At 35.1% G+C, this 72089-nt stretch overlaps 4 protein-coding genes and 2 long non-coding RNA genes across 7 annotated transcripts; 5 read left to right on the top strand and 1 right to left on the bottom strand.

Moving 5' to 3' along the window:
• Positions 1–6101: 6101 nt before the first annotated feature.
• Positions 6102–10480, top strand: LOC146905238 (glucan endo-1,3-beta-glucosidase-like). 2 transcript variants are annotated; one of them, XM_085730151.1, is made up of 4 exons: positions 6102–6623; positions 7709–8287; positions 9490–9787; positions 10155–10480. In XM_085730151.1, exons 1-4 carry the CDS (start codon positions 6168–6170, stop codon positions 10175–10177), a joined length of 1356 nt encoding a protein of 451 aa, XP_085586277.1. In that variant the 5' UTR covers positions 6102–6167; the 3' UTR covers positions 10178–10480. The 2 variants fall into 2 exon arrangements, with proteins under 2 accessions (XP_085586277.1, XP_085586276.1); XM_085730150.1 differs by having other exon boundaries at positions 10020–10206.
• Positions 10481–12235: 1755 nt separating this feature from the next.
• LOC146905237 (glucan endo-1,3-beta-glucosidase-like) lies at positions 12236–18994 on the top strand. Its single transcript, XM_085730153.1, has 3 exons — positions 12236–13303; positions 17890–18462; positions 18736–18994. The coding sequence occupies exons 1-3, from the start codon at positions 12854–12856 to the stop codon at positions 18769–18771; spliced, it is 1059 nt and encodes a 352-aa protein (XP_085586279.1). The 5' UTR covers positions 12236–12853; the 3' UTR covers positions 18772–18994.
• A 13622-nt stretch (positions 18995–32616) lies between these two features.
• Positions 32617–33764, top strand: LOC146905236 (uncharacterized). The gene has a single exon (XM_085725237.1). It carries the CDS (start codon positions 32812–32814, stop codon positions 33493–33495), a length of 684 nt encoding a protein of 227 aa, XP_085581363.1. The 5' UTR covers positions 32617–32811; the 3' UTR covers positions 33496–33764.
• A 2393-nt stretch (positions 33765–36157) lies between these two features.
• Positions 36158–37890, bottom strand: LOC146905235 (uncharacterized). The gene is made up of 2 exons (XM_085728490.1): positions 37477–37890; positions 36158–36250 (listed from the first exon to the last, which is right to left on the bottom strand). The coding sequence occupies exons 1-2, from the start codon at positions 37888–37890 to the stop codon at positions 36158–36160; spliced, it is 507 nt and encodes a 168-aa protein (XP_085584616.1).
• Positions 37891–39528: 1638 nt separating this feature from the next.
• Positions 39529–66255, top strand: LOC146905234 (uncharacterized). The gene is made up of 2 exons (XR_015020321.1): positions 39529–40200; positions 65970–66255. It is a non-coding gene; the product is annotated as an uncharacterized LOC146905234 (long non-coding RNA).
• A 4620-nt stretch (positions 66256–70875) lies between these two features.
• LOC146905233 (uncharacterized) lies at positions 70876–71164 on the top strand. Its single transcript, XR_015020320.1, has 2 exons — positions 70876–71037; positions 71129–71164. It is a non-coding gene; the product is annotated as an uncharacterized LOC146905233 (long non-coding RNA).
• The last annotated feature ends 925 nt before the right edge of the window (positions 71165–72089 follow it).

Genomic DNA, 72089 nt, shown 5'->3' with positions numbered 1-72089 from the left:
AAATGCATCGGAAAGCATACAAAACGTGTTTTTGTGTGTTGCAAACAAGAATCCAAACACGGTACACTCCAAGTAAAACACCCTTCATTGGTTTTTTTTTTTTTAACAAGATCACACTTCATTGTTGCTGAATAATAACTTGTTTAAATTTTGCAATTCCACTAAAAACAAGACCAAAGTTTGCACATGTATGGTAGAATTTTTGTTGGAAAATTGCTGTTCACACATTTGAGAAGGCTGGGACACACATGTAAGATACGTTTTTGCCTCCTCGGCAGTTAACTGCCGAGGAATTAAAAATCCGGCTGCAGTTAACTACCGAGGAAAACCTCGGTAGTTAACTGCCGAGGAAAACATAACTTCATTTTCTTCAATACTTCTTCTTCTAAAAGTGTTGCATATACAATAACGTTCATTTATTTCTTTGGAGTTCCATCATTTATTTATTTTGCTTTTCTAGATCTAGTGGTTTAAAGGTTCTTTGCATTATACAGTATTGTTCCTCACTCTTTAGTTCTATCTCTCATTTGTAGTTCTTCATTCTTCTCTTTCTACTTCTACCTCTGTGCCTTTTCACATAGAAAAACAACAGTGAGATTGTTGAGATAAAAATGGATGAAGATTAATTAGAGAAACGAAGATGAACATAGATTGAAGAAATTGGGTGTGAGAGGGAAGTTCTTGATATGAATTTAGAAAGAAATATGGAGAAAAATAAAATGAAAAGCATCTCATAAAGGATGAATCGAGAATAGGGGATTTTGAATGCAAACATAAATATTGATGTAATTGAGTATTTGATGGTGGATGTGTATGCTCTGCAACGGAATAATGAATATTGTGAGAAGAAGTACCCAAATTGCTGCATATGCAGCACTTTTAGAAGAAGAAGTATTGAAAAAAATGAAGTTATGTTTTCCTCGGCAGTTAACTACCGAGGTTTTCCTCGATAGTTAACTGCAGCCAGATTTTTAATTCCTCGGCAGTTAACTGCCGAGGGGGCAAAAACGTATTTTACATATGTGTCCCAGCCTTATGCAATGGGTCAACAACAATTTTCTTTTTGTTGTAATTTTGAACGAGAACTAAGCCTAAACTTATCTGCTCCAGTGGGATTAAGACAACAACCTGGTGGAAATTTTGTAGTTCGAAGAAATGAAAATTGCACGTAAAGACGCGTACTATTTCTCAGACAACTAGAGAGACGAGAAGTGTTGAAGTCCATTTTGATGGCAACCTTTCTCTTTATACGTGTCTCGTGTTTCAGACCCATACACAAACAAAAATTATGTGTATAGTTCATGCAACATTATAAAATAGTATATTCTATAAAATAGTATATTCTATAAAGTCCTGCAACATTACAGTATCATAATTCATAAAAATTAACGTCTTTAAAGTTTAAGATCAGGTTTTCTCTCTTTTTTCATTCCCAAAGCTTAGCCGCCCTTCTTTTCTTCTTCTTGATATACCAAACAGAAGGTGAGTGAGAGTCAATTTTGATCCAAAATCACTCGTTTTGGTTGTTTTCTTTTTCTTCTCTCTTAGTTAAATAAGTTATTACCGCATATTCTATCTTCCTTCATTTACTTTATTATGTTTGTTTTGGTCTCCCGTCTTTGTGCAATATGTTTTTTATTTTTCATTTTTGTGCGGTGTGTTTTTGGTTTTCCGTTTTGGTGCAATATTTATTTGATTCTAGTTGAAAGATTATATTTGATCAAGTGCAGATCCAATTAATAATTTTGGAGTCGTTAATGTTATAGATCCAAAGACATGAGTATTTCAAAGACTTGAATATAATCATATTTGTAGGCATATGTACTCTGCCGTTTTATGTTATTAACATGGATGTTGCAAGTTTGTTCACAGATTTATCCTTTTTGTTTTTAACGATTTTGAATTTCTATTGCATGGATGTACTCTATCAATTTGAATGAATAAATATCGTTTGTTTTTGTAAAAAAAAATGTTTAAAATCCGATTTTGTTGTATTTATGGCTAGTCGACTTCTCTTAGGTTTTGGTTTGGAGGGGGAGGAAATGAGAGATTTTTGATGGATGTGAAATATAAGAAAAAATTGAGAAAAATTTTCACAATTTTTATAAAAGTATTTTATTAAAGAAAGATAATTTTTAAATTCCCCTTAAATTAGGAGAGTTTTGTATATATTTTTGATTTAAAAAATATTATTGCAATATCAATTGAATTTTGGTTATCCATGTCAACCTTGCAAAACCTTCATCGAATATAATTTTTGAGTTTCCCCTCAAATTAGGAAAGTTTTGTATTAAGAAAATAAATAAAGCTTTCAAAGTCCTCACATCTCAAACTCTTCCATTTCTTCCGCTCCCTCTTTCCTTTTTTTTTTCCAAAGTCTACACGTACCTTCCCCTCCAAACTCTCATACAAAGTCTTGGTCCATTTGGTTCAACATATGGAAGGAAAAGGAGAGGAGAAGAGATATTTTAATTAAGGGTTAATTATTTAAGGAAAGTCTTGGTCCAGAATTTTGTTTTTAGTCCCTACAAAATAAAATCACACTTTTTTAATTTTTGTATCATTTTTCTTTTGAATTTGTAGGGACAAAAAATGCTGATGAATTTTTTTACAAAGACTAAAAATAGTGACGGAAAATTTACGGGGATTATAAAGTGCAATTTTTTTGTATGAATTAACAACAAAATTCTGAATATTTATAGAGACTATGTACTTAATTTACGAAAATCAGGTAAGCAATCATGATATGTAGTTGAAATACACCATCGTGATCAATTCGTGAAATGCTATTTGCTATACATAGCATTTCTCATTTAATTATGATCAACACTTGGACAACTGTGCTTAAGAAACTCTCTCCAACTATACTGTTGAAGCCAAAATAAAATACTCTCACACACACTCTTTCATATATAAAGAAGTTCAGTAACAAACATAAAAATTATCCAAAAGTAAAGAGAAATTTTCTGGTCTAAGAAAATTGATCACTTTATTTAATTTTTGATTGAATTTGAAGTTGAAGAAACACATATGATCCTTATTTTATTTTGTAATTTAGTTTATTTCATTTGACCTATCAAACTAAACCAAATTTTTTCTTCTTGAATTGACTAAAGTTTAAATGGAAAAAAATCGTGAAGTTTCAACGTAATCCGATTCTATGGAAATGTTGATCCAATTCAGCTCAACACCAAGTGTCCGACTCTATTATCATATCGAAACACGACAAATTAAAGTTTGAATTTAACCAACTTTAAAAAACATGAGAAAAAAAAAAGCATAATAAAATACTTACACACCTAGGATTAGTGATGGGGGAGAATAAGTCCCAAAAATAAAAAATAGGCCATGTTAACTTGTGCCTAAGGATATATGTTAAGGAATCTAAAATGAACAACTTTGCTTTATAAATCATGATAATTTAACTTTTAAGAAGTTGATTACATAACTTTTAATACATATATTTCTGTAATAAGTTTTTTAACATGTACCATCAAGAACATAAGTTAACTTTTGCTTAAAAAATAAAAATAAGGGAGATTCTTGAAGTACTTTTTGAAGCCACCTTGGCACACAACTTGGAATTCCAATATATTCAATTTTGAATCATATTCCTAAATCCCCACCATACAACATCACAAATTAGCCATCACCATCAAATAATGGCGTGACCCCTTTCACATGGGATTCTCTTTTATATTCGTTTCTTTCCGAATTTCCGCAGTGGTTCAAGCTGGTCCCTCTTTGATAAACGACATTCCAAAACAGTGTACTATGGTTTCCTCCTTTTTTTACTTTTCACGTTTTTCACCTATCCGTTCACGTTAGATTTACACCAATCATTCAACGCGTTTTCTCGTAGGTTCCTCATTGAAGAAATTAATTATTATGTAATCTTCAATTTTGAGTAAAGTTGAAACTCTATTTTTTCAGATGATCGGGTTTCTACTAAGTCGGGACACGTGGTACAGATGATGATACGATACGATAAGGACACGAAGATACACAAGTTTTTTAAAACTTAAGATACAATGTGGTTAAGACATATTAACAAAAAATTTATATAACTTTTTATATATTATATATAAAATTATCAAAGTAGTTTATAAAAAATATGTTACGAGTCCATGAATTTAACTCAGTTGGTAAGAACAATACATAATATATGTAAGCGGTGTTCGAACCTTGGATATCTCTCTTCTTCACATTTAACATGTGTGATATCCGGCCATTAGACTACTTGACAAAAAAATAAACATGTTATGACTTACAAATATACAATTTTCGTTGGTTAAAATTTATGAGTTAACATAAGTCGATCCAAACTAATTCACATGCAAAATGTTTTATTAAATTTCGATTTACTCGTTCCAACGGCCATCCACTTCCTCATATAATCGATCTATGGGACTCACTTGTAATTGAAGCAAAGAGACCGTTTTGATCTCAATATATTTTTTGATTGAGACCGTTGAACTCAACTCAAATAATTAACAACCCCAATGTTTTAAAATAAAAAATAACCTTTACTAGAAAACACAGTCTTCAAAACGACAAAATGTTGTTTAACTTTATCAAAAGAAAAAGAAGAGAAGTTTTCAATAACATCATTATAATTATATAGTATAAGATAAGATAGGTAATCATTTTTATTTCTGATTGTGTAATGAATAGGCACGGCAAATTTTTTATTGTGCATTTTGTTAGTCGAAATAGTCTCTGACATATAGTTCTTCAATATTGATGATAACTCGTTTTTATAGGAATTTTTTTTGAAAGAAAAAATATCTTTTTTTTTTATAAGAATTGATATGACATTAAATAAGTATTTATAGAGATTGATATGCCAATACGTAAATATATTAAAAGACCGATGTGATAATATTAACCGAACATTTTGATATCAAAAACAATTTTAACTAATGTAATGCATAATCAGAAACTATTTTAAAATTTTCATACATTAAAAATTCATTGTAACTATTCGTTATACATCTATGAAGACTATTTATCTTGATATTTTTTTTCTCTCTCAAGTATTTACCAATTTTCTTACAACAACAAAAATGATTTTATTTATAATGTCAATTCCAAGACATAAGATGGGTTCCACTTGAATGAGTTTGTGTAACATTTATGGTTTTGTTTTTATTTCTTTCTTAATTAATCAATCTCATTCATCAAAATAATTTATTTTAAATATTTATCTATCATAGTATCTCTCATCAAAATATATTAAAGTCTCCCAAAAAAATATATATTAAAATCACCAAAATCATCTAAATTAATCATCAAAATACCAAAGTGCTTTCCAGTTAAGACATTCCGACGCCACAAGATGTACAACACCACAAAGCAATATATGGAACCAGGGCCGTCTTAACAAATTCATAGGCCCCGTTTTAGTTTTATAAGGGATGCAAAAAAAATTAAATTATGGGCCCAAAAAAAATTACACAAGTCATTTAAAAAAAAAATTAAAAATTACACTTTGGTGGGACTTGAACACATGAAGCACACTTAGTAGATTGATATTACTTGCTTTTAATACATATATAACCATTATTTAGTGTCTTAAATATTTTAAAAAAAAAAATTTGGGCCCCAAAAAATTGGAGGCCCGGTGCCATAGCCCAGCCTCAACGGGCTACGGGCCGGCCCTGTATGGAACTCTATCAAAGCAGTAATTTTATCAAATCTACCTTTTAATTACTCAAAAAACAAATCATATCTACCTTTTAAGATAAATTAATTTATGCCATGCTAATGAATTTATGTCTAATGAAGATAAAATTAATCTATCAAAGCAGTAACGTACGTAACACAACACATCAAAGATCAACCTATTTATTTACAATATTATTTAACAAAAATTCTAAAAAAAAGTAAAATATTTATTTATAACCTAAAACTAAAAATACATCACCAAGAGTTATTTATAACTTTTTTGACTAAAAAAGAGAGTTATTTATAACTTGTATACGTCAATTTTGACCAAAATCCTAAAAAAAGTTCCACCTGTTCTCAACTCAAACCCTACAAACGTGTTTTCTATTCTCATCCACTCACCTATAAATAAACACAAACGTTAATATAAGACCGTTTGTATCCCATATTTTCATCACAAACACAAAAACAACAACCTCAAAAAAAAAAAACTAAAAAACATGACAACAAAAACAACCTCAACTCTCCTCCTCCTCCTCTTCCTCCTCCATGTCTCGGCTACCGTAGTTAACTCCATCGGGGTTAACTACGGTACCTTAGGAGACAACCTTCCACCACCAACAGCCGTGGCAAATTTCTTGAAAACTAACACGATCATTGATCGTGTTAAGATCTTTGATGTGAGTCCACAGATTCTGCAAGCTTTTGCTAATACGGGGATTTCTGTAACAGTTACGGCGCCGAATGGGGATATTGCTGCGTTAGGAAATATTAATTCGGCACGTCAATGGGTTCAGCAGAAGATTAAACCATTTTATCCTGCTACTAAGATTAATTATATTCTTGTTGGTAGTGAAGTTCTTCATTGGGGTGATGCTAATATGATTCGTGGTCTTGTTCCTGCTATGAGAACTCTTCATTCTGCTCTTGTTGCTGAGGGTATTAATGATATTAAGGTAAAAATAGAAATCTCATCTTTGTTCTTGGTTTTCAAAAAATAGCTATCACCTTTAACTAGAATGTTGTTATTCAAAATAATCTTTAACAAGAATGTTTATACCACTTTTTGTGAGACACAAATAAAGTTAGGGTATGTTTGGATTTGGTTATTTTTGAGTTTAAACAGCTTATACAATTAAACAAGTTTTTATTGATGATCAAGCTGGTTCATGAAAAAACAGCTTATAAAATATAATTTTCGTTAGTAAAAACTTATGAATTAACACAAAAGCTTATTTATTTACATAAGCTATTTTTTATAAGCTTAAAAATATGTCAATCCTTTTTATAAAAAAATAAATCCAAACGGAACCTTATAAATGAAAAAAGAGATCTAAACAATTTTTGAATTAACCAATTTTTGACCAAAATTACTCATCTGAACCGTTCCTAACTAAAAAAATTACTAGCATTTATTGTTGCTATTATTTATGGTACCATGAGTAAAAATTATTTAATGGTCTGAGAAAAAATTGAATGAAGCGTGTTAAAGAAAAAGAGGGATGAAAGCGAAACGTGTCATGATTGTTTTGTGGTAAGATCCGAATGTCGCTAGCTTCTGTCTTTGGGAGACAACTTCACGTGTTATTATTACATAAAAATCTTATTTGAGTCGGTGGTTGTCTTTTTGATTTAGATCCTATGATTCAGATTTCAAATCCTATAAAAATGGACCTTTTGATATTCCAATTTAAACAATTTTTTTGCAAACAATATATAAGTACCAAATTAGTCCCTAGTCTTGGACACTCACAAAAAAGCAATATGTTGATTTAACTTTTTGATTATTTTTAAAATAATTAAAATAATTAATAGGTAGAATTAATATCTTGTGAGTGTGCCTTAGAGATTTATATTTGATTTTGTGACAATACAAAAATAATTCCATATACTCATATTGGTAGAGAAATTCAAATCTTGATTCTTGTGAGATTTTAGTTGAATACTTTACCTACTACATCATTGTTTGTTCCATCAATTTGAATTAGGAATTCTGAATTAACAAAAGTTTGAGCTGAATTTTGTCAATTTTTTTTTTCAGGTTACTACAGCACACTCATTAATAATAATGCGACAATCATTACCACCAAGTGCTGGAAAATTCAGACCAGGTTTCGCAAAACACGTAATAGCACCAATGCTGAAATTTCTAAGAGAAACAAGAACACCATTCATGGTTAACCCATATCCATATTTCGGTTACAATCCAAAGAATGTCAACTTCGCGTTATTTAGACCAAACCGTGGACTGTTCGACAGGTACACCAAACTAAGGTACACAAACCAATTCGACGCTTTAATGGACGCTGTTTATTCAGCAATGAAGGGACTTGGTTTCGGTGACGTGGACATTGCTGTTGGCGAAACGGGCTGGCCTTCAGTTTGTGATGGTTGGGATGCTTGTAGTGTGGCGAATGCTCAGAGTTATAATGGTGAGTTGATCAGGCATTTGGAGGCAGGGAGAGGCACGCCGTTGATGCCAAACAGGAGGTTTGAGACTTTTCTTTTTGCTTTGTTTAATGAAAATCAGAAACCTGGTCCGATTGCTGAGCGTAATTGGGGTCTCTTTCGGCCTGATTTCTCTCCTGTTTATGACTCTGGAATCTTGCGCAATGCACAGGTTATTTTCTTTTTTCTCACTTTTATACTTTAGTGCTTTCTTTTGACTTTGTTTAGTAGCATTGTCAAAGTTGTACATAGAAAATTGTCTAAAATTTCACGGAGGACCAATGTGGGTCCGTAAAAATAGAAGTTTGCGGTCCTTTCTGTTGTTAGGTCTGATACATGATCTGGCTGGTTTCAGTTTGGCAAAAACAAGAGAAAATATATATGTGAGTCTCGAAACTCAACTCATATTTGTTTTTCCTTGTTTTTATTAAACATGCACAAATTAGATCACTGTCTCAGTAGTAAAAACTAGGAGGACCGTGAATCTCTACTTCTGTAAGGTGATGTCCGTTGTTGTTGTTGATGTTTTGATTAATATACCAGTATTGATCTACAACGGACCATTATCAAGAAGTCCGCCGTAGAACTTGCTATAACGCGTGTCATATGAATACTACTACTATTTTGTTATATGTATAAATGAATCGAAAATTTACGTAGTATTTTAATTACAAAATAAGATCACGAGTCATTTACTAGATTCATGTTTGGAATTATTTAATTGTCGGCACAGAGATTTGTAGTGCAACAGAGTTCCAATGATATTTTGAGGTCTAAAGTGTCATTATAACATGGAAATATGTTGAAAAACGATTGAAACATTATTAAAATGTTAGCATATAATTTATTAGATTCTTTTGAAAGATGCTCAATGTTTTGTCCTTTACTTTAATTTCATAGTTTTTTTTCTTTGCACTGCTTTGTTTGTACTACAATATCTGGATTCCTGGTCTCTTTTATCACATGGAACATGGTATCAACTTCCAATGCACTTTTCTTTTTAACTTTTTTAAGGAAAGTTGTTTGATTCATTCTCAATTCACTTTTTTTCTTCTATACAATAAGGTTTTGTATTTGATGATAGATTTTTGTTTTCAAGTTTTAATTTTTTGTCCGCGTTCTAGAAATTAAACTAGAAACGTATTCACGGAGTAGCTAGCAATGGTTTGGTTGCAGTGAAAGTTCACTGTGACTCCACAAAACTTATATCTATGGTCACTCCCATATTATGCCTATGGTGATAATTCTATGTCAACGACGATAACAAGGGTTGCGGTGTGCATATTGTTTAACATTTTAAATTTTACAATCCAAGATCCAAATTTCACAGTTTTATCATTATGTTGTTGAGAGTATTTTAAATGAATAATGCAGAGACCAGTAGCACCGGTACAACCAAGACCAGTAACACCTGTACGACCAAGGCCTGCAGTTGGGAGCTGGTGTGTGCCGAAGCCGGATGCAAGTAACGCAGCGTTACAAGCGAATATAAACTATGTTTGCAGCCAAAAAGTTGATTGCGGGCCAATCCAACCAGGAGGAGTTTGCTTTGCTGCCAACAACCTTAGGGCTCTTGCCACTTATGCCATGAATGCTTACTATCAGGCTAATGGAAGACATCCTTTCAACTGTGACTTCTCTAACTCTGGTGTTATTGTTTCTACTAATCCAAGTGAGTCTCTCAATTTCATACCCTTGTTATATTCTTCACTAGTGATTTATAGAACTCTTCATAGAAGTTATTGTTTGTGTAACATCGACACTTCAGATTGAATATATGGCTGGTATTCGACACGTGTTAGCATCTGACACTGACCGTCGTTGCACATGAGATTACATTTAAAGATTCCATTTTTTTTTCAAAATAGAACCGGTGTCAACGACACCGGTTCTATTCGTTGTAGGCCATGATAATTGTAGAATCTATTCGTTGTAGGCCAATAATTATTATTTGGAAAATATTCGTTGTATCTAAGTTTTCTCAAACATATATGCATAATTGTTGCTAACAATGTATGTTTTGTTATTCTTATTTGCAGGCCATGATAATTGTAGAATCTAAGCATGTTTCTTGAAGGTCATAATCAGAAAGGCAAGGTCAAATCTAAGCATCTGAATAGAAGAGGGAAAATGGAGTGAATGTGGCTTTGTGTTAATTCATGACTTTGTGATTATGCATTCATGTACTTGTTGTCTTGATTTATTTTTTGGAGGGGTTGTTGTGTTGATTATTGTATATTAGGTAAAAAGATGTTAACATTGGCATGACATTTCATGCTTAATTTAATTAATATAATGCTCGTTTGTGGCTATAACTAAAACATCTCATCTCATCTCATTAATATTAACATTAGTATGTGGCTTATTTCTTTCTTGCCAAAAACAAAATACATTTATTCCTTTTCTATTTAAACAAGGTATTTGTTAATCAATATGATTAGATACAAGTAAATTTATTTCGTGCAATTATTTTTTTGAAGGAACAGTCACTTGTAGCCAAAACAAGTTTGGAGTTTAGGAAACTAGAACAAAAGAGTTTGTAGCCAAAATCTTGTCTTTGCTGTAGTCAAGTAAATGCGATTTGAGGAATGCTATGGTCAGTCACTCATACACTCTCCCATAAACACTCTTCATAAATGGTGCCACGTGTCCACTTTTATTATCAATTTACTTGTAAACCGGCTTCTGTGGATAAATTTTTTATGTTTTTTTTTTATTATTGCTGGCAACTCAAAAACATTAAGCTTGATCCCACAACCATCAATGTTCTTCCTTTCATGCTTAATTTTCTTGCAGCAAAACAGAGTGTTTACATTTTAATTAACAGCCTAACAAGCAACAACCCACAAGATTCGACCTGCAATGGCGTGCAACGGTGGTCAACTGAGCTCTGCCGTCGTGCCTCACTCCATGAATCTTACCAGTGGAGGCCATTAAAGTAGATCTATCACCACAAAGGATGTTCCATAATTCCAGTTGGGTGGTTGTTCTTCGTTCGTTTTCAATTTCAAGTGATGATGGAAATAATAATAAAAGGTTTTTTTAGTTGTAAAAAAAAAAAAAGTGTCAAGCGAGTAAAAAAAAGTGTTAAAAATAAAAAAATAATGGCTTAATTAATGATTTGGTCCCATTTGTTGGTTACATTTTGGTCCCATAAGTTATTAACGTTACAATTTGGTCCCTTAAGTTACTTTTTGGTTTCGTTTTGGTTATTAACTATTTTTGGTTTCATTTTGGTCCCTTAACTTATTTTTTGGTTTCGTTTTGGTCCTTTAACTTATAATTGTTAAACCTACTGAACCGGTTACTAAGTTAGCAATTAAAAATGAAGGTGAGGTGGCACCATACATTAGGTGGCACCTAATGCGATTTATACAAAGTAAAACAAGAAGTGATCTCGCAAATTCGCAAAGTAATTCCAAATTAAACTAAGGTGACAACTATGTTACCCATTAACATTAACAAAATGTAGGTAGAGGTGCTCAATGAGTTCACATCAATCGAAATGAGCTGAATTAACCAAACATTTGCATGTCATTAACGTAGATATTTTTCTTTGTAGTTTAGGAAAATGACACTTCTACGGTGCAGTCAAGAAATTGACTTTTTTGAAAAAGTTATTTTGTTTAGCCAATAATAATTATTGCATTATTGATACATAAATGAATCATTTTGATACATGCTATTCAATTTTCGTCGTTAGAGTCTATGTTTTGAAATCGGTTTATGCACTTCCTGAAGTCAATTCACACATTCAGAAGAAAAATTCCTTGACAGTTTGTAAGCATCATCAACCACAACACAACAATAAACCATTATCCAAAAGATTTGAATCCTGACGCAGACAGCATGGAAAGAAAAAGATTTGATAGTTTAGATGCATAAGCTTTATGATTTACAAAATAAAATAAAAATATAATAATAAAAATAATAATAATAATAATGTTTAATTTTGATTTAATCAGGGATTGAATTGCAATAAGTAAAGATATAATGACACACCTTATGGGCAAATGTGCAATACACCATATAATTTGACGTAATATAGATTAAATACACAATGCTCAATGATTGGCTATAAAGTTAATTTCACCAGAAAAGTCATTCTCATAACTACATCATAGAATTTTCTTTAAAAAAAAAAATATTGATTTTGTTAAAAATACTAATAAGTGAATTTTGTTGATCAGACATCAATGTGATTTTTTTTCCAGAAATTTGTACCCCCAAGTCATTGATCAACAAATTTAGAAACCATGTCCAAGAATCTCTGGTTTCACCTTCAACCATGGCTATTGCTATGTGAAGCATATGATCATTTGGATCCCTACAACTAGTTGCTAATATCATTCCACCATATTAGCCTTTTAAGAAGCATCTATCAAGTCCAATGTACGACTTGCATCTTAGGAAACTTTTCTTGCATCCTTCAATACACATATATAATCTCTGAAAGCTAGGTAACAATGGCCTCATTATGTACCATTCTTCAGTTGGTTCTTCATGGTTCTCATTAGGCTTCACTTGGATCTTGAAAGTATTATTTGGATTTGATCTAAGTATCTCATGTCCATAGTCCTAAAAAAAGGTCCACCTGTTCTCAACTCAAACCCTCCAAACGTGTAATCTATTCTCATCCACTCACCTATAAATAAACACAAACGTTAATATAAGACCGTTGTATCCCACATTTCATCACAAACACAAAAACAACAACCTCAAAAAAAAAAAAAAAAACATGACAACAAAAACAACAACCCTCCTCCTCCTCTTCCTCCTCCATGTCTCAGTTACCGTAGTTAACTCCATCGGGGTTAACTACGGTACCTTAGGAGACAACCTTCCACCACCAGCAGTCGTGGCAAATTTCTTAAAAACAAACACGATCGTTGATCGTGTAAAGATCTTTGACGTGAATCCACAGATTCTTCAAGCTTTTGCTAATACAGGGATTTCTGTAACAGTTACGGCGCCGAACCGGGATATTGCTACCTTAGGAAATATTAATTCGGCACGTCAATGGGTTGTGCAGAAGATTAAGACTTTTTATCCTGCTACTAAGATTAATTATATTCTTGTTGGTAATGAAGTTCTTAATTCGGGTGATCGTAATATGATTCGTGGTCTTGTTCCTGCTATGAGAACTCTTCATTCTGCTCTTGTTGCTGAGGGTATTAACGATATTAAGGTAAATCTAATTCTCATCTTTGTTCTTCGTTCTAAAATTGCATTTATTTTTAGGAGGCATTCTTGCATGGACACAAATATAAATGCATAGTATTTAGTCACACATACATCAAAAACATTTTTTTCAAAAGACTAAATCATTTTATTATCAAGTTCTCTTTTATTATTAGAAAAAATATTTTTATGTGTGTGTGCCTAAACACTGTACATTTATATTTGTAACCATGATAGACTTTCTCTATTTTTAGCTATATATATATATATATATATATATATATAGGAGGGATCCATTGACTCCAAGAGTAAGTCTAAAGACTACTCCAAATCATGACCCTTGAATCTAATGTTAATGAATGACTGTGATTAATCATTAATAATCCATACCATAAATTGTTTTGTTCCTTCTTCCCAAACAACTCACAAATTACATCGTAAAACACAATCAATTTAAATGCGGTATGTCAGCCATAGTGTGCAAGAAGGATATAATGATTTTTTTGAATCAATAGAATTTTATTTATTCAATAGAAGATCAACATGGAGATTGTCTAGAATTTTGATATCCAATAAAGTTATTGACAAAATCATAAAGCTATCACCTAATTACCATGTGTGGATCGATCATGCTTTGAAATTCATGGATCACCAAATTTTACTATGCAGATTTTCAAAGACAATTCTCGAAGGTTGAAGGCATATCCAGGTTCATAGGTGTGGATCGATTCCACAACTTAATGTGATTTATTCAATGTCTTTCTCATTGAGTATATTGAGATAAAGGCAAACGACATGCTATCAAGAGTATACCGATTAGCTGAGGATTGAGGTTTTTGTGTTGGTTCATGGTTATTTAGAAAGAAGGTGTTAGGTTATTTGGGAAGAATGAATAGAAAAATTACGGTGAGGATTAGTAGAAATTAATTACAACAATGTAATTTGTGAGTTGTTTGAGAAGAAGGAACAAAACAATCTTATGGTAGGGATTATTAATGATTAATCACAGTCATTCATTAACATTAGATTCAAGGGTCATGATTTGGAGTAAGTCTTTAGACTTACTCTTGGAGTCAATGGATCCCTCCTCATATATATATATATATATATATATATATATATATATATATATATATATATATATATATATATATATATATATCACCTTTAGCTAGAATGTTTATACTACTTTTTGTAAGACACAAATAAAGTTAGGGTAAGTTTGGATTTGTATATCGTTGAGTTTAAACAACTTATACAAATAAATAAATGAGTTTTAATTGATAAGCTTCTCATGTAGTTTATGTGAAAACCACTTATGAAAATATAATTTTGGTTAGTAAAAACTTATGAATTAACACAAAAACTTATTCATAAGATATTTTACGAAAATTTAGGATACGTTTGGAATTGTTTATTTTTGAATTTTTGCAAAACAGCTTTTATAAATGAGTTTTTATTTATAAGTTTGTTGTTGTAGTTTATGAAGAAAAAAAACTTATGAGAATATAATTTTCATTAATAAAAACTTATGAATTATAAAAATAAAAATAAAACTTATTTATTCATGTGTCAATCCTTTAAAAAAAATCAATCCAATCCCTTATAAATAAAAAAAGAGATCTAAGAAATCTGTTTCTGATAAAAATCTAAGTTCTATTTTTGAGTAAATCAATTTTTTATCAAACATAACTCATCTGAACCGTTCTTGACAAAAAAAAATTATTATTATTTCTGTAAAATTATTTGTGGTAACATGAGTAAAAATTATTTAATAGTCTGAGAAAAAATTGAATTCATTACGACAAGTACAATTGCGTACATTCTCTCGTCAATATAATAAGAAAAAATTGATATTTTAAATTCATTCAATAAATGATGTATGTGGCCTATACTAAAACCACATACATCATTTATTGAATGAATCTAAAATGCTAAATTTTGCTTATAAGTTGATAAGTGAAAAATTGAATGAAGCTTGTTAAAGAAAAAGTGTCATGATTGTTTTGAGGTAAGATCTGAATGTTGCTAGCTTTTGTCCTTGGGAGACAAGTTCACGTGTTATTATTACATACTCCATCCGTCCCATATTAGATGACATGTTTGACAATGTGCACTTTTAACTTAACATACAGTTGGTTGTCATTCAGATTTTAAATTATGTTTATAGACCGTTTGATATGATATTCCAATTTAAACAATTTTTTTTGCAAACAAACAAAATATAATACCAAATTAGTCCCTAGTCTTGGACACTAACAAAAAAGTAATATGTTGAATTAACTTTTTGATTATTTTTAAAATAATTAAAAGGTATAATTAATATGTTGTGAGTATGGATGGGAATAGGCTAGGCCGAGTTAGGCTTTGTAAGGCCTGAGTATGGCCTGCCATATTTTTTTGAAGCCTAAGTCTGGCATGCGGCCTGTTATAGGCCTACTTTTTAGGCCTGAGCCTGGCCTTCTGAAATCCTAATACGATCTGCTAGCCTGTTTAAAAGCCTATATCTTATGAACATCTTTAAATAAGCAATGTAGTCTAAGTTTAAATGGACTAGCGAATTAATAGTTCAGTTACATTAAACTCTTGATAATCAACACGAGGTTTTAGGGAGTTCGACTATATATTGTATCATATTTCAATTCTAATTTATAATAGTACTTTTTTTTTAAAGAATAATACATTTATATATGCAAAAAATTAATGTATACTAATAAAGCTTAAATTATTAAAAAAAGATTATAAATTTATATTTTAATTCAATGTACAAAATATAATATAATAATAAATAATATTATTCATATTACTTAAAAAGGCCGGCCTAATAGACTTAAGAGGCTTTTTGATAGGCCTGTGGCCTGACCTTTTAAGCTAAACTAGTATGGAGCCTAGGCCTTCTCTATTTAAGAAAAAGTCTGGCCTGGCCTATTCCCATCCCTAGTTGTGAGTATGCCTTAGAGATTTATATTGGCTTAAATATGTGTATAATCCCTGCAAAGAGGTTGATGTTGAATTTTAGTCCATGTATTTACTAATCCTTCAAATTTGCCACTTTAAATATTAATCACATAAAATTTGGTCCTAATTACGTTTTTTGTGAGGTGGAGGATGATTAGCAACATGACACTTATGTGGCATGTGGTGACTAGGTATGACTCAGGACACGTCAGCAAAACACCGGTCAAATGACTTTTTTGTCCTTAATGAGCCAAGACACGTGTAGAATGCCCAAAATACCCCTGGCTTTCTTCTCTCTTCTTCCCGCGTGAGAACTCAGAACCTCCTTCTTCTCTCTTCAAAACAACCCTTCTTTAAATGAAAGAACTCCATTAACTCTCATGTCCAACCCTTTTTACTCCCTTTATTCTCTCTTTCACGATTAATTTATTTTCTTTTTTCTTTATTTTCTTCAATTTCATTCTCCCTCTTCTCATGAAAGAACTTCATGAAACACCACCAACCAATTCTCCCTCTTCAATTTCATTCTTTCTCTTCAACCTCTTTTTGTGCTCTCATGGTGTCGGCTTCAATTTTGTTGTTGTAGCTTCAGATTCGAGTTTTGGAAAGGGTGTGGAGTTACCACTGGCTCTGTTTGGCATGGCTGAGATGAATATTCTCAACGTTGTTTCTTGCTGCAATGAATTTAATTCCATATCTTGCTATGTTCATAGCTTTATAAAATAAAATTTTGGTTATTCTAATACATAAATTGATATCAGTTCCATTGTTGATTTGGTTTTGGAATGGCAAAAGTCGAAGAATTGTGAGTGTTGAGGATCTGCATTCGATTGCACAGATTGATGGTGTTGGTGGTGATGGAAGAGAAGAAGAAGAAAGGGGTAGAATGGTCATTTTGCACATGTCTAGTTTCATCGAGGGCAAAAATGTCCTTTCAGGTAGCTTTGCTGACGTGGCATCAGTCCTACCCAGTCACCACATGCCACATAAGTGCCATGTTTCTAATCATCCTCCACCTCACCAAAAAACGTAATTAGGACCAAATTCTAAGTGATTAATATTTGCAGTGGCAAATTGAGAAGATTAGTAAGTAAAGAACTAAAATTCAACCTCGACCTATTTGTAGGGACCGTACACGTATTTAAGTCATTTATATTTGATTTTGTGACCATACAAAAATAATTCCATATAGTTATATTGGTAGAGAAATTCAAGATTTAAGTTGAATACTTTACCTACAACACCATTAATTTCCTTAACAAATATAAAAAATAGAAAAGTTGTTTGTTCCATCAATTTGAATTGAGTAAATAGTCAAAGACCCCCCCCCCCCCCCCCCCCCCCGAAATTGCAAGTTCATCAAATACCCCCTGTAGCTAACGAAACATCAATTACCCCCCCCCCCGAAATTGCTTAACAATGATCAATTTCGTCCATTCAAACGGCAGAAATGGACGGCTGAACGAAATTGATCATTGTTAAGCAATTTTGGGGGGGTAATTGATGTTTCGTTAACTACACGGGGGTATTTGATGAACCTTGCAATTTCGGGGGGTCTTTGACTATTTACTCATTTGAATTAGGAATTTTGAATTAACAAAAGTTTGAGCTGAATTTTGTACAAATTTTTTTCAGGTTACTACAGCTCACTCATTAATAATAATGAGAGATTTATTACCACCAAGTGGCGGATGCTTCAGAGGAGGTTTCCAAAAACACATATTACCAATGTTGAAATTTCTAAGGGAAACAGAAGCACCTTTTATGGTTAACCCATATCCATATTTCCGTTACAATCCAAAGAACGTGAACTTCACGTTATTCAGAACAAACCGCGGATTAAACGACATGTACACCAATATAAGGTACACAAACCAATTTGACGCTTTAATGGACGCTGTTTATTCAGCAATGAAGGGACTTGGTCATGGTAGCGTGGACATTGCTGTTGGCGAAACGGGCTGGCCTTCAGTTTGTGATGGTTCGGATGCATGTAGCGTCTCGAATGCTCAGAGTTATAATAGTCATTTGATCAGGCATTTGGAGGCAAGAGGCACGCCGTTGATGCCAAACAGGAGGTTTGAGACTTATCTTTTTGCTTTGTTTAATGAGAATCAGAAACCTGGTCCGATTGCTGAGCGTAATTGGGGTCTCTTTCGGCCTGATTTCTCTCCTGTTTATGACTCTGGAATCTTGCGCAATGCACAGGTTATTTTCTTTTTTCTCACTTTTATACTTTAGTGCTTTCTTCTGATTTTGTTTCAAATTTTTTATGAAACTATATATAATTGTTAGTAGCACATGAGATTACATTTAAAGATTCCATTTTTTTTTCTTCATAATAGAACCGGTGTCAACGACGGTCAGTGTCAGATGCTAACACGTGTCACAAGAAGGAATATATTCGTTGTATCTAAGTTTTCTCAAATATATATGCATAATTGTTGCTAACAATTTATGTTTTGTTATTCTTATTTGCAGGCCATGATAAATGTAGAATCTAAGCATGTTTCTTGAAGGTCATAATCAGAAAGGCAAGGTCAAATCTAATCATCTGAATAGAAGAGGGAAAATGGAGTGAATGTGGCTTTGTGATTATGCATTCATGTACTTGTTGTCTTGATTTATTTTTTGGAGGGGTTGTTGTGTTGATTATTGTATATTAGGTAAAAAGATGTTAACATTGGCATGACATTTCATGCTTAATTTAATATAATATAATGCTCGTTTGTGGCTATAACTATTTGATAAACAGAAACATCTCATTTCATTAACATTAACATTAGTATGTGGCTTAGAAAAAATATAATATTTTTGTTAAAATACTAATAAGTGATTAAACAAATACTGATCTAAACTGACCGAGTATTTACGTGTTGTTAACCACCTAGCACAACATGAACAGTACTACACTGTGTCGTTTTCGTGTGGCCAAATAGCAGAACCATTACTTAAATTTGAGTTGAAATGAATGTTTACTTCACAAGTCTATCTATATATGGGAATGAATCCTCTCATGTGAAAATCACATAAGAGAGAATTCTTTTCCAATTAATATATACTTATAACTTTTAACATCTCGGTTGTTGGTTATTTAGTTGGCAGTGCGTATCTTTTTCTAGCTCATTCAGAACAATATGTTCATACTTTTATGTCGGAGTGACGGTGGCATAAGGAGGTCCCTCTGAAGGTTTCATTATTTTCTTGACGTTTTTTTTCGCAATCAGCTTCCTTCCAAGGTCACTCTATTTAGACGAGGCATCATTCCTCACGGCTCTCAGCTTTGTGTGAGTGCTTGTGGGGAACTTGAATCATCATTTCAGTTCTATTTGGTACCTTGTCCGTAATTGGAGTGGTATATCTTCGGTTGATCCTTTCTGTATTTCATATTACTTTATTGGCTTAAATATGCCAACCGTCCCTGTAATTTGGGCGAGTTTTGATTTTCGTCCCTGTAAAAAAAAAAAATTTAAATACATCCCTGTAAATTTTTTTTTGTTTTAAAAAGGTCCCTGGCCCCACTTTTTTGCTGACCAAGCATGGCTTTGGCCACGTGGCAGTTGCTGACTGTGCAACTTTTGCCACGTGGCGCTGACGTGGCATGCCACATAATTAAATATATTTTTTAATTTTTAAAATTCTGTTTTAAATTAAAAAAATCTGAAAATAAATTAAAAAATCATAAAAAAATTAAAAAAATCTGAAAAAAATGGGAAAAAAACGGAAAATAAAATTACCGATTTTTATTTAAAATTTTTTTTTTTCAAAATTCTAAAATTCTTTTAAAAATCATAAAAAAAATAAGAAAATTAAATTTTCGATTTTTAATTAAAAAATACGTTTTTTTTCAAAATTCTGAATTTTTTTTTTAAATTTTAAAAATCTGAAAATAAATTTAAAAATCATATTCTGATTTTTTAATATTACGATTTTTAAAAATCATATTTTGAAAATTCTTTTTCGAAATTAATATTACGATTTTTAAAAAATCAGATTTTTTAAATATTTTTCGAAATTATATATTCTGATTTTAAAAAATTATATAATTTTCCATTTTTTTTCATATTTCCAAAAAATTATATTTTTTAAAATTATATAATCGGAAATTTTTTTTGAAATTATTATTATGATTTTTTAAAAAAATCAGATTTTTTTAATAATTTTTGACTCTCCAACCGATATTCTAAGCGACAGGCTAAACAAAAAAACAGACAAGTTCAGTGTATTATCAACTGGGAAATCATATTGTTTAAGGATTTCATAGACTGATTCTGTTGAATAATCGTTTAGGATTAATGCATGTGAAAGTGTTAAGTAGACCAGAATAGGAAGAATTTTGTGTATTTCGAAAAAATTTAATTTATTTTTTTTTCAGTTTAAAAATAAATTTAAAAAAAATTAATTTTCAGTTTAATTACTTGAATATTTGTGTATTTAAAAATTTAATTTTCAGTTTTTTTTCCGATTTTTTCATGATTTTTAAATTTATTTTCAGATTTTTTAAATTTTTAAAAAAGAATTTTCATTATTTCGAAAATTTTTTTTAATTAAATATCGAAAATTTAATTTTCAGTTTTTTATTAAATATCAAAATTTTAATTTTCAGTTTTTTTTCAGATTTTTAAATTTTTTTATGATTTTTAATATTATTTTCACATTTTTTTAATTTAAAAAAAAAAAGAATTTTCAGAATTTTGAAGAAAAAAATTTAATTGAAAATCGAAAATATTTAATTTTCAGTTTTTTTTTTCGATTTTTAAATCTATTTTCGGATTTTTTTAATTTAAAAAAAGATTTTTTAGAATTTTGAAAAAAAATAAACAAAATTTAATTATGTGGCATGCCACGTCAGCGCCACGTGGCAAAAGTTGCACAGTCAGCAACTGCCACGTGGCCATAACCATGCCAGCTCATGCTAGAAGTGGGGCCAGGGACCTTTTTAAAACAAAAATATTTTTACAGGGATGTATTTAAAATTTTTTTTTTTACAGGGACGAAAATCAAAACTCGCCCAAATTACAGGGACGGTTGGCATATTTAAGCCTACTTTATTCAGGTTGGGCATTCATCAAACGCGTCAAAAACTAGGCAATCTAAAATGCATATAATTTGGTTTTCATGTGCCTTGGTAATTTGGAAAGAAAGGAATAGTTGATTATTTCGAAATAAGAGAGACTCAATTTTTCAACTTGGACAAAATTAAGTTGATTCCTTGTTGGTGGTTGAAGGCAAAATACGCTAACATTACTTTTGGTTATTATGGGTTTGTTTGGTAACACCCAAAAAAGAGTTTATAGCTTATAGCTGATAGCTTATAAGCTTGTCTGGCAATAAAAGCTCTGTTTGGTAACGCTTTTTTACAACGAGCTTATAGCTTATTTCAGGAGCTTATATGCTATTTTTTAGAAGCTACTTCAAGTAGCGTTTGAGCTTATAGCTTATCATTTTTTCTTCCATCTTTACCCTTGCTATTTTCTCTAAAGACCCATTCTACCCCTTTATAATTTATTGATTTTCTTTTTTTATTCTTGACATTTGTACTCCGTTTTTCTACGTTGCAATTTATTTTTAGTTATTTTCCTTCTATTTTTTATTATATTCATAGTCCAATTTTTTGGTTCACAGTTTATATTTTTATTTTTGGTTCACAATTTTTTGGTTTATTAGTAGAAAATTAATTTGGTTGTGAATAATATTTGTCTCGTGCCTTAAAAAATAAATGCTTTGTTAACATCTATTTTCCTTCCACTTCATTTTCATTTTTTTTAGATATATACAATATAATCTTCATATGTGTTTTTTTATTTAATGAAAATATACCTTCCTATTTTTGAACTGAATTTACCTCTAAAAAATTGTTTGCCAATTTCATTATTGTGTGCCAATTTTTACATCAAAAAATAATACATTTAGTAACCGTCAATTTTTATGTTTAATTTTATAAAATATAAACACTTAAATAAAAATAAATATAAAATAATTTTTTAGCAAATAAAATATAAGTTATAATATAAAAGATACATTAAGTTAATAAACTTAAATTACTTTTTCAAACAAGTAAATTTAAATTATGAAATTCTAAATACTTAAATATCATTGATATAAATTTTATTATGAATTAAGAATACCCTTTTATGTAATTTTACATTCATCAGCTAGTTGAACCGCTAATTTTACCAAACCCTTTAACTAGCTTATCAGCTATCAGTCATCAGCTATTAGCTATCAGCTATCAGCCATCAGCCATCAGCTATAAGCTATAAGCTATCAGCTAGCTTATCAGTTATCTGCTATTTTTACCAAACAAAGCCTATAGTTGATGGCTTTGTCCTTTTTCCTTATTGACTATTGGCTAGTGGTTTTCCTTTCATTTTGGTTGGTTCCTTTCGGATCAATTTCTATTTGTAAAATTTTGTTGTTCTACTCTAGTACGTCTTGTGCTAGATAGAATGATTTCTTATTGATAAATATATTCTATTTTGCTTTGTTTAAAAATAAATAAAAAAAAGAAGAAGCTTGGGACTTGGCCCTCTTTATCTACCAAAAAAAAAAACAGAGAAGAAACTAAAGCTCAAACGAAACAATTTGCTAATAGATTTTTACTTTCAAAATGGAGTAGATTAAACTTTGAAAGAACTATTACAAACATCTTTAATGTTATTCAAAAAAGAATAAAAAATCTACCAACGAAAGAAACTTTACTGTAAACTACATGTAAGGATTCATACAAGGACATCAGATAAGACATCGACACTTAAGTGTTGATACCGATAATATGATCAAATCACATAATTTAGTATAATTATTGAAGTGTTGATGCTAATAATTTGATAAAATTACATAATTCGGTATAATTATGTGTCGATGTCGTGTTGATGTTGAACACTAACGGATGTCCGACATCGGGACACGCTTAATCTTATGAATGTCAGTGATTCATAGACTATGAAGCACTATAATTGATTGATATTTTTCACTCCTTTTTCTAAATGAAGAATTAAAGAGATGCTTAAAGCATGTATATAGCCGTTGCATTCTATTACCACTGATTTTTCTTTTCCTATTTATATCGGCATTGTTCACATTATATATTCCTCTCATGTCAATAACAAACAAGAAACATCTTTAACAATAACATCGCTTTCTATTCTATCTTCTACATACTCCATCATTCATATATACCGTAATTTTTGTTGTCTGTTTGGTAAGACACTTTTCTTGATTCTGTCGTTTCCTTAACAACAGACAACCTTAATAAAGAAGTTTATGTAAATTGAATCTACTCCAAACATAGGAAAAGATCAGGTAATATGGCATCACTAAAAGAAGGATATATAAAATCAATAACCCTTCACTATGAAGTCAGACACTTTTAAAAATCTTAATTATGCATAGCTCATGAATCTTTTCAACAAAATATATATTTTAATCTTGGTGATTTTACTCTAGTACCTTATAATTTTAATACAATCAACTACAAATAATTTTAATACACAACTATTTTATGTATACATTAATTTATTTTTTGGTACAATGTATAATTTTTTATTTCTTTTCGAAACAAAGGGGTCTAAGCCCAAAGGAAGAAAAAACTAAATAGTAACAACTCTAGGGGTCGCTATCCCCATAACATTAGCTAGCATCAATAAATTAAGCCTAGCGGGGCACACCTCATACGCTCGCAAACCTGCAGGACCATGATTGCACCCCATATTTGGAAGTGCATCTGCACATGTATTTGCCTCGCGATAAGAATGACACCCCTTAATTTCCCGCTCCAAAGTCAGCAATCTACAAATTTCTTGGATGAGTCGCCAAACAACAGGACTCCCATCCTTCCCAAACTGCAATGTATGCACTACCACACTAGAATCAACATGTAGCTCCACCTTTGACATGACAAAATGGACAAGACAAATTATTAATATATTTTTTTAACAAGGCAAAATGGAACAAGATATTACTGAAAACACATTACTGAAATTATTCTTATCTGTTTTTCATTAAAAACTTAATTACTTTTACGATATAGACTTGCGCCTAAAAGAAACTTTTTAAATACAACATTAAGGTCCCGTTTGATTTAGATTTTTTTTAGTAAAAAAAAAAACCACTTTTGTCATTTTTAATTGTTTGTTTATGATTTTTAGAAAAATCATTTTATTAAAAAAAAATCTATTTTGACTCTAAAATGAAAAGCTATTAGGATTAGCTTTTCTCAAAATCTATATTTTTTTAAGCATAAGGAGGTAAGACATGAACTAGTTAAAAATCTTTTTTTTTAAAAAAAAATTGACTTTTTTTTACAATAAATAAACACAAAGAATTTCAGATTTTTTTTCAAAATCTCTAAAAGAGATTTTTTTAACACAAAATCTATTTTCTTTAAAGGTAAAACAAACGCACCTTAAATCCTAAAATCCAATCTATATTTTAGGCAAAAAAAAAAAAACAATATGTCCATCAAAAGTTACGACCTGATGTGATGAGCAATAGTGTGGCGCACGCTTAGCAATCTTCTAAGTGTTGGGCTGATTTGTTGGAGATCCAATAGATTCGGGCTTGAAAATTTTGATTCCAATATCCATTTCTACCAACACCCTCTAAAATTTTGAATCCAACATATTTTTCAATGAGTTAGATGAAGAAGTCCTCCCTAATGAGTGACCAGTGATAACCCTATTGAATTTTATATATGTTAACAGAGATTATATTATTTTATAGAAGTAATGCTATAAAATATTGATATACACGAAGTGAACAATTTAAATTAATATTTCTAGCATTAGTTTAATTTTATCCAAGACCTTTAAACAAATGGGTGCTATAATGGCTGCTGGAAGCAGCTCAACTTCGTTCCTTTATCTTTGAGATCATCATTATGTGGTCCCAACCTTTATTGTGAACTCATTTGCAGGGTAATTATGATTAATGAGCACAAATCCAGGGCATCACATGCTATGCTTATAAATTACTGGAAATGATAATTATTTTTAATCAAGAATTGCATATTATATATTGCATATTATCCCCGTATGCTTAGCTCAGTTGGTAGGGATATTACATATTATATGCAGAGGTTGGGGTTCGAACCACAGACACCTCACTTCACCACAATTAAATTGTGTGAGCACCTACTTGACCAACAAAAAAAAATTAATATTTTTTATCGTCATGTTATATCTATGAAGTCCGGATATCTGATACGATACGAATACGATAATGCACCGATCGATACGTTGATAAGAGAAAATTTTAAAATTCAAGATACGATACAGCTGTGATACTTTAATAAAAAAAATTAGATTTAAACTACATATTAAAACTCAAAATACTATGGAACTCAAAAAAAAAAAAAAACAGGAGCAAAACTAAGACAAAAAAGACACAGAACAATGATAAGGCACAACAATAAAATTGTCTTCACATGACAATCAATGATAACATCATTCTCAAACAAACAAAAAAAAAACACAAAACAGACCGCAGACAAGAACAAAAATATAATTATAAGTAATATTGATAATAAAAAAAGTGACAATTAGTCAATTACATATACGATATATTCAAAAGAATAACATTGTTACTTAGTCAATTACATATATCTCAAAATAATAGAAACATCATGTATCCGCGCGTATCGATTTTCCACCGTCAATCGCTCGCGTATCCCCGATGTATCTAAAAGTATCGAACAATTGTTTTTTTTTAAATAAAATTTAATCTCCGGATACTCTCCCGATACGTATCGGGATGTATCAGACAGGTATCGGTACAGGATATGTATCTAATACGGTATGTCGTCCATTTTGAAGTATCTGGGTTTCAGAGTGTTATATGTACGTAGTTACCATTGTCATTTAAGAGTGACTAATCTTTGTTAGAGAATTTGTCTGACATGCAAGGTGGGTTTTTTCATTCTGACTAAATTTTCTTAATATACAAAAACCAAAGGTCGAACTCTCTCTAACCATACCTCTCTTATTGGATGAAATTTATGTGGGTCGCTCCATTTTATGTAGGATCCATTTCTAAAGTGTGAAACTTGCATGAGTTTCACCTAATAAGAAAATGGAAAATATTAACTAGTGCACGGGGTCCTCTATAAAAGATAATAAGTTTAAGCGAGTTGAGTATAATTTTCAATTTTCATTGGTTCTCTCCATTAAAATTAATCCTATTGATCAGTTGGACTATGTGTTTGTTTCAAGTTTACCAAATTTATTCCTAGGAATAACATACCTTGGAATATAAAGATGGGAATTTTATTCCTTGGTATTTAGAAAAAAATATGTTTGGTTAACCTTATAATATTCCAAGGAACCTTAAAACTAGAGATTATAATAGGTAATTATACATGATTTTATTCCCCTCTCCATGGGAACTTTATTCCCATAATTTTCTTTGGGAAAATTTTTCTATTTCTGGGAACATTTTATACCCGGGAATAAAATTTAGTAAACTTGTAACAAACATAGGCATCTATGTTTTTTTTTTTATATATAAAATAGGCATTTATGTTTTTATGATTTTATTCCATCTACAATTATAACTTGAAACAAACACACATGAATTTGTTTTTCTTTTTTTAGGAGGAACTATGAATTTGATTATTTCCTAAAAAAATGTGTTGATTATCTTTGTATTTTTTTTTTTTTTGACAAAAACAAATTGATATTCATTCATTCAAATCGAGAGATTACATCATTCAACACCGCTAAAAACGTAAAAGATGAATCTGCAAACAAACTCACAACATCCAAGTTAATAGCATATAACGACATAATGCCTACAAAAATATATGATAAAATTAAAGTGACCGGAATATCCATGGTCTCCGGATCTGCAACGTTGACACCCAAATCTTTGATTGAAAAATCGATCTTTCAAGATGAATAAAATGAACACCGCAAGAAGACGGGAAATCAAACAGCGCCGCACAAGACGACGAACAACAAACCACCACACTTAGATGATGAAATCACAATGAAAAAACTTAGATCTATGTGAAAATCACTTATTTAGATTGAAACAGAGAGAAAAAAATGATGAGGGGGTGATTTCAGGTCAAAAATTGACCCAAAACCACCCCTCAATGAAGAAACTGGAAGAAAAAACTAGGACCGACTTGTTGGAGAGGGAGGGGAAGAGTGAGAGAGAAAATGAAGTGTTGTTGTTGATTATCTTTGTATTAATTTAGGTGGATTGGTTAGATTAGACGATAATAGCAACAACCGGTAGCCTTTTCTTTTCCTTTCTGGGTTGGTTACAAGCTTATTTCTGGTACAATCATAACTTTTTGTTTGGTGCCTGCATGAAAGCATTGATAGGTGTTATAATATAATTTTTTTTTCCCCGTTCTCTTCTTGCCATATATTTCTATATAATAACTGTGAGTTTTTTTTAGACAAGGAAAAAAATATTAAATAAAACAAAGAGATACATAGATTGGAGACATTAGATCTGACACAGGTACAACTCAAACGGAAATAGAACGTGATAAATCAAACCAAGTAAATCAACCCTAATTAATTCTAACAAACAAACACTCATTACGTGCACAACTTAGCGAACCCGTGTAGGGTTGTGCACAAAACCAAATTTTAAAAAAAAAAAAGAAAAAAAAGAAGAGGAATGAGCATATGCAAAGAGCAACTGAGTAAATATCCTCTCCATTTATAAAAATAAATTGAGAATTCTAACTCAGAATACCCCACAAAAGCCTTCTAACTAAGCAAAATATAATAAACATAAAAATTAATTTATTAAAAGTAATGTTAGTTCTTTTTATGTTTGTTTGACAATATTAACTTCAGATATATCCGATAATTTTTTTTATATAAGTTGTGCATTTAAAAATTTATTTTTTCTTCACTAAATTTCTCTTTTATGTTTGGTCCCTCCTAAATTCAATTTCTCACTCCATCCCTTTCAAGAATCCCCTCATCTATAAACTAATTATTATTCACATTTAGTTCAATACAATATTGTTTGGTCACTCTTGACGCTCGTGAAACTGCAAAACACTTGGAAAGTGATGTGTAACGAATTACAGAATTGTGAATAAACTTCACTTATATTCATTATGCATTCTAAGGGTATAAAAACTTTTCATGGAGTAGAATCGTTTATGAGAATTTGGTAGCTTAAGGTGAATTTACAATTTAAATTAAATTTTTAAAGTGATTTTGACGGAAGAGTATGGGCATGGGTGGAGCCACCACCCGGCGAGTCCGGGCACTCGTCCGGGCTCAATCGATACTTTTTTCATATTTGGTCCAACCAAGTAGTCCATTAACCCGCTCAAAAAAAAATTGGTCAAACTCAATATTTTCACACGCGAGCACACAAGAATTCTTGACTCTATAATTTTTACCCAGGCTCTATAAAGTTCCTGGCTCCGCCACTGAGTATGGGATAATGGAAGACTAAAAATTTGAACTCCCATTATAACATTACAATAAAATGATCAACAAAGAATTAAGTCTATTACTAACAACCACATCTTCCATTAGAATTTAAGTAATTTTTTTAGGAGTATTACTTTTTCCACCCTATGCCTTTCCTCGCGCGCCCTATTTTTTCCCAAAATACCCCTGATCCGGATTATGTAATCCGAAATGATTCCGGAAAATCTAATCCGGATTCTTTCGTGTATTTTAGCACTCCATTCACCCTGATGGATGATGATACCAGTTATAAAAAATATTGGTTCGGATTATATAATCCGAAAAAGTTAGAGAGCTTCCGGAATATATAATCCGAAACATGTAAATCACCCCGTTGAAAGTCAACAAAAGGGGGTGGTGAGGGACAGTTCCGGATTATATAATCCGGAATGCGCTAAACATGTCCGGATTATATAATCCGGAATGCATCAGTACAGAGGCAGAAGTCATCTGTTTTGGCTGAGCCTCTGTTTTGGCGCATTTTGCTTGCTTCCAAACAGACATATCATGCCGGTGACATGTTCTAACAGTAAATCGAACTCATAACATTAAAATCATCAACACAGCATAATTTTCGAACAAAACATTAATCAAATAACATTAATAATTATCCAAGATTACATAACATTAAAAATTATCCAAGTGTTACATAATTCAAAATGTAACAAACATAAACATACAAAACAATACTATCAGCCCCTAATAACTACACCCGTACCACCGCCACCTCTGCCACCACCCCTGCCACCACCTCTGCCACCACCCCTGCCACCCACAGTAGCTCTCCGACGACGGTAAACTTTTGCATCATGCACCTCTCTCAACGCATCCTCCAAATGTTGCCATTCCTCAGTCCTTTTCGGCACTAGACCGCTTCTCATCACAGTATATATGTGGTCTCTGATGCGGCTTATCCTGCCGCTAAGCTGTAAGTACGCAAGGTCTCCATCATCTTGAGCAGCTCGGGCATCAAGGACCTCACGCTCTGGTGGCTGTGGCACCGGTACCGGCATGTCTGGAAGAATCATGCGTGGATGAGACACCTGGTAAAACCACTCAATGCATCCATCTGCTACCTCCACACCATGAACTGCAGTCTCTCCCAACTCCTGAGGTGTCAGCGTATAATCAAGTGCACGCTGAAAGCGGTTCTTGATCTCCGCCAAGTTAACATCAACAGGTGCACTCTGAACGGGATGTCTCGGTATGGTCTGAACAAATCCAAACTACCGAAGCACCCTCTCCGGCAGATATCTCACCATGCAGTCTCCGCATCTCAGCCATCCAGAGTAAAGGCTGACCCGCTCAAACGGACGTGCCTGATGGTGTGCAGCATATGGGGCCATGACAACCCTCGTCAAATCCAGCGCATCTAGATAGTTCCTGTAGTGGTCCACTGTGCCTAAACCATGCAGTGGCACAAAAAGCATCGCGCGTGGATACTGATTCTCCACATATCTGTCCCAGACATCCTTGCTTCCCATACCTATGAAGTGATGAAACACCCAAGCCTGCACCAAAGACAACCACATATAAATATACAAACCATATACACTTAAATTAAAAAAAAAACAAAACATTGTTCTTAATTTATACCTGCAACAAACTCAGGTATCCTGCCACCTGACTGGTGTTCCAACGTGCAGCATTGTTGAGCTCCTTATACAGCTGAGTTAGTGCCGCAGCTCCCCATGAAAAACTAGCACAAATATCAAGGTCTCTGAAGTACTTCAGGTAGACAACATCCACAGCCCACTGGCTTTTGTCACTGAAGATTGTGATCCCCACCAAGTACAACAAATATATGCGGACAGCCTGGTCCCGTAACCTCTCCACCTCCTCAGTCACACCATACTCGTCCGCCAAATCCCTCTGCTCCTTCAAACGCTCCTTGAATATCCTCTCCAAGTAGTTAAATCTGCAATGTGCACCTTTGGTTATCTCGACCTCTTTGAGTGCATCACCCAGATCAGACCCCAAGTACTCCACCATCCATTCCACCGCCTCGTCCCGTGTTATGGACCCGTGGGACAGGAGCATGCCGCCAATGGGGATATGCAGCAAAAAGGCCACATCATCAAGTGTGACTGTCATCTCCCCAAACAGAAGGTGGAAGCTGGAAGTCTCCTCGTGCCACCTCTCCACGAACGCACAAATCAGCCCATGATCAATAATCGTGTAGCTCGTATCCTGGAGCCAACCAAGGCCTGTGCGACGCAATCTGCTCTCCCACCACCGTGCAGCCATGATAGGTCTGGTGTCATCATCATGCATCGCCTCTATCTTCTTTCCGTTGTTGATGCATTTTAATTTTCCACGCCACTGCAAATATTTAAAATTAATAAAGTGAGTTTAAACTCATGTCTTCACAAACATATTTAACAATAAATAAACCTGTCAGATATAAACAGTACATAACCAAGCAGTTTCAGATATAAAGTGAGCTTCAGATATAAAGTGAGTTTAACAGTACATACCACGCCATCAGCCACCTTCCTGGCCACGTGCACATGGTACCTCCACAGCAGGTCAGTCTGGTGTGGGCCACCGGGATAGTCATCTAGTGGCTCAGGGTCCACCACCTTCTCCTTCTTCTTTCGCCTTTGCTGTGGCTCGGCATCTTCCATGTCCTCGTCCATACCCTACAGCTCCTCCTCAAGGTCTTGCTCCTCCGTTTGCTGCAAATCCACATCAGTCTGCTCCTCCTCCATGGGCATATACTGTTGCTGCTCCGGCTGATCCTCGACATCAGCACGGAGTCCTCTAGCACCCCAACGCCTCGGAGGAACAACACCTTCAGCCTCCATCTGTTGCCTACGCGCTCTTCTACTACGGGAAGCATGCCCTGCCTCCCTTACGCGCTGAGTATTAGACGTTGAACCTTTTGTAACATTCAAATTAGGGTAATCAAACATCATAATCAAACAACACAATCAAACAGCACAAAACAGAAGCAAAACAACATTCTGGGTTTGTCCGGATTTCGAAATCCGGATGAGCAACAACCTAGTCCGGAAAACATAATCCGGATTGCATTCGAACAGAATTCAAAAAAAAAAAACGAACTAATTGAACTTGCATGAGTACAGAAATCGAACTTACCTTCCATGATGTTTGACAAGGGTTGAAATGCGGTGCTTTTGAGCAAGAAAACTCCAAATTTGGACAAGATTTGTGGTTTTCGGAATTTGGGATAATGTAGAGAGAGAGAGTGAATGGGGAAAGTAAAACTGTAAAAATGGGGGGCGAAGTTCCTTTTATACTTCGCATTTGTCCGGATTCTATATTCCGAAAAATTTATAGATACTCTGAAGGGCATGTTGGTAATTTGCATAGGGCGCGCGAGAAGGTCATAGGGTGGGAAAAGTAATACTCTTTTTAGAGCCTAATGAACCCTAATTTTTTTTTGTTGAGGTCCAAATTTCATCCTTATTTTTTGAGGCCAAAACGGTCGTACTTTTCACTTGGCCTCAGATACAACCTAAGAGCATGCAAGGGTACGCGGTGTTTTTAAGCTCGAAAAGCAGAGTAATTCTCCAAAAAATCAATCATAAAACAAATTATACGGTCTTAGTATGTGTATTACTGAAAAAATAATCATTGGAGATACTAATAGAAATATTAATTCACTATTTTAATTTAATTAGTTGATCCGTATATCTATATCACTATTTATATTCATAAAAGATTAGTTAGAGTCCTGTTTTCTTGATTAAACAAAGAGAAATGATATTTTGACAACCACTTTTTGACAACTTTTGGACAACTTTCTCTCTCATACTCATATGATGTTGTTATTCTCTCTCTTCCTTTTTCTCTCTCTATTGTTTTTGACCAATAAGAAGTGAGAAAAACAAGGTTGTCAACAAAGTTGTCATCAAATGGACGTCAAAATATCATTACTCTTAAACAAATGTTGAAACTTATGCCATGTATCTTCCTCCTTTTTGACTATACAATCTACTCTGTCATGAAAAAGAAACACACCAAGAAATTAAAAACCTACTAAGTCCTAGTACTAGTAGTAAATATTACACACCATACCATTGACATTTATAATATCAATCAATTATATCAAACAAAAACCAATTTTCTCTCTCAATTAGCCATGGGAGAAAAAGAGAAGAACAAGAACAATAACAAGAAACAAAAACACCAACATCCTAATTCTCAAACAACAAAACAAACCTCAGATTTCTCCTTCAAACCAACCTCAGAAGTTAAAGGTATAAGATTTGGTGGCCAATTCATAGTAAAATCATTTCCAATAAGAAAAGCAAAACCTCTTGAACTTCTCAAAGTTCTTTCTTTCCCACCAACAACAAAACCAAAAGACAACAAAAAACTTCCTTTCCCTTCAACAACAGCATTCTTGCCAACAAATTTCACAATCCTAGCACATCAAGCATGGCACACACTAACCCTAGGGCTTGGATCAAAGAAATCAAAAGTTCTTGTGTTTGTGTTTGAAACTGAAGCTATGAAGTGTTCTGTTGATAGAATTTGGCCACATGAAATAGCTCTTGGTGATGTGAACAAGAAACTCATAAAGGGTCTTTGTGGTTTTGAAATGGCTAGGTTCAAATTCAGGAAAGGTTGTTTGACTTTTTATGTGTATGCTGTTAGAGAAATTGGAAGCTTTGGTTTTCTTTGTGCTGAAGATTTGAAGACTATTCTTCAATCTGTTGTTGAGCTTAAAGATTTCTTGGATCATACTGTTATGCTTGCTATGCCAAATCAAAGAAGTATTAATTACTCTCAATCTCAAAATCAGGTTGCTATGGCTCATTAATTAGTTTTAAATAGTAAATCATATGTTATATTAATATGATGTGTCTCATTTTCATAATTCTTGTTAGGATTTTAATTTGTTAACATGGTTTTTAGTTTTTGGAATTTTTTTTGGGAGGTTTATTATTGGTTTATTTTTTGATTATTATCTTGTTTGATTTGTATTTTTATATTTGTTTAATATTTTTGAATTTAGGGTAAAAGAAAGTGTAATTTAGAATTGAATAAGTTTTGGGATTGAATTGAGGTTAAATTTGTCCTTTTCACTGACATTAACAGAAGAGTTAGGACAACATCTTTGTTCTTGCTAGCTAGCCTAATTGTTTTTTAGCTATTCCAGGCATTGCAATAGCACTTTCTAGCATCTCCTGAGTTTTATCACATCACAAATATTCCTAATTCATCTATATATGACTTGAACATGAAATTTGATAATGTTTCTCTTCAATCCCTTCTTGAATGCTAGTTATTAGTGCTGTTTTTACAGATTGTAGATCATTCAGCAAATTATATTATAATTTTTTTTTAATCGGGTATCCTCTGCGCGCAATAGCGGAGACTAATCCTTCGAGTGTTGTGGGATCCAAATGGGAGGTAAGCTCTTCCTAAGAGTTTTAACGCTGCTGCATGTTTAATGCTGAATACGAACTGAGGACCTTGGTTAAGTTAGAAGAGACATGTATCATCTCATTTAAACACTCTTGGCTAGCAAATTATATTATAATGTGGCCTTGTAATAATTTATATTTTATATGTGAAAAACCTATACTTAATAGATCTCCATATTTTAATAGTTAAAAATAGGTGAATTGGTTGATAAATTTAAGTTGGTTATAGTTAGGAAATTTTGGGACCTACTCAAAAAGAAATATCTTAAAAACATTGATGAAATAGCATCACTCAATATATTCTATTAAATACTTGTAAATTTGTCAAAAAATATTAAATACTTGTAAATTATATTACAAATAATTATAAATATTTATGTTTTGATTGTAACAAATATTTTATTTTAGGCCAACCGAGGTCGGTTCCGTTCGTACTGGATAATTTATAAATACATATATGTAAACGTTATCCGAATCATAGACATCATGCTTTTTTTATTTTGCAGTTCTAAAACAATGAGATTTGATTGTTGCTCATCAATATAATGTGTATACAGTGGAATTTAATTTTCAATAAAGTGATGTATATTTTTCTTGAGACAATAATGTACTGTAATGCATAATAGACATCAATGAAACCAATAGTACAGAGAGTCGGCAATTTTTGTATATTATTCCTAGGGTACAGATACTGCTCAATTCATTGATTTTTTCCCTTAAAAAAAATCATATTTTTCTTCCTGCAAACCGTTTCATGGTAAATTGTGCCACTGTCTAACCCGTGATCCATGAACCTACCAGCATATGTTACTAAAAAATGTTTTATAATTAGCAAAATGCCAAATAATCTCGAAATGTTAAAAGGATCATGCATATACTGTTCCAACTTGGGAAAATACATTTAGTAAAATATTGGAATATAAATGTAACTATGAATTATGGGAATTATCATAGTATATAGTACTATATAGTGGTTAATTAAATATGGTAAAGTGTGCACTGTTGCACAATGAAAGTGTCAGGATATGATCCATTGAGAGGTGCAATTGCAACAATGACCAACCTTTTATTTTCTCTTTATAAAGTTTCTAATATATGGTTCATAAAAAGTGAAGAAAAAAAGAAAGAAAAAGAGATCAAATTTCTTTTTCCCTTGTGCCCACCTCTGGCTTTAATAATGGCATGAGAAGGACCCATGTTAAGTGGCAACCTACTTTAATCTTCACAAGAATCATGGACATCTCTGTCTGTTGATGCTTGTAGATGCAATCCTTTACCTTAGATATTGAATTGAAGTTGTGTGTGGTTGAAGTTTTGACTTCATAAATGTGTTGGCCTCTAGGTGGTTCCACCATGAGTGATGATGAGTTCATGTATTATACATTGTCACATGTTAAATCTTACATTTTGATAAGAGGGTAACTCAAGTGAGATGTTATTTTGTTCAATTTTTAGTCTTTAAAGCTACCGTCAAAGTTGTGTCTTTTATTCCAAATCTCATATCATTCATTCAACTATGAAAAAAGAGGTGTAAAATGGGTTGGATCTATTTGATCCGATGGGTCCAACTAAATAAACAGTCGGATCAAACCATTATGTTTGAGAAATTGCTCATCTTATTTTTAAAATTACTCAAAAACATATCACATCCGCAGTTAACTGTCGTTCAACATTTCAGCGGTAGTTAAGTGTCGTTGGACAAATTTTAGTGCGGTTTAATCACTTTTTAAGTCGGTTTAATCGATGTTAATAGTATCCAACGTCAGTCAATTGTCGGTGAAAAGCGGAATGGCAGTTAACTATCGTTGGACCAACGATAGTTGAAGTAAAAGCAATTTGAGAAGTGAGATGAACAACTTCCTTCTCTTTGTTATTGGACTATTACTTTTCCCACCCTGCTCCCTTCTCTCGCGCCCTGCAAAAATTCCAAAAATACCCTTGGTCCGGATTACGTACTCCGGACCAGATTGTTAGTGTTTCCAGAAAATATATTCCAAACAAATACGCTATGAATATTTTGTGTCTTTCTTTGATGTCAAGGGTCTCTGTTGACCGTTATACGGCCTCCGCATAAGCTGCACTGCAATTGCAGGGGTCGTATGAGCGGTCAACAATGAACATGACACCACAAACATTCCTAAAAGCTACCTAAAAAACTTAAAAAATTGAAGAAAATGTAAGAAAGGAGGTGAAGAAGAATGAAGGAAAATGTTGAAGATCCAAGCCTTTTTATAGCCTTATATAAGTCATAGGTCTTAATTACAGTCAAATAAAATGTGTTCCACATTCAAAACCGTAAAAAAATGCATTCAAACTCCACTAACCGGCCTAACCTTTGGTGAAATGTCACCGGCCAAAATGTTACTGAGGGTTTCCGGATTTTAAAATCCGAAATTAATGAAGTTATTCCGGATTATAAAGTCCGAACCGCACCAGACCCTTTTATTTCGAGCATTTCTTGGCGAATGGCTTGGAAAATATAGAACAACGGTACATAACATAAAAAGAAGCAACATAAGACAAATAAAAAGTTAAAAAAAACCATAATAACATAAATGATGAATCTTTTAGGAAGGTGTTCGAAGAGGAGCTTTTGAACTCGATCTTGCCGGCCTGCCAACTGACATGTTACGATCGGCAGGCCGACATGATCGAGTTCATAAGAACCTCTTCTTTGGAGTTAGATATGCAACACAATGAAGAAAGGCAAGGTGTTTTCAAGAGGATTTCTTTAAGTTAGATCCTACTGCCTTGCTAAATGACATATTCATCTGGCAGGCAGCAAGATCTAACTCATAGAAACCTCTTGATATTTTTGAGTTATCTATCTATCAAGGAGGCATCAAGGACTATCTATATATTTTTGACAGCATGCTGAGGATCTTCATCATGTCGTTATATAGAGATCCGTATATATTTAAAACAGCATGAGAAAGATCCTCAGCTTGATGACAAAAATTTGCATGGTTTGCTTTGGTGTGTTTGTGTGTTTTAATGGTATTGAAGGTGAAAACCGGAGAGGATGTATTTATAGAGGTCCTTGGATGTTGTGGACCACATAAGCTCCTGGTGCAATGTGGTCCATACAAAAGAATCATATGCTGAGTCATTCCGAATTTCGTTTTCCGGAATACACTTACGCCCTATGTTATTCCGGATTTAGTAATCCGAAAAGCATATCTTTGGTTATTTTATCGATTAAATGAACATCTTTGACGTAAATTAAAACATAATGAAAGTTTAAATAATATATATTATTCAAAACATAATGCAACAACTTAATTCAACAACACATAACTAACACGCAATTAAAACAACATAAAACACGCGATTAATTAAAACATAACACATTATCACGGATCATCTAAACTAACTTCTTCCTCCTCTGGTCCCTCCAGCAGAGCCCTGATCTCTTCGTAATTCCTGGGCCGGTGCAAACTTTTCAAAATTTGTTCAGCAGATCTAACCAACGAAGCGTCCAACTCGATCGGTCCTCTAGTGGTGTGCTGACCAAAGACAAAGAACATGGTTCTCACGTCGCCGTCGTTTGTGAGTTTCATCCGGCTGAAGCGAAGAGATCCGGCTGAGTCGGACAATGGACATCGATATTCAACACCGACCACCCTCCTCGTGTCTCTGTGGTTGAGTTGACGGTTGATTTGATCCAGCTCATCCTTCAGCCCGGAGAGGGTGACATCGTTGCAAATCCTAAAGAGATAGGGTGGTGTTCCACCGTTGTAGTAGACTGCCGCTAGCTTGGTGTTCGGATCAAATCCAGGGAATTCCATGTTGCAGAGGTATCTGGGCGTTGTAGTTTACTTGTAATGAAAACAGGGACCCCTATTTATAGAGGTATCTGGGCGTTGTGGACCACGAAAATTGTCGGTGCAATGTGGGACACACAAGAATCCAATGCTGAAGCAATCCGGAATTTAAAATCTGAACCAAGCATCACCATACAAAGTCCCAAGTTCTCCTTTGGTTCACGCCATGATCGTATCTTTCCGGAATATATAATCCGGAATATATTGGTATTCCGGATTAAATATTTCGGATTGCACCAGAAGCTTTTGGCCGGTGGTCTGCACCACAAAGAAAACGTATTTCAAACGTTTTGGGCGGTGGTCAAGTTGAAAAACATGTTTTTACATGTTTTTTGACAGTAATTATGGTCTCCCACACATTTTTTAACCATCCCTCCCCTATAAATAGGCTTCATTTTCTCAATGCAAGACACACCTTCTTCTTTCTCCTCTTCTCCTCTTCTACAACGATGTGTTTCCATCGTTGGCCTTTCATAGAAAGAGGCCTATTTGGAAATCCATCAGAGGTCATATGATCGGTCAATAGGGAAGGGTCAGTCTGTGTGTGAGGTTGGTTTGCCTGGGTGTCATGTTGACCATCATGGTCTCTAGTTCCCTAGAGGCCCCTGTGCCCCCTCTGTCTCCCCACCAACACCAAAGCTATTGGTATGGACCATCAGGAAGCATTGGTTTCTTCTTCCCCGCCATCTTCTTTCCTCCCACCCTCTTTCCTCTCCACCAGTGGCTGGAGCCACTGGTATAGCTTATGTAATAAGATAAGATTAGAAATAGTTTTAGGATGTAATAAGCTTAAAAAGCTTGAAAATTATTGTAATGTATTGTTCATATATTAATAAAATGACTTGCTTGTGTCTTTTTATTTCTGTTTTTTATTTTTAATCGCATTTTATTTTACGAACTGTAAAACTTAAAATTGCAAAAGTTCTGGTAAAACATTATTCAGGATTTTAAAATCCGGAAACATCTGCAAAATTCTAACAATGTAGTTCGGAAAACGAAATCCGGATCAGGAGTAAAATTGGAAAAAATAGGGCGCGCGAGGAAAGGCATAGGGTGGAAAAAGTAATAGACTTGTTATTTGGGCAAATCAGCCCAACCCAACAACTGTAAGTTATGCAGACTAATGAATCAGTCCGATCAATTTAATTTTTCTTTTTCTTCTTTTGGTTTATTAATTTCATTTTCGTATGTTACTTTGATATACACCTTCCTCTTTCCGGTTCTAATTATAAGACAATTTTTGAAGAATTTTTTGTCCCATTTATAAAAAAATTACAACTTTAAATTACGTTTGTTCTCATTTAAAATGTTTGTTGGCATTTAAAATTGCATTTACCGCTTAATTAGTTTCTCACAATTATTTATTTAGGGGTAATGCTATTCAGTGCTCCCGAGACACTGGTTAAGGAGCAATAAATTGATAAATTTGACTTATTTTACCTTAATTAAAGTGAGAAATAATAAGTCAACTAATTAAAATTAATAAAAGCTACATTCAATACTCTCTCAAAGGATGCTGTTTTGTTTTGAAGAGGATCTAATTACACATTTAATGATTTTGTATTTGATATTTTATTTGGATATGTTTTATCTTTGAAATTGCTAATTTATTTTGGACTTTAAAATATCTTGTCTTAGTTTAATTATTTCTACAACTTTTAATTAAAAAAATGAAAGAAAACAATATGCTTTGAGGGAAATTCACGGGGTGAAAAAAAAAGAATGGTACAAAAAAAAACCACGGAAAAAAAATTATTGTTGGGAGGAAAATTCACGAGAAGAAATTGTAATATCCCGCTCGTTGGTATTTGGAATATTATCAGTCTAACGTGTAAGAGGACTAATGTTCATGGAAAAATAAGTATGACGTAAAAAGTTTATTTAATAAATTTTAGACAAGCCCGAGTTACGTTTAAGAGACAAAATAAACACGTTTAAGACAAAGGGCAAGTGGGTTGCAGCCTCACGGGTTGCATAGTACCGTAGCAATTATTTTTCTGTCACTATGCAAGGCATTATCTTTCTCTTTCTCACCAACCAGCAATTATTTTCCTTTTCTTTCTCTCTGTGAATCGGTTCTCTCCTTCTCTCCTCACTCTTCTACTCTTCAATCAACTTCCAAAACTTCATTCTTTCATGAAATAAGCTTAGGCTTTGAAACCCACAAGAACTAAGATCAAGAAGGAACTTGGTTTCAGCTTAATTTCCAACTCTAGATCATCGTAGAAATAATCAAGAAGCTAGGTTTTGGTGCTTGCTATTACAAATCAATAGGTGAGTTCTTAGATAGTTTGTTCCACCTTTGGGTTGTGCAAATTTCTTGTGAGAAAACATGTTTTGTGTTAGTATGTGATTCAGGGTTATAGAACCCCTTTGTACCATTTATGATCAAATATTGTTAATTGTTGTCATGTATATGATAAAGATTGTTTTTATGATGTTCTGGAAGCTTAGAACACTTGAAATTGAAGTTTTTATATCAAAAATTCGATTTCTGCACTTATGGACTGATGGCAGCACGCTTAAGCGTGCACAACACGCTCAAGCGTACAAAACGTCGTATCTACTGGTCTTGCACGCTTGGGAGCATGCTTAAGTTTCTGGAGCATACTTGGTAGCACGCTTAAGCCTCCACAGCACGCTTAAGCATGCAGCTCCCAAACAGCATCAGACAACACTTATTGAAAATGTTCCGGTGGTCCAGAAATGTCGTTTGAGGCCCGTTTCTTGCAATCTTTTGATGAAATTTGAACCCCTCAATTCCAAGTGACTAAATTCTAAACAAGTAAAAAGGCATGGCAAATCATTAACAATGGTTGTTGATAAATGATACGTAAGAGTGATATAGTGTGCAATACTTCCGGGTGTTATACCCTAATTTTGGACCTAAAAATACTTGTTTCTTCTGTTTCTTGCATTGCAAGCTATTTGAACTGGCTCTGATCAATTGCATCTTTCTCTGCATTTTATTTCAATATTGTTTGCAAAATTCACATGCAAGGGTATTTTAGTCATTTCCTGTGTCAAAATTTCTTCCAATCTTCAAATTTTTGTTTGAGTCCTTTCAATTAAGTTTGAATAAGTCTTCATTTCATTCTATGTCAAAATCCATTTTAAAAATTGCCTTTGAAGTCATTTTGAGTCAGTTTTGCCCCTAGGGGCATTTTGGTCTTTTCAAGTGTCAAGACTCTGTTCAAATCTTAAAAATTGTCTCTGAGTCTTTCAAGATGGTTTAAATAAATTTTTGCTTCAATTCCTTGTTAAAAATCCATTTTAAATTTGCATCTGAGTCATTTTTAGTCGTTTCAGCCCCAGGGGCATTTTGGTCATTTCACACGAAATTTCGGCAGAGAGAGGTTACTTTAAAGTACCTCATTTAGGCCATTGGTTCGCTTTAGTCCATTTTGTCAATTTTAATTGTTTCACTTTACGTTTAGTCAATTTTACCAACTTTTAATTCAATTTTACTTTATTTTTTATTTTTTGCACTTTAGTCCTTCAAATTCTAACATTTGCATTTTAGTCCCTTTTATTATCTTTTTTCTTCTTAGTCCTCTTTTTTAACAATTACAGAACAGTCCTCATTAGTGCCAGGTTTTGTCTTTAGTTTTTTTTATTGCAGAATGGTCCTTTTATTCCTCAAAATTGCAAAAAGGTCCCAAAGTCCAAAAATAGTCCAAGGCCGAGCCAAACAAGCCCAGATACAGGTGTCAGGTTGCAATTGGTCCAATGGTACACTTGGCAGCCTATAAAAGGCTCCAATCATTGCCATGCCAGTGAGATTTCAACAACTCATCACAAACACTTCACAATTTCTCTCTCCACTCAAAACAAATCAAAACCGTAACAAACTCTGAAAAGCTCAAGAACAATGATGAACAAGTTCATCATCTCAAAACCCTAACCGTCCAGAATATCCAAATTCGTACCAAACCAGAGCAAAATCCACACCAAATCACTACAAGTTCTCATCAATTTCGTAACACAAGTCTCAATCCAGTAATCACGCAACAAAAGTCATTTCGAACGGGATTTTGTTTCGAAGTTCTCAGAAGTTCTTCGCGAGAACCTTCATCATCGAACTAATCCCTGCAATTCAAGTGCAAATCTAGTGGATTCACACGATCACAGGGACGAAAAGAGCGAGAAGAAGAAGGATCAGAAACTTTCTCAAGGATTTCCGTTCGAATCTCCACTGAATCCAGGTATATTCACAAGAATCCTCTCGTTTACACTTTAAATCATCATCGAAGACTCAAGATTGAAAATAAACGGTGAATCGAAGTGAAAACTTCGAAGAAATCCAAAAAAAATTTCGAAACGAAACCCTAATTTGAAAAATCATGGAGATTCACCGTTTGTTTTTCAAATACGAGTTCAATTTCATAATCAGAGAAGAAAATAGAGCATGTTAGGGTTTCGTTCCATGAAGTTTGAAAACATAAGAACCGAATGATTCAATCCTAGATCTACTCCGATCTGAAGTTGTTTTCAAGAAAACGTTTTCAAAATCGTAAAGAGGAGAGAAAGAGCTTTAAGAAGATGTATCTAGTTCTCAGATCGGAGAAGGTTGAAGCTCCGACGCGGCGGCGCCACCGTGGGCCACCACGTCGGAGGAGGAAGGTCTCGTCGGAGAAGAGAGAGTCATTTGCAGACTCTCCCTCTCTAGTTCTTGTCTTAGAGAGAGAAGTAGAGAAGGGAAATGGGTGAGGAACCGGTTCAAGGCCTTATATAGGCCAACGAACCGGTTCACCCATGGGTCAACCCATGGTTTCACCCTGACCTGTCCTTAAGCCCAGCGTTCCATGCCTGTATGCCTGATTTACTATGCGCACCCCCCCTATCCTGCATGTTCCTTGTTGTTTCTTGCTATTTACACCCTTTCCAGTCCAATTTCTCCACAAAAATTTCTAAATCTTTTCCTATGTGTTCTTGACATTTTTTCTAACATTTTTTGTGCCAATTTTTTGTGCTAAAACTTGAGAGAAGCATTTGAGGTTTTTTTTTCCTTATTTTTGTTAGAATTAGTAATTTTCTTGCACTTTTTAGTCCAAAAACCCTTAAAAAAATTCCTAAAAATTCATATAGGTTTCTTGATAGTTTTGTAGCATTTTGGGATAATTTTCACATGTTAAAATTGGTTAAAAAATAAGGTGTTAATTTTCTTGCTATTTTTGCCATATTTTGTGCTAAAAATGAATGAAACTTTGCTTGATTTCAATCCCAATTGCTTGATGAACACTTGTGACCTATGCCACTTGAATTGAGGGAGTTTTAGCTACTGTTTGTGTTGATCTTAATGCATGAGTATGAATCTTGATTAGTTACTTAGCTTACAAGTTAATTGTGTAGTTAAATAATGCAAATATGCTTAAAGTTTGTTTTAAAATGCCAAGTAAATCATGTTGCCTTAATTCCTATTCCAAGACTTGATTCTAAACCCTTAAAAATGTATTGGAATGTGAGAATTATAGGTCATATGGTTCTTGCATTCTATGAACAACTTTTAGCCATGTTTGCACTCATTTCCTATCCTTTATGTTCTAGTGTTTCTCTTGCTTTATTTCCCTTGATATTGTCATGTGCTACTAACTCCTTTCATTTCATGTTTCATCATTTCATAAGCATCTCTATTTCATCCCATATTCATCTTTATTTCTTTCTTGCAATTTAATTTGTACCAAAGTTAGAATGTAAACACTTAGGAGTTTTGTAATATTTTCCTTTATGCAATTTCAATTTCTTGGCAAAGAGGCCATAGAATGTATCTAGGGTATGATGTAAAGGACAATGGACTCTAATGATGTACACCGACACAAGCACCGACACATGCACACACATCACTTTAGATATAGCTAGAATATGCATGTTTAGATGTATGTTTAGGATTGTATGTTTAGATGAATGTTTAGGCTTTATACTTAGAAAAATCAATTTTCTAAAAAATATGAACAAACTTCATTCAAACCATTTTCAAAACAAACCTTGGGATCAAAATCCCATTGAATTTTCCTTTTCATTTCCTTAATCAAAAATCCAATGAAAATAATCATATTTGACTTCTTTTGCAAATGACTAATCCAACCTCACCTTTTCTAAATCTCATGCCCTTGAGGCCTCTTTCTATTCTTCAAAATCCAATTTTCAAACTTAAAATCAACCAACAAAAACAAAAAACATTTTTTGAGAGAGAACTACGGTGGATTTGATCCCTTAAACGGGTACGTAGGCAAGGAACAAAATTCCTTCAATTCAACTAAAATAAAAAATCCAAAAACTTTCTTCTCCTTCCAATTCTTCATTTAGTAACTCTTAGGTGTAAATAACATTTTCAAATAGCATTTAAAAATAAAGCGCGCGCATAGAAATTAAAGACGGTTCCTATAGGATACTATAGTCGTTATGGGTGCCTAACACCTTCCCGTAGCGAAAACAACTCCCGGACCTCGATTCTCAAGGGTTTTGCTTACTTTTTCCCTTCCCAAGAAAAAATAAGATATCACCGGTTTAAAAGGTTCAAACGTAATCAATGTTTGACACCCGAAAACCAAGATAAAACAGCTGGCGACTCCGCTGGGGGAATTCGAGAGTTACGCCTAGTCTTTATTTCCACGCTTGCGCTTGTATTTTTACTTGCTTCTTTTACTTGCTTTCCTATGTGAATAAATGTTTAATTTCTTGCAAACGTGTGGGGTGAGAATATCAAAAGTCCTGCACCCGGGCTGAGTGAACTTAGGATTTAGGAGGGATATAATCGACAATTCATTCCGGGGGTTGCCTCGTGTTTTGGATTATGCGATCAATCCCACATAGCTGAGGCATTTTGGGGGTGATGTTGTCGGCGCGTGTTGTCGCGTTTAGGCACTTTGCTTCTAATTGTTCTGCGACGCTATGAGCCGTAGATAACCAAACCCATCCATGGCCATTTTCTAGGATGTAGTGCGGAGGCTAAACCGAGTGTTGTCTTGAATTTTAGTCGTCACGCGATACTACACTCAAGTTAGACCTTCCGCGGATAATCATGGAGCGAGTGTTGTCTCGTGACACCGTGATATACGTCGGAGAGGTTGCAACTTGGGAACCTTTTTAGAACCCGGTTACTATTATCCTAAAGCCCTAGATTCACCGGACACCGTGTCCACCCATGACTCCTCGACTTTGAACTTTAACCCACCATGTTTTCTCCGAACTTGAACATAATCATGCATTCATGCATACATGCATAAACTTTTGTCACGCATTGTTATCGAAGGGCTTAGACAAGTTGAATTTGTAAACATTGTAGGAATGAAGAGGACTAATTCCTACAAGTTCAAGGAAGTGGATTTGGCTAGTTTGAGAGATTTGGCACTCAAGATTGAGGATCCGACTGGTTTCCGACGTCGTTACGGGGCTTTACTTACTATTCTCCAGACTATTGTGGATGAGAAGCTTGTGCACACTCTAGTGCAATTCTATGACCGGGACTATCGGTGCTTCACTTTTCCGGACTTTCAGCTGGTGCCTACTCTAGAGGCTTATTCTTCCTTGATGGGTCTATGTATTGCTAAGGGGGTACCTTTCTCAGGACTTGAGCCTCCTCTTACTCCATTGGTTATTGCTAATGATCTCTATCTCAAGACCACCGATGTCTCCAAGAATCTTGTCACTAAAGCACGCATCCGAGGGTTCACTTCAGAGTATCTTTTTGGGAAAGCCAACCTCAATACCACTTGTCAGGACACTCTCGAGGCTATTCTTGCACTTCTCATCTATGGGCTTATTCTCTTTCCGAATCTTGATGGCTTCGTGGACATGAATGCTATTATGATCTTCCACTTCAAGAATCTGGTTCCTACTTTGCTAGCTGACACATACCATGCTATTCATGACCGTTCCGGCAAGGGTCGGGGATACATTCTTTGTTGTGTGCCTCTCCTCTATAGGTGGTTTATTTCGCACCTTCCGGAGTCTTTCCACGACAATCCGGAGAATTGGTCTATTTCACAGAGGATTATGGCTCTCACTCCTAATGAAGTGGTTTGGCTCACTCCCGCTTCTAGGGTTAAGGAAATCATCTTTGGTGGTGGGAAGTTTCTTAATGTACCTCTTCTTGGTACCCGGGGTGGAATCAACTATAACCCGGAGCTCGCTTTGCGACAATTTGGTTTCCCGATGAAAGATAAACCCATCAATCTTGCTACGGCTCCTTACTTCTTTCACTACTCCAATGCTCCCACGGGCATAAGAGAGGATTTCATAGGAGCTTGGTCCAAGCTTCGGAAGAAAGAGGTGAAGCACATGGGTGTAAGGTCCGGTGTTGCCCATGAGGACTATACACAGTGGGTGATAAACCAAGCTGAGGAGATTGGTATGCCTTACCCCTCTATGAGATATGTGTCTGCAACTGTTCCTACCATGCCTTTGCCTCTACTCCCACCTACCCAGGAGATGTATCAGGAGCATCTAGCTATGGAGAGTCGGGAGAAGCATCAGTGGAGGGCTAGATACTATGAGGCGGAGAACTTGATCATGACTTTGGATGGAAAGGATGAGCAGAAGACTCATGAGGTCTTGACACTGAAGAAAGAGTTAGCTAAGGCTAAGAGAGAGATTGAAGAGAAAGATAGGTTGCTTATGAGGGACTCCAAGAGGGCTAGGGGTGCCCGTGACTTCTATGCACGATACTGCAGCTATGAGTCTGAGTCTGAGGATGACGCTTCCACTTCCTATGCTTGAGGATTTTCTTTTTCCTGTTGTTATTTCCATTTGTCTATGTTGAAATTGTCTTGTAAAACTATGTTTTGGTTGTTTGTTTCCCGTTTATGTTAATTGTTGTTTAGTAATGTTTACAAGTTTTTAATTTGTCTAAAACCCTTCGATAACACAAAAAAGAGTCTTTTTTTGCATATGAATTAACACATTTCATGCATCATATGCATTCATTGGTCACAAAAAAACTTCTCTCGTGCTCATCGCCTCCTGGTTTGTCCGCCGCAGTCTGAAAAGTGGCTCGTGTTCGCAAAGTCTACCAACCAGATAGAATTCATCAAACAAGATTTCACAAGAGAAGGATGATGGCTAATTTTGAAGAGGAAAATGCTCAGCTCCGTGCCGAATTGGCTGCTATGAAAGAAGACTTGGCTAAGGCTCATGACGCTATGTCCGCTATGATGGCTGCACAGGAACAACCAGCCACTTCTGTTCCAGTTACTGCTGAGGTGATTCCCTCTATCCCACTGTCTACTGTGGTCACTGATGCTCGTTTTGTTATGCCCAACGGCCGTCCCTATGACCTCTCAGCTTACTACTCTCCTAATACTGCTGCTGGTGTCTCTGGTTTTGCTGGTCAAGGACAGATTCCTGTATCTACTGCTATGCCTCAGGTGACTACTGTTGTTACCGACCCTGTTGTACACACTGTGCAACAAGTGATTGATGTTGACACCCCGCGTGGACAAGATCCCGCAATGGAATCTATGAAAAGACAGTTGAGGGAGTTGGCTGGAGAACTCCGTGAGGTCAAGGCTAGCCGAGGAAACAATGGTGCTCCTGCTAAAGCTCGTGATCTATGCTTGGTATCCCGATTTGAGGTTCCTAAGAAATTCAAAGAGCCAGAATTTGACAAGTACAATGGGACTTCTTGCCCACATAACCATGTTATCCGGTATGTCCGAAAGATGGCTAATTACGCAGATAATGATGCACTGATGATCCATTGCTTCCAAAGTAGCTTGACAGATGATGCAGCAGATTGGTACACTAGTTTGAGCAAAGACAACATCCATACCTTTGAGGAACTCGCTGCTGCTTTTGAAGGTCAGTATGAGTTCAACACCCGTCTGAGGCCAAACAGGGACTCTCTTAAAGCCCTATCTCAGAAATCAGATGAAACCTTCCGTGAATATGCTCAGAGGTGGAGAGGGGCAGCTGCCCGTGTCTCTCCCCGACTCGATGAGGAAGAATTAACACAGACATTCCTGAAGACTCTGAAGAAGGAATATAAGGAAAGAATGATAGTCTCTGCCCCAAACAACTTCTCTGATATGGTTACAATGGGAACTCGTCTAGAGGAGGCTGTCCGAGATGGTATTATTGTCCTTGAGAAAGGTGAATCTTCAAACAATGCGCCAAAGAAGTATGGTAACGGTCACCACAAGAGGAAAGAATCTGACGTAGGGATGGTATCTGGTAACCCATCTGCAGCTGCTACGCAACTACCTCTGCCCTATCACTACATGCAGTACTCTCAACATCCCTTCTTCCCGCCATTCTATCAACAGTATCCTCTGCCACCGGGTCAACCTCCAATGCCCGTCAATGCCATTCCTCAGCAAGCATAACAACAGCCTCCTGCTCAACAGCAACGGCAGCAACAACAGGGTCCCCGACCCAAGCCTTCTTTTCCACCAATACCAATGCGGTATGGTGAGCTGCTCCCCACTCTACTGGCCAAGGGACACTGTGTTACTAGACCAGGCAAGCCTCCGCCTAATCCATTGCCTCTCAGGTTCCGACAGGATCTGACATGTGAATTCCATCAGGGTGCTCAAGGCCACGATGTTGAAGGTTGCTTTGCTCTGAAATATATTGTGAAAGACCTGATAGAAAAGGGACGGTTGACTTTTGAGAATAGTGTTCCTCATGTCCTTGACAACCCGTTGCCAAACCATGCTGCTGTCAATATGATTGAGGCTTTTGAAAGGGTCCCTGTTCCTCAAGAGGGTCCCATGTTGGATGTCCGCAATGTCGTTACTCCCTTGGTGCCATTACATGTCAAGCTTTGCCAGGCTTCTCTGTTCAAACATGATCATGCTTCCTGTTCAGGATGTCTTCAGAATTCTATGGGCTGTTGTGTGGTGCAAGGTGATATCCGGAGCTTGATGGATGACAAGCATTTGATTGCCAGTGATGTATGTGTGATTGGCTTGACTGTTGAGGGTGCAGAACCCCGAAGGGCTAGTACTAGTATGGCTTCGCTGAAAGACGCCCAGAAGGCTGTTCAAGCAGGGCAAGCTGCTGGCTGGGGCAAAGTGATTCAGATCTTGGAAAACAAGCGCAAAGAAGGCCTTGGATTCTCCCCAACCTCGGGTGTTTCAACAGGAACTTTCTACAGTGCTGGGTTCATCAATGCTATTACTGAAGATGCTGCTGAAAGAAGCCACGTGCCTACATTTGTTATACCAGGAGGCACCGTGAGAAATTGGGAAGCCATTGATGTTCCTTTAGTCATGCATGCTTCCATGTAATGTGTCTTGTTGCTCATGTTTTTTGTTTTCAAAATAACAATCCTTTCGCTCTGCCCAAGGCGAAAGTGATATCATTGTAAGGGCGTGTTTGTTTCGGCATTGCCGTTATCAATAAAAGTTGTCGTCTTTCTCACGACTCTTTGTTTTTTACTTTTTAGTGCCTTTTTCTTGGAAATAATGGTAATGCCAGAAAAAACCAAAACATCTGTATTTTCTTATTAATTTCAAAAATCTGCATAAAAAACATTTTTCTAAAATCATCCCAATCATATTATGCAGATTGAACCACAATAAACCCGTTGAACACAGTGACCCTATGGTTCCTCCAAATTTTGAATTCCCTGTATATGAAGCCGAAGATGAGGATGACGATGATGAAGAGATACCGTATGAGATCACTCGACTGCTTGAGCAAGAAAGAAAAGCCATTCAGCCTCACCAGGAAGCGATTGAGCTCATCAACCTGGGTACTGAAGAAAACAAGCGAGAGATCAAGATTGGTGCAGCACTTGAGCCAGAAGTGAAAAAGAAGATCACTCAGCTTCTCCATGATTATCCAGATGTCTTTGCATGGTCCTATGAAGATATGCCGGGTCTGGATCCCAAGATCGTGGAACATCGGATACCGACAAGACCTGAATGTCCTCCTGTCAAACAGAAATTGAGAAGGTCTCGTCCAGACATGGCTCTTAAGATCAAGGCTGGAGTACAAAAGCAGATTGATGCGGGTTTCCTCATGACAGCTGAATATCCTGAGTGGATTGCCAACATCGTACCAGTACCAAAGAAAGATGGGAAAGTTCGAATGTGTGTTGATTACAGAGACCTGAATAAAGCCAGTCCAAAAGATAACTTCCCATTGCCTCATATTGATGTGCTTGTTGACAGTACTGCTCAATCCAAAGTGTTCTCCTTCATGGATGGTTTCTCTGGTTATAATCAGATACGAATGTCTCCGGAAGATAGAGAAAAGACGTCCTTCATCACTCCGTGGGGAACGTTCTGTTATAAAGTGATGCCGTTCGGCTTGATAAATGCTGGTGCTACCTATCAAAGAGGTATGACAACTCTGTTTCATGATATGATTCACAAAGAGATTGAGGTATATGTCGATGATATGATTGTGAAGTCAAGTGATGAAGAGCAGCACGTTGTGTATTTGAAAAAGATGTTTGAAAGATTGAGAAAGTACAAGCTGCGGCTGAATCCTAACAAGTGCACATTTGGTGTAAGATCCGGAAAGTTGCTAGGCTTCATTGTCAGCCAGAGAGGCATTGAAGTTGATCCTGACAAAGTCCGAGCCATCAGAGAGATGCCGGCCCCTCAAACTGAGAAGCAAGTCAGAGGTTTCCTCGGACGTCTGAATTATATTTCAAGATTCATATCTCACATGACTACTACTTGTGGTCCCATTTTCAAATTGCTCAGAAAGAATCAGCCTGTTGTATGGAATGATGAATGTCAGGAAGCTTTTGATAGCATTAAAGAATACCTGTTGGAACCACCTATCCTTGTCCCACCAGTGGAAGGAAGGCCTTTGATTATGTATCTGTCAGTGTTGGATGATTCAGTGGGCTGTGTTCTCGGTCAACAAGATGAAACTGGTAAGAAAGAGCATGCCATCTACTATCTGAGCAAGAAGTTCACCGACTGTGAGACTCGGTATACGATGCTTGAAAAGACTTGTTGTGCTTTAGCCTGGGCTGCCAAACGCCTGCGTCATTATATGGTGAATCATACAACTTGGTTGATATCCCGAATGGATCCAATCAAGTACATCTTTGAAAAGCCCGCTGTTACTGGAAAGATTGCACGTTGGCAAATGTTGTTGTCTGAATATGATATTGTGTACAAAGCTCAGAAAGCAATCAAAGGAAGTGTCCTTGCTGAGCATCTTGCTTGTCAGCCTCTTGATGATTACCAGCCGATTAAATTTGATTTCCCTGATGAAGAAATTATGTATCTGAAAGCGAAAGACTGTGAAGAACCACTGATCAATGAAGGGCCAGATCCCAATAGCAAATGGGGATTGGTGTTTGATGGTGCTGTTAATGCTTACGGTAAAGGAATTGGAGCCATCATTGTAACTCCACAGGGGCACCACATTCCTTTCACCGCTCGAATAACTTTTGAATGCACAAACAACATAGCTGAATATGAAGCATGCATCTTGGGCATTGAAGAAGCCCTTGATATGAGAATTAAGCACCTTGACATCTATGGAGATTCTGCACTTGTTATTAATCAGATAAAGGGTGAATGGGAGACTCATCATGAGAAGCTGATCCCGTACCATGACTATGCAAGACGTCTGTTGACATACTTTACCAAGGTTGAGCTGTACCATATCCCTCGGGATGAAAACCAAATGGCTGATGCTCTTGCTACTTTGTCTTCCATGTTTCGTGTCAATCACTGGAATGATGTGCCTGTAATCAAAGTACAGCGTCTTAATAGACCCGCTCATGTGTTTACTATTGAAAATATGCCAGATCAGGCTGATAAAGATGTGAATGATAAAAAGCCTTGGTACTACAACATCAAACAATTCTTGCAAAATCGTGAATATCCACCTGGTGCTTCCAACAGGGATAAGAAGACTTTAAGAAGATGGGCTAGCAAATTCCTTCTGGACGGAGAAATCCTATACAAGAGGAACTATGACATGGTCTTGTTGAGATGTGTTGACAAACAAGAAGCTGAGAAGTTGATGCATGATGTACATGACGGTACCTTTGGGACCCATGCTTCGGGCCACACTATGTCAAGAAAACTGTTAAGAGCCGGCTATTACTGGATAACTATGGAGCGTGATTGCCACAAACATGCTAAAAGATGCCACAAGTGTCAAATTTATGCTGACAAGATTCATGTGCCTCCACATGCCCTCAATGTTATCTCTTCCCCATGGCCTTTCTCTATGTGGGGCATTGACATGATCGGAAGAATTGAACCAAAGGCTTCCAATGGACATCGTTTCATTCTAGTGGCGATTGACTATTTCACCAAGTGGGTTGAAGCTGCCTCCTATGCCAATGTGACCAAGCAAGTGGTTATCAAATTTATCAAGAATAACATCATCTGTCGATACGGTGTTCCCAACAAGATCATCACTGACAATGGTTCCAATCTGAACAATAGTATGATGCAAGCTTTATGTGAAGAATTCAAAATTGAACATCACAACTCTTCTCCTTATAGACCTCAGATGAATGGTGCAGTTGAGGCCGCTAACAAGAACATCAAGAAGATTGTTCAAAAGATGGTCACTACTTACAAAGACTGGCATGAAATGCTACCGTTTGCCTTGCATGGTTACCGTACTACAGTGCGTAGTTCAACCGGGGCAACTCCTTTCTCTCTGGTGTATGGTATGGAAGCAGTTCTCCCTCTGGAAGTGGAGATTCCATCTCTTCGAGTGATCATGGAAGCAAAATTAACTGAGGCTGAATGGTGTCAAAGTCGGTACGATCAATTGAATCTGATTGAAGAGAAACGTATGGATGCTATGACTCATGGACAGTTGTATCAAGTGAGAATGAAGAATGCTTTTGACAAGAAAGTCCGACCTCGAGAATTCAAGGAAGGCGAACTTGTATTGAAAAGAAGGATAAGCCAGCAACCCGACCCAAGGGGCAAGTGGACACCTAACTATGAAGGTCCTTATGTTGTCAAGAAGGCTTTCTCTGGTGGTGCTTTGATTCTTACACACATGGATGGTGTTGAACTACCAAATCCTGTTAATGCCGATATAGTCAAGAAATACTTTGTCTAGAAAGAAAAGAACAGCGTGGTAGGTCGAAAACCCGAAAGGGCGGCCTAGGCAAAAATGCGCTTCCCGGTGGATCGAAAACCCGAAAGGGCGATCCAGGCAAAAGTTAGGGACAAAAAAAACTGAATATGAAAAAGCTCGCTGAGATTGTACGCAACTCAGGCAAGAATGAGCGCCTCGATGAGCCGAAAACCCGAAAGGGCGGTTCATGCAAAAATGAGGTTGATAAAAGACAAGTAACTATATCTGGCAAATCACCATCACCCCTTGGGGCATCTGCAACTGTCAATGATCATCTTCATCACAGGCTTCTGTACTTGTGAATTCAGAATTTCTATGAAATGTAGCGGTCATCGTGTTCAATGTATCACCAACCAATAAAATTACCATTTTCCAAGCTTTGTAAATCCGTGGAGTCATGCCTTTGGCTGACTCTCACTCTTCTACATCAATTTGAGCCTTTCTATTGTTTGAAACTCTATTTTCTTTCTACCTTCAATGCTATATACAAAACATTTTCTTTCTATTTGATAATGTTAATGTCTGAAACAAACATTTTTGAAAATTGAAAAATCTTTTTCTGTCTATTTTGAAAGCAAACCTGAGCAATAGGGTACATTTCAATGAAACATGCATGAATGAATGAATGTCAATGTCCATTTCAATACATGTTACAAGCAGGTTACTCCCCAGGATGATCTGTGGTCAATGGCAAGAATGAAAAAACAGAATGAAAATGGAAAATAAAAAAATGCAAATGAAAAGCTCGCTAAGTCGAAAACCCGGAAGGGCGGCTTAGGCAAAAATGAGCACCCCGCTGATTGACAACCTATGAAGGCAATTCAGGCAAAAATGGGGCAATGAAAAGAATCTATTCCCCGGTGAATCGAAAACCCGAAAGGGCGGTTCAGGCAAAAATGGGATTGAAAAGTGAAAGAATGAAATAATGAAAAGCATTGACCACAAATGCGAACATCCAATGTTTACCCAGCACTGACACGCCTAGCAACGGCGACCTGTATCCAAGAACCTTCCAAGGGTCCTCCTTTACAAGTTTTATTGCCCTCAGCCATGGTTTTGATACGTCTCTCAAACGACGGTCTCTCCAAAGAGGTTTTCCCCTGTGAATATGTCGCAGCACGAGCCACTACGTGCCCAATCTTCCAATGTCTTGTCTGTCTTTGTGAAACTTCTCTGTCAAACTGCCAACCAATCATGTATTTCAAGCATTCATACATGCATAATCATGCATTTTCTGTGCTCATACATCCAATGATCTTGCTATACCATGCATACATGTTGCATATCCAACTCTCAACTGTCAAATTCAATCCAAATTTCAACTGTCAAGCTTCAATTTCAATTTCAATTCCAACTGTCAAATTCAATTCAATTTCAACTGTCAAATTCGATGCAATCTCAACTTTCCAATCTCAATTTCAAATCATGTCAATGTCAATGTCAATCTCCAATGTCAATGTCAATGTCAATGTCAATATCCAATGTCAATGTCAATGTCAATGTCAAATTTCAATTCAATTCCAATATCCAATGTCAATGTTAATTTTCAATTCAATTCCAATATCCAATGTCAATGTCAATGTCAATGTCAATGTCGATATCCAATGCTAATGTTAATTTTCAATCCAATTTCAATGTCAATTGCAACTCTCCAATCCAATGTCAATGTCTATGTATCAATCCAATTCCAATTTCCAATGTCTTTTTCAATTTCAACTCTCAATCCAATGTCTATGTCTATGTCTCTGCTCAATCTCAATTCTCAACCCCTCTTTTAATGTCAACTTTCAATTCAAATCAATGTCAATTTACTCTCAATTTACTCTTGGGCCAACAAAAAATGGTCATGTCTATTTGCAAATCAGGTCAATGACAGTTTACCCTCAATTGGTATCTTGTTAAACCAGACTCTCAATTTGTATCTTGTTACTGGTCAAGTGCCAGGTTCGATCCAAAAAAAGAACCACTTGTACCTGCTTATATACCTATGCTTCCGGACAAACTGCAAGTTCGATTTGAAGAACAGTTTGTACCTGGCTTATGCTTTGTTATTGGTCAAACGACAAGTTCGATCTAAAAAAGAACAGTTTGTACCCAGCTTATGCTTTGTTATCGGTCAAACGGCGAGTTCGATCTAAAGGAACAGTTTGCACCTTCCCACATGACGTGGTGATAATCCCACAAGCAAGTTCGATCCAAAGAAACAGCTTGTATCAACCCTTTTGTCTATGTCTCCAGCCAAACGGCCAGTTCAATCCAAAGAACAGTTTGTGTCTGCCTATCTGTTTGTATCTTCAACCAAGTGTCAAGTTCGATCTAAAGAACAACTCGTATCTGCCTATATGTCTATGTTTCCGGTCAAGTGCCAAGTTCAATCCCAAGAACAGCTTGCACCCATCTCTTGTTTTGTATTCCTTGGACAAGTGGTGTACTTGCAGAAAAGTACGGTAAGGAATATTAGGATTCTAGGGTTTAGACTGATTATTGGATGCCTTGAGAATGCTCTCAAGAGTAGTATTTATAGCCTGTCATGGGCTTGGGTTTCGGTTGCTTGGTTCCCAAGCAACAGGGGTATTTATGTATTTTAGGCGGTTTCTAGAGGTTTCTAGAAGCCTAGAAGGGCGGTGCCTCAAGGCGAGCGCGCCAGAGTCTCAGGAGCCCTTCTGGAGGGCGCCTGAGCCTTTCTGGAGGTCTTAGAGCCTTTCTGGAGGGCTTCTAAGCCTTTAGGAATATTATGACGGTTCACAGCCCCCCAAGCACGAGTCTTGGGACAAGGCGAAGTGATGATAACATGGGACTGGATCTCCTAGAGATCATTAAGTCTTTAGGAAGGTTTTGGTGGTTCACAACCCCCAAGCACGAGTCTTGGGACAAGGCGAAGTGTTTGAATTTCTTAATGCTTTTTCCCTTGGGCGTTGTCGTCCGAACTTGGAGAAACCCCCTAGGGTGATTTTATGTTTTCTTTATAGACCTCCATGGAGTATCTATTCGAATTGTTTTTATAGGTTGATCACTCACAGTCCCCCAAGCACGAGTCTTGGAACAAGGCGAAGTGGTTTGTATCGTTGTGACGAGTTTACTTTTTTATGGCGTCTCCTCATTAAATTTGCGTCGGTTTTGTTTGCTGAATTCGTTTTTGGAGATTTACATAAACGATTTTATTACTTTTGATGCTTCGGCGATTTGCAACAATTTGAATTTTGTCGTGCTTATTTTCTCGTATGCTCCGGAGACTGTGTGAGCTCAGATTCTCAACATTTGGCGTGATGTCCTGGCGACTTTTGTCGGTTGATCTTCATTTGTTTGGTGTTTTTGACTTTGAATATTTATTCAAGCTATGTTTGATGCGGTATCCCTTTCTTCTGTGGCTTGATTTTCCACGAACGTTAAGTAATTTTATGATTTTATACGTTGCTTTGATTTCATTCTGCATGTTGGTGCTTTTTGGTTGATTGTTGATGGGATGCGGGAGTCGTTTCTTTAAAAGTGAGCGTTTCAGCGACTACGTCTCTTTTGTAGATCCGATTAAATCTTTATCAATCAACTGGTACCTTTCGGCGTCCTAAAATGTTGACATAAGCACTTCGGCGATCATGTCAAGACGCCTGGCGTTTATTCTTTCGGCGTTTATTTTTTGTTTTCAAGAGAAACCCTGATGGCGGGCTGTCCGATTTATTAGTTTACACTTCCAACTCTGATGGAAGGCGCTTCCCACTCTGAGGGAAGACTTTTGCTTCCCACTCTGAGGGAAGACTTTTTATTTTACACTTCCAACTCTGATGGAAGGCGCCTCCTACTCTGAAGGAGGACTTTTGCTTCCCGCTCTGAGGGAAGACTTTTTATTTTACACTTCCAACTCTGATGGAAGGCGCCTCCTACTCTGAAGGAGGACTTTTGCTTCCCGCTCTGAGGGAAGACTTTTTATTTTACACTTCCAACTCTGATGGAAGGCGCCTCCTACTCTGAAGGAGGACTTTTGCTTCCCACTCTGAGGGAAGACTTTTTATTTTACACTTCCAACTCTGATGGAAGGCGCCTCCTACTCTGAAGGAGGACTTTTGCTTCCCACTCTGAGGGAAGACTTTTTATTTTACACTTCCAACTCTGATGGAAGGCGCCTCCTACTCTGAAGGAGGACTTTTGCTTCCCACTCTGAGGGAAGACTTTTTATTTACACTTCCAACTCTGATGGAAGGCGCCTCCTACTCTGAAGGAGGACTTTTGCTTCCCACTCTGAGGGAAGACTTTTATTTTACACTTCCAACTCTGATGGAAGGTGTTTCCCACTCTGAGGGAAGGCTTCACTCTGAGAAGGCTTTTATCCTCGTTAAAAACCTGCAAAACAAATCTCAAAGTTTGATAAAGGTTAGGATAACTTAGAGTTTCATATTCCTGTTATTAATGGCGGGACAATCGCTTCCATATGCATTATGGCGTGCTGTTTGGCGAGTACTCTCCTTTCGTTAATCTTGCCTTTGGCGGGCTTGTTTTGCCTCCCAAGCCTTATTTATCTGAAATATAACAATTCTTCCATACTTTCAAGAAATCAATATCATAAATAAAGGAGCCTTTAATCATATGCAATCATACTTAATGAGAACTAACTATTTAACTCGCCCATATGCAATCATACTTAATGAGAACTAACTATTCTTCTCTTATTAACTCGCCCACATTTCTTACTCCTCTTCCTATTCTTTTTCGCTTTTCTCACTCCACAACTTTCTTAATTATCTTGTGATATTTTTCTTTCTTTTTGGAATTAATTCTTCAATTCAACTTTTGTCGCTTCTCTTAAATCGAAACTCACTCATTCCTTTCTAAATCTGACGTAACTCGCCACTTCATCCTTCTTCTTTTATACTTCTCCTCTTAAATTGGACTTGGCTCGATTGATATCTTATCTTCTACTCTTCTTTATGATCCTATTATATTTGAATTAACTCGGCTCATATTTTAATTTTTACACATTCTCCTTATTAAATCGAAACTAATTCTTTTATTCAACTCTATCCCCGTACTTCTTGCTCGCCCGAACTTGGGACTAATTCTTCCTTAAAGTCCTTTTATTCTTTCCCCTAACTCGCCCAATATGTATATCATACTCCCCTAACTTGAAATGAATCCTCCATCTTCTACTAAATTGAAACTAACTACCCTTCTTGTTATCTTATTCTTTTGCTCCTCATACACTCACTTGCCCACCAGAATAAATATTTTTGCTAAAACAATGTGTTAGTGAAGGATAACAGCATGTCAGTTGACAGTCCACATATCATGTATATGCACCAAAAAATAATTACAAAATAAACAAAAATCGATAAGAGCCTTCAAAATATATTTTCTCAAAATATATTGGGCAAGACACTTTCTTCAAAAACAAAAAGTGGAAATATAGTCTCCAAATATAAAAATTTTCTTCAAATCAAAAAGTTTAGATATATTTTCTCGAAGTATGTCGAGCATAAAATTTTCTTCAAAGCAAAAAGCGTAGATGTATTTTCTCAAAAGATATTGCAAACATAGAACCTGGTATTTTTTTCGAAAAAGAATTCTTTCGAAAGAGAATTGCTTCCGGGTGGGAGAATCACTTCGAGAAAGTACGTGTGGGAGAATCACTTCGAGAAAGTACGTCGTGGCCAAGATTTTGAGACTTGAATTTGGTTTGGTCTTCGCCGGCCATCATCTCCTCGTCTTTGAGGTCGCCGCTAGGTCCAAGGGCGTCATGTGCAGCTCCAAATTCTTTGATGTCACATGCAACACTATAACTTGCAAACTTCGTTGTGAAGCTCGCGCTGATATTCGCCTCATCTTTCTCGGTCTTCCTTCCGTATGCACTCCCCAACATAGAATTGGTGCAATAACTCAACAAACACAAAAAGAATAGTTATCTTTAATGATGAAGTATAGCCACCGATTAATTTGACAAAAGACTAGCCATCAATTAAGCTTTAATAATATATTCACATGAACAAAGTAGTCATTGAAAACCCAATAGCATAAAAATAAATAGATATTATTGGGCGTTTAGGCAAGCAAGGCATTATCGATGAAAATAAACTATAAGGTATAGCATCGGTTATTCACAAATAATTAAAGTCATCCATGAAAAAGTAAAAAGGATAGGAAATTGAAGCCGCCGATGACAAATTCATTCATATAGTTGGTTTCGATAGAAAAAACAAAGTCATCATCGCTGAATAATTGGTTGTAAATATATTAAGCATTGATGAAAACATAAGTAACATAGCAGTTGTCGAAAATTGTATATGATCTGTCACAAAAGAAAATAACATGGTTTGAATAACCTGATATGATCTCCGGTAACGAGTTGTCCGTGATGATTGGCCTTAGGATGCTTTTGAGATCGCCGGTATATTTTTAGGTCTTCTATTTCTTGGTCTCCGTCTTCTGTTAATTTGATGGATACTTTAAAGTAACCGGCAGCTTGTCGTTAATGATGCCGCTTCGGTCCTTGCTGCTTTGAGCATTTATCCGGGTTCATTCCTCGTGACATGATTGTATATGATATCCGCTTGTTCATAAGGATGACTATGATGGTGACGAATTGAGCTCCACTGTCGGTCAGATCTTATTCACCGAAAACCGGGTTGATGAGAAATTGAGTTCGTTTGTTGAATCTTGAGGCCCTGAAAATTACTTAGAAAATACAACACCCTCGCTGTAGTATTAATAAAGTCAGGGATGAAGGTCCAACCTATTGTCTCCAGAATATCAATTATCATACTAGATCATTGCTAAGAGAAAAAAACTATAAGCCAATTGCAGCACAAGGCATATATATATCCACCGAAAAACCAATGCAAATATGATAACTTGTAATAGATTAAATATTGGGCATTGTATATCACGTAAACAATAATCTTGCTTCAGTTGAGTGAGTTAAAAATTAGTAGCGTTCATCTCAAGTTAAACTTTATGACACATGTAGCAGTTAAAACCAAGCATGCGATGACTAATATACATCTTTTATATTGTCTATACGATAGTGATTGCACATAATAAAGTCAAATAGATGACAGATAATACTATGTTTGTCAACTAAGAAATTTACTCTAACAAAGGGATAAGAAAGTCTATTATGATATGGATACCGCAAAATCCATATGTTGGGATATATTTTAACAAATAGAGGTTAAAAACAAGTAATAGTATGGTTCCTACTGTTATGGATTTTAACAAGAATTAAATAACTGGACACAAAACTCCAACCATGATAACACAAGCTGACGTGCTGATACCATGTTTGACGGCTATGGTGCGTATGAATATATCAAACCGAATCGCCTCACAGAAAACAATATTACGTCGGTTTGCTTTAGTTTGCCAAAACTGAATTCAATCGAACATATGATAAAATTGAAAACACATATATCGAAGCTAGCTGAATTATATACATGTCGTACAAACGACGGATAGAAAGTATAGTAATAGCATAAACTAGATTCCAATTCGCTTAATTTCACCAAGAGATACGCGACTCAAATTATATAGGTCAGAAGCCATTGTAAGGATTTCGACAAAAGGATCAATGGAGAATAATAGAGTTAGAAAGGTACAACCTGATAAAATATTACGATCTTTAGGCGGCTTGGCGACAAGGGCAGCCTTTCTTATCTACCTCGGCGGCGTCGACGGAGCAGGAAGTCCATGAAGCAGGAATGGTCTCATGATGGTAAACTTGAAAGGAGGCATGTTGAAACTTATGGCGATGAAGGAACAAAAACTTCATCGGAGAGATGGCGAGGTTGGGATCCTAAATCATGATGAGAGATGTGATTTAGGGGTCTGTAGTTGGAGGCTACGATTAGAGTTTTAGGTTTAGGGTTTTCCAAATCACGATTTTGCGATTTAGAAACGTGGTCAAGGTCAGTTTTACCTTTTCCCACAGACGGCGCCAACTGTACTTGCAGAAAAGTACGGTAAGGAATATTAGGATTCTAGGGTTTAGACTGATTATTGGATGCCTTGAGAATGCTCTCAAGAGTAGTATTTATAGCCTGTCATGGGCTTGGGTTTCGGTTGCTTGGTTCCCAAGCAACAGGGGTATTTATGTATTTTAGGCGGTTTCTAGAGGTTTCTAGAAGCCTAGAAGGGCGGTGCCTCAAGGCGAGCGCGCCAGAGTCTCAGGAGCCCTTCTGGAGGGCGCCTGAGCCTTTCTGGAGGTCTTAGAGCCTTTCTGGAGGGCTTCTAAGCCTTTAGGAATATTATGACGGTTCAAGTGGCTAGTTCGACCCAAAGAACAACTTGCACCTTATTCTCTACTCCCCGGTTTGCCTACCCTGCCAATGTTCACCTGAATCCCCAGTGACACGACAGGTTCCATAGGCTCCAGTTGTTTGCCCTGCATTCATAATCAAAATATTGCATGACATTCATATTTTTGAAAATCTGAAAACGTATTTTTATGTCCAAAAGTAGTGCAAGTGTTAATATTTAAGTATCTTCGTCCCGTCAACTCTAAGACTTCGTCTCTTGACTCTCCGGACAAAGAAACTTAAATAGGGGCAGCTGTTATACCCTAATTTTGGACCTAAAAATACTTGTTTCTTCTGTTTCTTGCATTGCAAGCTATTTGAACTGGCTCTGATCAATTGCATCTTTCTCTGCATTTTATTTCAATATTGTTTGCAAAATTCACATGCAAGGGTATTTTAGTCATTTCCTGTGTCAAAATTTCTTCCAATCTTCAAATTTTTGTTTGAGTCCTTTCAATTAAGTTTGAATAAGTCTTCATTTCATTCTATGTCAAAATCCATTTTAAAAATTGCCTTTGAAGTCATTTTGAGTCAGTTTTGCCCCTAGGGGCATTTTGGTCTTTTCAAGTGTCAAGACTCTGTTCAAATCTTAAAAATTGTCTCTGAGTCTTTCAAGATGGTTTAAATAAATTTTTGCTTCAATTCCTTGTTAAAAATCCATTTTAAATTTGCATCTGAGTCATTTTTAGTCGTTTCAGCCCCAGGGGCATTTTGGTCATTTCACACGAAATTTCGGCAGAGAGAGGTTACTTTAAAGTACCTCATTTAGGCCATTGGTTCGTTTTAGTCCATTTTGTCAATTTTAATTGTTTCACTTTACGTTTAGTCAATTTTACCAACTTTTAATTCAATTTTACTTTATTTTTTATTTTTTGCACTTTAGTCCTTCAAATTCTAACATTTGCATTTTAGTCCCTTTTATTATCTTTTTTCTTCTTAGTCCTCTTTTTTAACAATTACAGAACAGTCCTCATTAGTGCCAGGTTTTGTCTTTAGTTTTTTTTATTGCAGAATGGTCCTTTTATTCCTCAAAATTGCAAAAAGGTCCCAAAGTCCAAAAATAGTCCAAGGCCGAGCCAAACAAGCCCAGATACAGGTGACAGGTTGCAATTGGTCCAATGGTACACTTGGCAGCCTATAAAAGGCTCCAATCATTGCCATGCCACTGAGATTTCAACAACTCATCACAAACACTTCACAATTTCTCTCTCCACTCAAAACAAATCAAAACCGTAACAAACTCTGAAAAGCTCAAGAACAATGATGAACAAGTTCATCATCTCAAAACCCTAACCGTCCAGAATATCCAAATTCGTACCAAACCAGAGCAAAATCCACACCAAATCACTACAAGTTCTCATCAATTTCGTAACACAAGTCTCAATCCAGTAATCACGCAACAAAAGTCATTTCGAACGGGATTTTGTTTCGAAGTTCTCAGAAGTTCTTCGCGAGAACCTTCATCATCGAACTAATCCCTGCAATTCAAGTGCAAATCTAGTGGATTCACACGATCACAGGGACGAAAAGAGCGAGAAGAAGAAGGATCAGAAACTTTCTCAAGGATTTCCGTTCGAATCTCCACTGAATCCAGGTATATTCACAAGAATCCTCTCGTTTACACTTTAAATCATCATCGAAGACTCAAGATTGAAAATAAACGGTGAATCGAAGTGAAAACTTCGAAGAAATCCAAAAAAAATTTCGAAACGAAACCCTAATTTGAAAAATCATGGAGATTCACCGTTTGTTTTTCAAATACGAGTTCAATTTCATAATCAGAGAAGAAAATAGAGCATGTTAGGGTTTCGTTCCATGAAGTTTGAAAACATAAGAACCGAATGATTCAATCCTAGATCTACTCCAATCTGAAGTTGTTTTCAAGAAAACGTTTTCAAAATCGTAAAGAGGAGAGAAAGAGCTTTAAGAAGATGTATCTAGTTCTCAGATCGGAGAAGGTTGAAGCTCCGACGCGGCGGCGCCACCGTGGGCCACCACGTCGGAGGAGGAAGGTCTCGTCGGAGAAGAGAGAGTCATTTGCAGACTCTCCCTCTCTAGTTCTTGTCTTAGAGAGAGAAGTAGAGAAGGGAAATGGGTGAGGAACCGGTTCAAGGCCTTATATAGGCCAACGAACCGGTTCACCCATGGGTCAACCCATGGTTTCACCTTGACCTGTCCTTAAGCCCAGCGTTCCATGCCTGTATGCCTGATTTACTATGCGCGCCCCCCCTATCCTGCATGTTCCTTGTTGTTTCTTGCTATTTACACCCTTTCCAGTCCAATTTCTCCACAAAAATTTCTAAATCTTTTCCTATGTGTTCTTGACATTTTTTCTAACTTTTTTTGTGACAATTTTTTGTGCTAAAACTTGAGAGAAGCATTTGAGGTTTTTTTTTCCTTATTTTTGTTAGAATTAGTAATTTTCTTGCACTTTTTAGTCCAAAAACCCTTAAAAAAATTCCTAAAAATTCATATAGGTTTCTTGATAGTTTTGTAGCATTTTGGGATAATTTTCACATGTTAAAATTGGTTAAAAAATAAGGTGTTAATTTTCTTGCTATTTTTGCCATATTTTGTGCTAAAAATGAATGAAACTTTGCTTGATTTCAATCCCAATTGCTTGATGAACACTTGTGACCTATGCCACTTGAATTGAGGGAGTTTTAGCTACTGTTTGTGTTGATCTTAATGCATGAGTATGAATCTTGATTAGTTACTTAGCTTACAAGTTAATTGTGTAGTTAAATAATGCAAATATGCTTAAAGTTTGTTTTAAAATGCCAAGTAAATCATGTTGCCTTAATTCCTATTCCAAGACTTGATTCTAAACCCTTAAAAATGTATTGGAATGTGAGAATTATAGGTCATATGGTTCTTGCATTCTATGAACAACTTTTAGCCATGTTTGCACTCATTTCCTATCCTTTATGTTCTAGTGTTTCTCTTGCTTTATTTCCCTTGATATTGTCATGTGCTACTAACTCCTTTCATTTCATGTTTCATCATTTCATAAGCATCTCTATTTCATCCCATATTCATCTTTATTTCTTTCTTGCAATTTAATCTGTACCAAAGTTAGAATGTAAACACTTAGGAGTTTTGTAATATTTTCCTTTATGCAATTTCAATTTCTTGGCAAAGAGGCCATAGAATGTATCTAGGGTATGATGTAAAGGACAATGGACTCTAATGATGTACACCGACACAAGCACCGACACATGCACACACATCACTTTAGATATAGCTAGAATATGCATGTTTAGATGTATGTTTAGGATTGTATGTTTAGATGAATGTTTAGGCTTTATACTTAGAAAAATCAATTTTCCAAAAAATATGAACAAACTTCATTCAAACCATTTTCAAAACAAACCTTGGGATCAAAATCCCATTGAATTTTCCTTTTCATTTCCTTAATCAAAAATCCAATGAAAATAATCATATTTGACTTCTTTTGCAAATGACTAATCCAACCTCACCTTTTCTAAATCTCATGCCCTTGAGGCCTCTTTCTATTCTTCAAAATCCAATTTTCAAACTTAAAATCAACCAACAAAAACAAAAAACATTTTTTGAGAGAGAACTACGGTGGATTTGATCCCTTAAACGGGTACGTAGGCAAGGAACAAAATTCCTTCAATTCAACTAAAATAAAAAATCCAAAAACTTTCTTCTCCCTCCAATTCTTCATTTAGTAACTCTTAGGTGTAAATAACATTTTCAAATAGCATTTAAAAATAAAGCGCGCGCATAGAAATTAAAGACGGTTCCTATAGGATACTATAGTCGTTATGGGTGCCTAACACCTTCCCGTAGCGAAAACAACTCCCGGACCTCGATTCTCAAGGGTTTTGCTTACTTTTTCCCTTCCCAAGAAAAAATAAGATATCACCGGTTTAAAAGGTTCAAACGTAATCAATGTTTGACACCCGAAAACCAAGATAAAACACCGGGTAGCGAACTATACTTTAAGAATGGGAATGAAACTAGAGCCTCGATATAGTTTATCGAGAACTAGAACGTTTAGCATGAAATGTATGTATGTTAAGATGAGAATTGATTATTAAATCTTTTTCTAAGAATAATAAGTAAGACGTAGGTATTCGTGTCTCTTGCGATCCACATTAGGTTGGGATCTCAAGAGGTTCCCTCCAGGGGAATGAGATAAGTTATAAGAAGAACCGCACGTTGCTGAGGGAGTCCGATAATTCCTAATTTTTGGTTTCATCGGTTACGTATGGGATTGCGTTGGGGATTACTCCACCCGAGGCTCTCCGTAAAATGAATCTAGATAATATGATTGTTCGACGCTAACTTCTAATGTAATGAATGTATATGAATTTATATGTTATGCTATAAGACATGAATGTATTATGCTTAGAGTAAGTTATGAAATCATATCAGTGACGAACTAGGTTTCCCCAATTGTCCGGTTTAAGATTATGTCATGAATACCTTTATGTTTCAGCCTTGGTGCGTTTATCGTATCATGGTAATGCGGTCTTAGGTTTCCCCAGATCGCCATGACATGTAGGAGGTAGTAAGACCAATAACAAGTATACAAACTTATGACGGATTTAGTTTGCACTACCGTCTAAGCAAGCATGACCACACACGTATAATCAACCGTCAGGTTGTATTGTAGACACTTGGTAACCGTAGGCTTCCCCAAGGTTACTAATAGCCTAGGGTTAGGTAGAACTCACTGAGACATTATGTCTCATCCCACTCCTTTTTGTTCAGGTTCACAGGTTTCACGTGGAAAAGGTAAAGAAAAAGTTTTGGATTGATCGCGCTTTTGTGGGACTATCTTGTGTCTCTTTAATGGATGCGTATGTTATATTATGAGATGTGTTGTAATAAACTAAGAATTCAAGTTTCGTACGATTATCTTTGGAACAATAATGTAACATAAGACTCAAGTTGGTTTGTGTTCTGAATTCGCGACTGATGTTGTATTTGTATTGTATAATTATTGTATCCAATATCAGTATTTAACGAACTTATTGAAAATTCTAGACACTTTCAATTTGGGCGTTGCAGAAATCATAGAATATTATGTTTCTAATTCACATGGATATAAATTGGTAAACTCTCAAAATTATATAATTGTAGTGCCTTTAAGAGAGTATTAAATACAACTTATGTTAATTTTAATTAGTTGGTTTATTATTTTTCATATTAATTGAGATAAAATAAGTGGAATTGATCAATTTATTGCTCCTTAACCGGTGCCTCGGGGCACCGGTTAGCAGCACCCTTTATTTAGTGAGATATCATAGATACATGTACTCCCTCCATTCCTTTTTAAGTGTCGTTTTAGAATTTTAACACAAAAATAGCGAAGTGTATTTTTGCACACTTTTTTCCTATTATACCCTCATTTTAATCCACTAATAATTTCCTATTTTTTTGCACACACTTTATCTTTTCAATAAATTTAATACGTAACAAATTTGAAGATAACAAGAAACAAATTTTGTTTTAAAACAAAACAAACAAACTTTGTTTAAAAAAACAAACTTTAACTTTTCAAATATATAGCATTAATTAGTTTTATTGAAAAATATAAAAATAATTGAAAAATGGTATAATTGACAAATCATACCCTTAAAATACCAAAACGACCGCTAAATAGGAACGAAAAATTCACCCTAAAAAGACACTTAAAAAGGAACAAATGGAGTATTTTTAAACATGTGACATTGTATAATACATGTAAAACTGAAGTTTTATTATTTCAGTTGAACCAAGTTTAAAAAAAAATTAAGCAAAAAGTTAAAAATTTATAAATTTAAAATTTTGAATTTCTTATTGAAATGTATTATATTTTATTAAGTGAGAGGGATTCTTGTCGTTTCTTATATATAAGCATATTTAAGATTATATAATCTGAACAACGGGTGTATTTTTTGAATAAGCCATAGGACGGGTGAAAATAGCATATGGTGAAAAAAGTAAAAGCAAAAACATAATTGACCAATAGGGCTATTGAATTGCTCACATGCCCCTCAAATGACCCAAAATTCTCCCTCATTTTGTAGTTTCTGAACCGTTTGAGATTTAACTCCCAATCGCTCAAGTTCGAGATTTACAAACCAATACGCCATTCATCTATACTATGTATAAAGAAAATAAATTGTTTTATGCTGTCTTTTTCTCCTTTCAATTAGACTCTTAAACAAATTTGATCATAAAAATGCTAATTTGTTGGTGTTATTAAAAAATATAAGAATTTATATTATATTTGTTTTATTTTTTTAAAAGATATTATATTTGTTATATTGTTGGTATTATTGAAAAAATAAGTATAGTTTGTTACAATATAAAAGTACAAAATATCTATTATCTATACCTATAATTTTAATCAAAATCAAAATAATTTTAATCAAACTTTCATAAAAATTATTATTCGTAATGTATATGCTAAAGGGAAATAAGAAGAGCGGAGCATATGATCAGTTCTCCCCATTTATGTTTGTTAGGGATTTTGACGAAGTTCGGTTCTACCGCTTACAACTTGACCCATCTACATATATTTTTTACTTAAATCGTTTATTGCATTCATTTACGCTCATTTGTCTTCATTTTACTAACAAGTTAGTGTTATTTTTTACTTATCTTCCTCTCATTATGTTGATGTTCTAGGTTAGGATGTTTTTAGTTATTGAACAATCTGAAGTGGAATGTAATATATGAAACATGTAGTTGTTAATTGAAATACTAAGTATGTTGATCAGGTATGTTATTATTTAAAGTTAGGGTGCTTTAGTTATCTAAATACGAATTACTAATGTGAAAGTTAGTTTTGTACTTTATGTGTTTGACAAAATGCTTGAATGAATAAATAAATTGTGTTGTTGATTGTTCTAGATATGGCTGACAATGTTGGTAAGATGAGACTCGACAAGACAACCTAGCACAACTTTGTACGTATAAAACATATTGCAATTATTCCTCCTCACAAATGGAGCCGTCATAGGTGGGATACATGCGACACTAATGAGGTAGTATGGACATGTTTATACCATTATGAGGCATCTCTAACATATCATAGTTGAACGTATTTTAGGTAGAACACACATTGCAAGATTTTTTGTAGCATGTTACACTTGAAGACATGCGAGGTTTATTTGTGGAGGCAGTATGACAATTTGTACATGGTTATATTTCTTGGTTTTATAGGGTATCTCATTACAAATTAGTGGCTCCAGTCGAGGGAGGTTCGCCTATGCTAGCAATTGTGGAGGTTTTTATAGAGGAGGAACATGTCAATGATTCTTAAAATACTTTGCATATATATATATATATATATATATATATATATATATATATATATGCCGGTCAGGAGCATGGCGTTGGGACTTGGGTGAGATAGAAAATGGTACCACTTACAACGATTTATATGGTACTATGTAGAAACCTGCTCATGAAATAGAGTTGGTCACTCAATATCAAATTCCACGAAGGAGGAGGACGTTCCGATAGCTTTGGTGACTTTATACTTATTTTTGTTTTTCCACATGCTTCTCATGAATGATGTATATTGATATTTTAATACCTAAACAATTACGACTCTGATGATTTACATGATTTTTTATGTTAGATAATTTTGTAATGGTATTTTGGCCATATGTTGAATGATTTTGAAATTTAATGTTTATGAATACTGTTGATTGTGTACATTTATGCTCATTTATCTTCATTTTGCTAATAAGTTAGTGTTATTTTTTACTTATCTTCCTCTCGTTATGTTGTTGTTGTTCTAGGTTAGAATGTTTTTAGTTATTGAACAATTTGAAGCTGAATGCAATATATGAACATGTGCTTGTTAATTGAAATACGAAATATATTGATCAGGTATATTGTTATTTAAAGTTAGGGTGCTTCAGTTATCTAAATACCAATTACTAGTGTGAAAGTTAGTTTTGTACTTTGTGTTTGACGAAATGTCTGAATGAATAAATAATTTGTGTTGTTAATTGTTGCATATATGGCTGACAGTGTTGGTAAGGCGAGACTTGGCAAGATAACCGAGCACAACTTTGTACGTAGAAAACATGTTGCAATTATTCCTCCTCATAAATGGAACCGACGTAGGTGGGATACATGCGACACTAAAGAGGTAGTATGGACATGTTTATACCATTATGAGGCATCTCTCTAACGTAGCATAGTTGAATGTAGTACAGGTAGACCACAAATTCCAAGATTTTTTTGTAGCATATTACACTTGAAGATATGTGAGGTCTACTTGTGGAGGCACTATGACAACATGTACATGGTTCTATTTCTTAGTTTTATAGGGTATTCAATTACAATTTATTGGCTCCAGCCGAGGGAAATCCGTCTATGCTAGAAAATATGGAGGTTTTTATAGAGGACGAGCATGCCAATGATTCTTAAAATATTTTGCAGATATACAAGCTGGTCAGGAACATGGCGTTGGGACTTGGGTGGGATAGAAAACAACACCACTTACAACGATTTATATGGTACTATGCAGCAACTTGCCCATGTAATAGAGTTGGTCACTCAGTATCAAATTCCACGAAGGAGGAGGACGTTCCGATAGCTTTGGTGACTTTATATTTATTTTTGTTTTTCCACATGCTTCTCATGAATGATGTATATTGATATTTTAATACCTAAACAATTACGACTCTGATGATTTAGATGATTTTTTATGTTAGATGATTTTGTAATGGTATTTTGGCCATATGTTGAATGATTTTGAAATTTAATGTTTATGAATATTGTGTTCAAATTTAGTTGGATTAGACAGAGATTTTATGTCATTTTGCATGTTGAATTTGAATATTGAATGTTGAAGATGTTACGTTTGATTGTGTTATGACAAAACATTGCATCACAAACCTCTTTTTGGTTTGTGCTCAGAACATATCACTTCCTAACTCTCGATCCAGTATCACTTCCAAACTCCCAATTTTGGATCGGTTCATAATTCTTGAACACCAACGATCAGGATTTACGTCCCAAGAGGGGCCTTTTTGGAAATTTAAAGAATATGCTAGCATTTCAAGGGGCCTATTAAGCAATTTTCCAAAAAAAAAAGGCCCATCAACTCAATTCATCAGCTCAATCAAATAAAAAAACAACAAAAAACATTTTCTTTACTTTGACCCTTTTATCAGATACAACAAGATAGAGTCGTCGCACTGATCTCAACTCACCGAAAAACGTTGCCGGAGTTGATCCTCAGCTGCTGGAAACAGCCAGAAACTCCGCCATAAGGTTTTTCCTTTTCAATTTTTTCCGATTTGTCACCATGATGCAATTCCTCCGCGATTTATATCATAATTATAACTTCCTTATTCCATGATGATAAAATCAATGTTATGATTTATATCATAAAATTATTTTTATTTTTTACATTGTGTATGTTGAATTGTATAATTTTTGTTTTTAATTGATCTATCTGCTATGGGTCTCATAAAAATTTTTCAACTTGTTTTCATAAGTTCTCCAATATAGCTTATAAATATACAAAAATAATTTAACAATATTTTATCTTTTTTCCTAAAAAAATTAGCTTATGCAAGCTTATACATAAGCACGCTTATACATAAGCTTAAACATAAGCTTCTGTTGTATATTTACTCTGAATAGCTTATGAGGATTCTGTGTGTATGATAGCAGGTGGCAGATATTACAAAGAGATACATAATTTCGTAGAGAAGCGATAAGGAATGGAGTTTATGTGTTTAATTGTGACTTTCGCTGTGACCTTGGTGTTAGGGTTTTTCTTTGTAATCTTCGTTGAAGCTTATAGAAGAAGAAATAATCATCAGTATGTCCTTATTTGAATCTCATTTTATCTTTTATATATATATGAACTGTGTGATTGTTAGCTTAATGTTTTGATTTTGGTTTTTATGAAGGCACATTGAAGTTCCGGCGATTTTTGAGGATCCTAATTCATTGAAGGAGGTAAATGTTTGATTTTGAGTTTTGTATTTGATCTTTTGTTGTGAGTATGCAAGATTTTGTGAGAAATTTATATCAGTTTGTTTGGTGAGGGAGAGGAGGGTATTTAAGAGTTCTAATTTAGTGAGATATGTCTAGTCTTATCGACCTTTGGAGTCTGTTTTTTTCTCTTATTTCTTTCTATCCACAACTTAATTTTCTAATGCAAAATTATGACTTTGTTGCTAATTGTAATTGTAAAACTTGTAGTCAATGAAGGGTGTGGAGACATGGCCTAACATAGGTTTCCCATTGTCGTTTTACTCTGCAGAATCATGCATATTATATTACAAATTGCTTGATAATAACATCATGACATAGTATGTTACAATATGAAAGTGCAAAATATCTATTATCTATACATATAATTTTAATTAAAATCAAATTAATTTTAATCAAAATTTCATAAAAATTGTTATCTTAATTTATAAGCTAGAGGGCAATAAAAAGAGATGATAGATGGCCATGTAGTTGATGAAGTAGATTTGCATCAAACAAGATAAGTATTTGTGTATCGTCTCCACAGGGATTAGTGTGATATCAAAGACAGTTTAACATCAAATATCATTCCAAGTATTAAGAGTGCTTGTTTGTTTCAAATGTAACTAGCTAAACTAAGTTGCAAAAGTAAAAGTGGAGATTAATAAGGCTTGAAACTTGTTAGGAGTAGAGTTCCTTAACCAAGCGTCACACGTAACCTAATGATCCATACGAATTCTATCTTTATAACCAATATTATCACAATCATTTCTACAATATCCTTCGTGCCCAAAGCGATATCATTATCTCTAAGGTATCGTTTAAACATTCGTGTCCAAATCCCTTAAACGATCACAAAGACGATCGGATAACTTAATCGACCGTGTCCAGCCTGAC

Source organism: Medicago sativa, chromosome 7 (genome assembly GCF_051527215.1).
Source record: "Medicago sativa cultivar Bolivia chromosome 7, Bolivia_mono, whole genome shotgun sequence".
In the NCBI taxonomy this organism is placed as follows: Eukaryota; Viridiplantae; Streptophyta; class Magnoliopsida; order Fabales; family Fabaceae; genus Medicago; species Medicago sativa.
Note: the sequence above shows the minus strand (reverse complement) of the source record. Positions and strands in the feature narration are given on the sequence as shown.

Coding starts and splice junctions, on each gene's coding strand:
- LOC146905236 (XM_085725237.1), top strand. CDS start 32,812: ATGGGAGAAAAAGAGAAGAACAAGAACAATAACAAGAAACAAAAACAC.
- LOC146905238 (XM_085730150.1), top strand. CDS start 6,168: ATGACAACAAAAACAACCTCAACTCTCCTCCTCCTCCTCTTCCTCCTC. Junction 8,288..9,489: donor GAATCTTGCGCAATGCACAG/GTTATTTTCTTT, acceptor TGAATAATGCAG/AGACCAGTAGCACCGGTACA. Junction 9,788..10,019: donor TATTGTTTCTACTAATCCAA/GTGAGTCTCTCA, acceptor TATTCGTTGTAG/GCCATGATAATTGTAGAATC.
- LOC146905237 (XM_085730153.1), top strand. CDS start 12,854: ATGACAACAAAAACAACAACCCTCCTCCTCCTCTTCCTCCTCCATGTC. Junction 13,304..17,889: donor AGGGTATTAACGATATTAAG/GTAAATCTAATT, acceptor AATTTTTTTCAG/GTTACTACAGCTCACTCATT. Junction 18,463..18,735: donor GAATCTTGCGCAATGCACAG/GTTATTTTCTTT, acceptor TCTTATTTGCAG/GCCATGATAAATGTAGAATC.
- LOC146905235 (XM_085728490.1), bottom strand. CDS start 37,890: ATGGAATTCCCTGGATTTGATCCGAACACCAAGCTAGCGGCAGTCTAC. Junction 36,251..37,476: donor AGGGACCAGAGGAGGAAGAA/GTTAGTTTAGAT, acceptor TAAGTTTTTTAG/GTAGCTTTTAGGAATGTTTG.